Source organism: Fundulus heteroclitus, unplaced genomic scaffold (genome assembly GCF_011125445.2).
Source record: "Fundulus heteroclitus isolate FHET01 unplaced genomic scaffold, MU-UCD_Fhet_4.1 scaffold_293, whole genome shotgun sequence".
Taxonomy (NCBI): Eukaryota; Metazoa; Chordata; class Actinopteri; order Cyprinodontiformes; family Fundulidae; genus Fundulus; species Fundulus heteroclitus.
Window position 1 is genome coordinate 65,027 of NW_023396703.1, and position 72,089 is coordinate 137,115.

The 72,089-nt window shown below is 40.9% G+C and overlaps 1 protein-coding gene and 1 long non-coding RNA gene across 2 annotated transcripts; both read left to right on the top strand.

The window, feature by feature from the left end:
* The first annotated feature begins 396 nt into the window (after nucleotides 1-396).
* LOC118559478 lies at nucleotides 397-8,009 on the top strand. The gene is made up of 3 exons (XR_004928877.1): nucleotides 397-467; nucleotides 1,812-1,958; nucleotides 7,868-8,009. It is a non-coding gene; the product is annotated as an uncharacterized LOC118559478 (long non-coding RNA).
* An 8,033-nt stretch (nucleotides 8,010-16,042) lies between these two features.
* On the top strand, nucleotides 16,043-57,722 carry LOC118559480 (NLR family CARD domain-containing protein 3-like). Its single transcript, XM_036130190.1, has 6 exons — nucleotides 16,043-16,057; nucleotides 16,153-17,921; nucleotides 47,819-48,004; nucleotides 54,143-54,316; nucleotides 56,776-56,946; nucleotides 57,628-57,722. Exons 1-6 carry the CDS (start codon nucleotides 16,043-16,045, stop codon nucleotides 57,638-57,640), a joined length of 2,328 nt encoding a protein of 775 aa, XP_035986083.1. The 3' UTR covers nucleotides 57,641-57,722.
* Nucleotides 57,723-72,089: the final 14,367 nt, after the last annotated feature.

Below are 72,089 nucleotides of genomic sequence, written 5' to 3' on the forward strand. Positions count from 1 at the left end.
GAAGACCCAGAACACGCTGGAGGGACTATGTCTCCCGGCTGGCCTGGGAACGCCTTGGGATTCCTCCTGAGGAGCTGGCCCAAGTGGCTGAGGAGAGGGACGTCTGGGCCTCCCTACTGAAGCTGCTGCCCCCGCGACCCGACCCCGGATAAGCGGAAGAAGACGGACGGACGGACGGATATATATATATATATATATATATATATATATATATATATATATATATATATATATATATATATATATACACAGCTTACTGCCTTTTTGGTCCGCCATCTTCCCCGCGGCCAGGAAGATCCCTTGTCTGCTAACAGACTACAGACAAACCACCTGATTTCCTGTAAATGGGTCTGCGAGGGGCAGGCTGAGCACTTCCTGGTTCTCGTGTTTACTCATAGCAGGAAGAGAAGCTCAGGCTCCATTTAGTCGCTGAAGAACAAAAAGAAGAAATTGTGTCAGAATTAAAGGTGAAATTGTTTTATTCTAACTTTTCTTTTGCTCACTGAGTTTTCTTTGGGAAAACAAACTTTGTTTCTCTGCAGAAACAAAGGTTGTTGTGTTGATTTCTGTCCTGCCTCTGGTTCCAGCAGCCAACCATAAAACAGTTTATCAGAGTTCCTGAGAACAGGAACAGACTTTTTAGTGATGGTACCTGAGCGCTGAGCTATTATACTAATATGGTTTATGTCTTATATCAAAAGAAAAAGAACATTTCTCCCTTCTTTGACTCTTAAGGTGCATTTCTTCACTTCTAGCCCTGCTGTAGGCCAGTCTGTCTCCTGATCTGCATCCACTCTGCAGGTCATGCTCTGTGGATACAGGAACCGCGCTTCCTGCCTTCAGCCTGCATCGTCCACTCATGGTTTCCGTTTAGGAAAAACTCTGACTGTCTCTGTGGGTAGGACTGCATCAGTTCAGAAGTGACTATATGACAACACAGATGATGGGAAATCTTCCAGATCAGCGTCCTCTGTGGACACTTTCCAGTCCCTGTGTTCAATACAGGCCTGTAATCATTTCTGTTTCTGTCAGAGTTGGACCTGGTCTGCTAAATAAAATCTTAAGCAAAGGGTTGTGAGCAGAAAATGTGGAGGAACTGTTAAAAAGAGGTTTTTAGATAGAGATGGAGGCTATGATCTCATATGGAAATCTTAAGATTCTTTATTGTTAGAAGAACTCTGGAAACTTTTTGTTTCCATCTGTGGAGTGAAACTGTGGATGAGACGCAGTGTAGAAATGTCCAGCATTTTTATATTTAGCTAAAACTGTGTTTAATTAAGGGTGCCCTGACTAATTTATGGCTCATGTGTTTCAGTCTGTTGTATATAATAAATGAGAGGGATGTTTGTTTTGCTGTGTATATATTCATGTGTATGTTTGCATGTATAACCTCTTTTCTGTTGCCACTGAAAAGCCTGGAGCATTCAGATCCCTGGTAGCTTTTCCATTCACATTTACCGACTAATTTCACTTTCTGGGGCTTTGGTCCCTCAGCTGACCCAGTACTTGGGGCTTGTTGAGGGAACGGGGTTGGCTGGAGCCAGAAAACTGTCCACCACAAGGGTGGAGTAAGGAGGAGTAAGGAGTTGACTAGTTTACAAACCCTTCATTTATGAAAAATGTAGTTTTAAAAAGAGTGAAGTTATGTTAAAAGTTGGCGGTGGTGAGAAATTGAAAAAGTTGTGGCACACAGAAAACGTCAAGTGTATAAAACCGTACGTAGGTAAATCCAGATGGAGTAAGCTTTCGGCTTTACAGGACTTTTATTGGACCTGAACCACTGGGAACTGACTGGTTCTGGTTTCTCTCAGACTGACTGAAGTCCAGAAGATGGAGAACAGTCATCGAAAGAGGAAAAGAGCAGAACCTCCAGGATCCAGCTGTCCGTCTATGAGGACTGACCGGTCCAAAGATTACCATCCAGGCTTCAGTGAAGAACCTGGACCCTCAGACTCAGAGTAAGAACCCAGTTTCTAACTGATCCATGTGACTCCACAGAGATATAACATCTAGAACATTAACTGGTTGATCTTCAGCGTCTCATTGGTTTCAGCTTTGTTCTGGTTCTAAGGTTCTGCTCCATGGTCCGTTCATGGGTTCTGTTCTTTAATGACGGCCACATCAGCTCCTCATTATTTAATGAACGCATCACAGACCAAACACCTTGTTCTAGCCAAGTATGTGCAACGATTGATTTATTATTCATTTTTATGGAACGGCAATTCCACAAGGGAGTATTGTGTGGGCTATAGTTATATTTATAGATCAATCTCCAATATAATGAGACTTGCTGGTGAAAGAAGGAAAGTTTAACAGGCAGTTTTTTAACGTCAAAGTTACATCTAAGAAGAAAACTAACTCTGCCCAGATTTGAAAATATTTTGCATGGAATATGGAACCATAATTTATTTTGATTTGTTAAAAACGACCAGAGCCAATTTATTTTTAAAGTGCCGTTCAAACTGTCAAATTCAATAGCTTGCAGTCCTCCATCTTTAAACTGTTTAATTAAATTACCTTTTCTGATATAGTGAGTTTTCTGTTTCCATATAAAGTCAAAATTCATTCTGTTGATAGATTTGATTGCTAAATTGGGTATTCCTAATGTATATGCACGGTAGGTAAGTCTAATATACTTTCCATTTTGGTGAGAAATATTCTTCCCAGAATAGATAAATCTCTGTGTGACCATTTATTTAAATGAAGCTTGATCGGAAGTTCAATTGAAGAAAATGAATTACTTACATTCATCCAATCAGAGGCTCATCCGCCTCCCACACAAGCCAATCAGCTTTGAACCAGACCTCCACGAAGCCCAATCAGCATCCAGAGTTCATCTTAAAGGTCTTCAAATCACGTCTCAGCCTGCTAACCAGCCAAAGCTCAAGCAGTGGTTGCCCAATGTCTGATTAGGACTCAGATGACCCTGATTCAACCCACCTCCATCTCTTCTCCACCATGGTAGCCAAGCTCCATCTGGCTTTCCATGGTGCTCCTTCAACCTCGTCCTTATCAGAGTGTAATTCCTCCTGGACTCTGACTGCATTCCCTGTCACATCTCAATGGGTCCGGCAGAAGACCGCCATATTGGGCCTGGTTCAACATGGCGGTCTAAGTCCAAAATAGGGCGAATGTTATGTATAGAGCGTCATTTTTATAAATCCAGATTGAGTGTCAGAAATAATTTTGCATATGCCTGATTTTAATCTGTTAGCAAAGATGCGTGTCAGAAGCTTGTAATCATTATTTAACGGTGTTATCGGTCTTAAATTAACAAGAAGAGTTGGATCTTTACCGGGTTTAGGAATGAGCGTGATGACACCTTGTTTCATAGTGTGGGTTAAACAGCCGTTTTGTAATAGTTCTGTAAGCAGTCCAAACACAAGGGTTCTGATGTGAACCCAAAAATGTTTATAAAAGTTACTCGTTAAGTCATCGCAGCCCGGAGCTTTGTCCTTGGATAAAGCTCCCAAAGCTTTATCCAATTCCTCTATGGTGATGTCTGCCTCACAAATCTGTTTAAAATTGTCATCCATCTTTGGAATCAAATGTTGAACAGAATGATAGAATGTTTCTGTCATTGAGTTATCGTATGTGGAAGAATATTATAAATTGCTATAAAAGGTGAAATTTTCTTTTAATATTAATTTTGTGTAAGTGCATGGTTTATCATTAATTTGCAAGCAATTTATCGCATTTCTTTCTTGTCTAATTTTTTTCTAGTCTACAGAAATATGCAGTTCTTTTCTCACCATCTTCAATCCACTGAGCACCGGACCTCAGATATGCTCCTTTGGCTTTTTTAGTATAAAAAAAATCTAACTCAGACTGTAGAATTTTTTTGTCATCATCATTAAAAAAAGGTTTAGAGCAGATGTGACTAAGTTCTTGAATGATTTCTAATTCCTTTTCCTTGTTTTGAATAGCTATTAATTTACTGTATTTCATTGAGATTTGGCGGACTTTCAATTTAAAAAAATTCCCATTTTTTTGTGTAAGAATTCAGATTTTTATCACTACAAATTAAATTGAGATGCTCCAGGATTTCGTTATTAAACCTTTCATTGTTAAGCAGGGTTGAGTTAAACTTCCAGTAACCTTTGTTATGGGATTATTTCAATTGAGTTGTGATACTTTTTCAGTTGAGTTGTGATAGTGAGTTGTATCAGGCAGTGATCAGATAAAGGTGCAGGTGAAATTCCAGCATTAACACTATTTTGCATCAGATTTCCTGAAATTAGCCAGAAGTCGATACGGGACTTTGCTGAGCCATCAGATTTAAACCAGGAGAAGGACTGACCGCGCTGATTTGCTTCTCTCCAAGGATCCAGCAGATTAAGGTCTAAGCAAAAGTTTTGTAAAACCACATTTATATGATGAGATTGGGATTTAGAGGGTGATCTATCAGACCATTCATTATACACTATATTGAAATCTCCTCCCAATATGAAATTGTTTGTGAAATTTTTGTGAGCTAGTTCTTTTAAATTACTTGTTAATTCAGACAATAAGCGTTTATTCTGAGAAACACTGTTGTAACCATAGACGTTACAGAGAATCAGAAAACTAGTTTCCATTTTGAGCACACAAATAATCCAGTGGCCCTGGGTGTCTTTCCTATGAGTTTCTAGTTTATTCTGAAAATTGTGAAATAGTAAAGCAACACCAGCATATTTATTAGTACCATGAGACAAATTTATTTTTCCCTTCATTGATTAGACCAGAAGTTCTCATCTGCCTCAATAGAGTGTTTCTTGTAAAAATATGCAGTTAGCTTTAGCATTTTTACAAAAAAGAAATATTAATTTTCTTTTAATACTATCTCTCAAACCGCTAACATTTAAAGACACACTGTTAAAGTTAGAAATAAACACAGACATAAAAGGGAAGCACCAGAAAAAATAGGAAGAAGGTAATTAAACCTCTAGTGTTTAGGAAAAGGAACGAATGAAACACTAACTCCCTTAAACTGAGTTCAGAACAGAGTAACTGACCTCTAACCAAATAACATGATTAGAATGTATTTATCAAAAAGATTTAGCAAATCTCTGAATAATTAACTTTGCCTTTTTTAAATAGCCCTATTTATTGAAATTGGCCTATTTAACCAAAAGGAATTTTAGAAATAAAAGAATGCAACTTTCCTTGAACCATAATCTAGCACCTTGTGTTCTTGAGCAATAGTGTGTGGTTACTGACCACTAGCACTGGATCTTCAGTCAATCAGGGAATACCCGAACACCGCTGATGTAGCCGACATGCCCTCGGTAGTAGACACTTTTCCCCTCGTTCCTGGCTCACTCCATTTTGGGCCAGACTGCAGCTCTTGCCTCCCGATCCAGTTTGCAGAGATCTTGCTTGAAGTGGATGCCCAGCTCCTTCTTGGAGTCTTTAGGGAGTTTCCAGAAGGCATCTCTGTATTGTCGCATGCTGAACTGAATAAGTATTTGCCGATGTCTTCTGTCTTCTTTTTTCCCCAGACGATGCGCGATGTCCACTGCGTTGCCAATGGACGAGGCCCAGTGCCGTGCTATTTTGGTTAAGATGTCGATAACTTCTTTGCGGGTATCTTCGTTATTTTTTTCTCTTAAGCCCTGAATTTTTAAATTCCAGCGGCGTTTATAGCATTCTAGTTCCATCAATCTTTCCTTTTTTTGATGAGCGCAGGAACCTCTTTTTCCATGTCAGATAGTTTGGTTTTGCAGTCTTTTATGTCAGCTGTGTTCATTTCGGCTAGCTTAGAGATGTTAGCAACCATTATCATGTTGTCACCTAGCTGTACGCTGAAGTTATCGATCTTGTCTGTTAACTTGTTAATGGCTTCCACCATCGGGTTGATGACTTCCTCATTTTGGGACACAATTACCTTGCTGGGAGGTGTCGGTGTTTTAATAGGCGTCGGGGCAGATTTCCTTTTGGTTGTTGGCAGCAAAGTCTCCATAGCATACTCGTGGTCAGGGACTGGAGAGCACGTCTTGGAGGCTGTCGCTGGCTTGGCCACAGTATCAGCTTTTTCTAGTTTCATATCTTTTGTTGTTTGAAGATTGGTAAAGAGAAATAAACTGGAAAGAAATAAACTGTATAGATAAGTTTTGTAACCTTTTGGGAGCTCAAAAACAGAGGTCTTAACTATCAAATGGGAAGTAGTGCATTAGAGCTTAAAGGAAGCTGCGTTTTCGGTCCGCCATCATCCCAGCGGCCAGGAAGATCCCTTGTCTGCTAACAGACTACAGACAAACCACCTGCTTTCCTGTAAATGGATCTGGGGGGGGCAGGCTGAGCACTTCCTGTTTCTCATGTTCACTCTCAGCAGGAAGAGAAGCTCAGGGTCCATTTAGTCTCTGAAGAAGAAACACGTCTGTGTCAGAATTAAAGGTAAAATCATTTTATTCTAACTTTTCTTCTGCTCACTGAGTTTACTTTGGGAAGTCAGAGTTCAGTTTGCTCCTCTGTTGACACCCAGGTCTTTGTTCCAGAGAGTACTTTCTACCTGTGTCAGCAGCTGTGTTCAGTGTTTGGTGTCAGCAGCTATAAATGTGTTTAGAATGATGGTTTTTGGCTGTGGAGGAACAAGGACACTCAGATCTCTGCAGAAACAAAGGTTGTTGTGCTGATTTCTGTCCTGACTCTGGTTCCAGCAGCCAACCATAAAACTGTTTATCAGAGTTCCTGAGAACAGGAACAGACTTTTTAGTGATGCTTCCTGAGCGCTGAGCTATTATACTAATATAGTTTATGTCTTTACCAAAAGAAAAAGAACATTTCTCCCTTCTTTGACTCTTAAGGTGCATTTCTTCAGTTCACTTCTAGCCCTGCTGTAGGCCAGTCTGTCTCCTGATCTGCATCCACACTGCAGGTCATGCTCTGTGGATACAGGAACCGCGCTTCCTGCCTCCAGCCTGCATCGTCCACACATGCTTTCTGTTTAGGAAAAACTCTGACTGTCTCTGTGGGTAGGACTGCATCAGCGCAGAAGTGACTATAGGACAACACAGATGATGGGAAATCTTCCAGATCAGCGTCCTCTGTGGACACTTTCCAGTCCCTGTGTTCAATACAGGCCTGTAATCATTTCTGTTTCTGTCAGAGTTGGACCTGGTCTGCTAAATAAAATCTTAAGCAAAGGGTTGCCAGCAGAAAATGTGGAGGAACTGATAAAAAGAGGTTTTTAGATAGAGATGGAGGCTATGATCTCATATGGAAATCTTAAGATTCTTTATTGTTAGAAGAACTCTGGAAACTTTTTGTTTCCATCTGTGGAGTGAAACTGTGGATGAGACTCAGTGTAGAAATGTCCAGCATTTCTATATTTAGCTAAAACTGTGTTTAATTAAGGGTGCCCTGACTAATTTATGGCTCATGTGTTTCAGTCTGTTGTATATAATAAATGAGAGGGATGTTTGTTTTGCTGTGTATATATTCATGTGTATGTTTGCATGTATAACCTCTTTTCTGTTGCCACTGAAAAGCCTGGAGCTTTCAGATCCCTGGTTGCTTTTCCATTCACATTTACCGACTAATTTCACTTTCTGGGGCTTTGGTCCCTCAGCTGACCCAGTACTCGGGGCTTGTTAAGGGAACGGGGTTGGCTGGAGCCAGAAACACTGTCCACCACAAGGGTGGAGTAAGGAGGAGTAAGGAGTTGACTAGTTTACAAACCCTTCATTTATGAAAAATGTAGTTTTAAAAAGAGTGAAGTTATGTTAAAAGTTGGCGGTGGTGAGAAATTGAAAAAGTTGTGGCACACAGAAAACGTCAAGTGTATAAAACCGTACTTAGGTAAATCCAGATGGAGTAAGCTTTCGGCTTTACAGGACTTTTATTGGACCTGAACCACTGGGAACTGACTGGTTCTGGTTTCTCTCAGACTGACTGAAGTCCAGAAGATGGAGAACAGTCATCGAAAGAGGAAAAGAGCAGAACCTCCAGGATCCAGCTGTCCGTCTATGAGGACTGACCGGTCCAAAGATTACCATCCAGGCTTCAGTGAAGAACCTGGACCCTCAGACTCAGAGTAAGAACCCAGTTTCTAACTGATCCATGTGACTCCACAGAGATATAACATCTAGAACATTAACTGGTTGATCTTCAGCGTCTCATTGGTTTCAGCTTTGTTCTGGTTCTAAGGTTCTGCTCCATGGTCCGTTCATGGGTTCTGTTCTTTAATGACGGCCACATCAGCTCCTCATTATTTAATGAACGCATCACAGACCAAACACCTTGTTCTAGCCAAGTATGTGCAACGATTGATTTATTATTCATTTTTATGGAACGGCAATTCCACAAGGGAGTATTGTGTGGGCTATAGTTATATTTATAGATCAATCTCCAATATAATGAGACTTGCTGGTGAAAGAAGGAAAGTTTAACAGGCAGTTTTTTAACGTCAAAGTTACATCTAAGAAGAAAACTAACTCTGCCCAGATTTGAAAATATTTTGCATGGAATATGGAACCATAATTTATTTTGATTTGTTAAAAACGACCAGAGCCAATTTATTTTTAAAGTGCCGTTCAAACTGTCAAATTCAATAGCTTGCAGTCCTCCATCTTTAAACTGTTTAATTAAATTACCTTTTCTGATATAGTGAGTTTTCTGTTTCCATATAAAGTCAAAATTCATTCTGTTGATAGATTTGATTGCTAAATTGGGTATTCCTAATGTATATGCAGGGTAGATAAGTCTAATATACTTTCCATTTTGGTGAGAAATATTCTTCCCAGAATAGATAAATCTCTGTGTGACCATTTATTTAAATGAAGCTTGAGCGGAAGTTCAATTGAAGAAACTGAATTACTTACATTCATCCAATCAGAGGCTCATCCGCCTCCCACACAAGCCAATCAGCTTTGAACCAGACCTCCACGAAGCCCAATCAGCATCCAGAGTTCATCTTAAAGGTCTTCAAATCACGTCTCAGCCTGCTACCCAGCCAAAGCTCAAGCAGTGGTTGCCCAATGTCTGATTAGGACTCAGATGACCCTGATTCAACCCACCTCCATCTCTTCTCCACCATGGTAGCCAAGCTCCATCTGGCTTTCCATGGTGCTCCTTCAACCTCGTCCTTATCAGAGTGTAATTCCTCCTGGACTCTGACTGCATTCCCTGTCACATCTCAATGGGTCCGGCAGAAGACCGCCATATTGGGCCTGGTTCAACATGGCGGTCTAAGTCCAAAATAGGGCGAATGTTATGTATAGAGCGTCATTTTTATAAATCCAGATTGAGTGTCAGAAATAATTTTGCATATGCCTGATTTTAATCTGTTAGCAAAGATGCGTGTCAGAAGCTTGTAATCATTATTTAACGGTGTTATCGGTCTTAAATTAACAAGAAGAGTTGGATCTTTACCGGGTTTAGGAATGAGCGTGATGACACCTTGTTTCATAGTGTGGGTTAAACAGCCGTTTTGTAATAGTTCTGTAAGCAGTCCAAACACAAGGGTTCTGATGTGAACCCAAAAATGTTTATAAAAGTTACTCGTTAAGTCATCGCAGCCCGGAGCTTTGTCCTTGGATAAAGCTCCCAAAGCTTTATCCAATTCCTCTATGGTGATGTCTGCCTCATAAATCTGTTTAAAATTGTCATCCATCTTTGGAATCAAATGTTGAACAGAATGATAGAATGTTTCTGTCATTGAGTTATCGTATGTGGAAGAATATTATAAATTGCTATAAAAGGTGAAATTTTCTTTGAATATTAATTTTGTGTAAGTGCATGGTTTATCATTAATTTGCAAGCAATTTATCGCATTTCTTTCTTGTCTAATTTTTTTCTAGTCTACAGAAATATGCAGTTCTTTTCTCACCATCTTCAATCCACTGAGCACCGGACCTCAGATATGCTCCTTTGGCTTTTTTAGTATAAAAAAAATCTAACTCAGACTGTAGAATTTTTTTGTCATCATCATTAAAAAAAGGTTTAGAGCAGATGTGACTAAGTTCTTGAATGATTTCTAATTCCTTTTCCTTGTTTTGAATAGCTATTAATTTACTGTATTTCATTGAGATTTGGCGGACTTTCAATTTAAAAAAAATCCCATTTTTTTGTGTAAGAATTCAGATTTTTATCACTACAAATTAAATTGAGATGCTCCAGGATTTCGTTATTAAACCTTTCATTGTTAAGCAGGGTTGAGTTAAACTTCCAGTAACCTTTGTTATGGGATTATTTCAATTGAGTTGTGATACTTTTTCAGTTGAGTTGTGATAGTGAGTTGTATCAGGCAGTGATCAGATAAAGGTGCAGGTGAAATTCCAGCATTAACACTATTTTGCATCAGATTTCCTGAAATTAGCCAGAAGTCGATACGGGACTTTGCTGAGCCATCAGATTTAAACCAGGAGAAGGACTGACCGCGCTGATTTGCTTCTCTCCAAGGATCCAGCAGATTAAGGTCTAAGCAAAAGTTTTGTAAAACCACATTTATATGATGAGATTGGGATTTAGAGGGTGATCTATCAGACCATTCATTATACACTATATTGAAATCTCCTCCCAATATGAAATTGTTTGTGAAATTTTTGTGAGCTAGTTCTTTTAAATTACTTGTTAATTCAGACAATAAGCGTTTATTCTGAGAAACACTGTTGTAACCATAGACGTTACAGAGAATCAGAAAACTAGTTTCCATTTTGAGCACACAAATAATCCAGTGGCCCTGGGTGTCTTTCCTATGAGTTTCTAGTTTATTCTGAAAATTGTGAAATAGTAAAGCAACACCAGCATATTTATTAGTACCATGAGACAAATTTATTTTTCCCTTCATTGATTAGACCAGAAGTTCTCATCTGCCTCAATAGAGTGTTTCTTGTAAAAATATGCAGTTAGCTTTAGCATTTTTACAAAAAAGAAATATTAATTTTCTTTTAATACTATCTCTCAAACCGCTAACATTTAAAGACACACTGTTAAAGTTAGAAATAAACACAGACATAAAAGGGAAGCACCAGAAAAAATAGGAAGAAGGTAATTAAACCTCTAGTGTTTAGGAAAAGGAACGAATGAAACACTAACTCCCTTAAACTGAGTTCAGAACAGAGTAACTGACCTCTAACCAAATAACAAGATTAGAATGTATTTATCAAAAAGATTTAGCAAATCTCTGAATAATTAACTTTGCCTTTTTTAAATAGCCCTATTTATTGAAATTGGCCTATTTAACCAAAAGGAATTTTAGAAATAAAAGAATGCAACTTTCCTTGAACCATAATCTAGCACCTTGTGTTCTTGAGCAATAGTGTGTGGTTACTGACCACTAGCACTGGATCTTCAGTCAATCAGGGAATACCCGAACACCGCTGATGTAGCCGACATGCCCTCGGTAGTAGACACTTTTTCCCTCGTTCCTGGCTCACTCCATTTTGGGCCAGACTGCAGCTCTTGCCTCCCGATCCAGTTTGCAGAGATCTTGCTTGAAGTGGATGCCCAGCTCTTTCTTGGAGTCTTTAGGGAGTTTCCAGAAGGCATCTCTGTATTGTCGCATGCTGAACTGAATAAGTATTTGCCGATGTCTTCTGTCTTCTTTTTTCCCCAGACGATGCGCGATGTCCACTGCGTTGCCAATGGACGAGGCCCAGTGCCGTGCTATTTTGGTTAAGATGTAGATAACTTCTTTGCGGGTATCTTCGTTATTTTTTTCTCTTAAGCCCTGAATTTTTAAATTCCAGCGGCGTTTATAGCATTCTAGTTCCATCAATCTTTCCTTTTTTTGATGAGCGCAGGAACCTCTTTTTCCAAGTCAGATAGTTTCGTTTTGCAGTCTTTTATGTCAGCTGTGTTCATTTCGGCTAGCTTAGAGATGTTAGCAACCATTATCATGTTGTCACCTAGCTGTACGCTGAAGTTATCGATCTTGTCTGTTAACTTGTTAATGGCTTCCACCATCGGGTTGATGACTTCCTCATTTTGGGACACAATTACCTTGCTGGGTGGTGTCGGTGTTTTAATAGGCGTCGGGGCAGATTTCCTTTTGGTTGTTGGCAGCAAAGTCTCCATAGCATACTCGTGGTCAGGGACTGGAGAGCACGTCTTGGAGGCTGTCGCTGGCTTGGCCACAGTATCAGCTTTTTCTAGTTTCATATCTTTTGTTGTTTGAAGATTGGTAAAGAGAAATAAACTGGAAAGAAATAAACTGTATAGATAAGTTTTGTAACCTTTTGGGAGCTCAAAAACAGAGGTCTTAACTATCAAATGGGAAGTAGTGCATTAGAGCTTAAAGGAAGCTGCGTTTTCGGTCCGCCATCATCCCAGCGGCCAGGAAGATCCCTTGTCTGCTAACAGACTACAGACAAACCACCTGCTTTCCTGTAAATGGATCTGGGGGGGGGGGGGGGGGGGGGGGGCAGGCTGAGCACTTCCTGTTTCTCATGTTCACTCTCAGCAGGAAGAGAAGCTCAGGGTCCATTTAGTCTCTGAAGAAGAAACACGTCTGTGTCAGAATTAAAGGTAAAATCATTTTATTCTAACTTTTCTTCTGCTCACTGAGTTTACTTTGGGAAGTCAGAGTTCAGTTTGCTCCTCTGTTGACACCCAGGTCTTTGTTCCAGAGAGTACTTTCTAGCTGTGTCAGCAGCTGTGTTCAGTGTTTGGTGTCAGCAGCTATAAATGTGTTTAGAATGATGGTTTCTGGCTGTGGAGGAACAAGGACACTCAGATCTCTGCAGAAACAAAGGTTGTGTTGCTGATTCCTGTCCTGACTCTGGTTCCAGCAGCCAACCATAAAACTGTTTATCAGAGTTCCTGAGAACAGGAACAGACTTTTTAGTGATGCTTCCTGAGCGCTGAGCTATTATACTAATATGGTTTATGTCTTATACCAAAAGAAAAAGAACATTTCTCCCTTCTTTGACTCTTAAGGTGCATTTCTTCAGTTCACTTGTAGCCCTGCTGTAGGCCAGTCTGTCTCCTGATCTGCATCCACACTGCAGGTCATGCTCTGTGGATACAGGAACCGCGCTTCCTGCCTTCAGCCTGCATCGTCCTCACATGGTTTCTGTTTAGGAAAAACTCTGACTGTCTCTGTGGGTAGGACTGCATCAGTGCAGAAGTGACTATAGGACAACACAGATGATGGGAAATCTTCCAGATCAGCGTCCTCTGTGGACACTTTCCAGTCCCTGTGTTCAATACAGGCCTGTAATCATTTCTGTTTCTGTCAGAGTTGGACCTGCTCTGGGAAATAAAATCTTGAGCTTGGGTTGTCAGCAGAAAATGTGGAGGAACTGATAAAAAGAGGTTTTTAGACAGAGATGGAGGCTATGATCTCATATGGAAATCTTAAGATTCTTTAGTGTTTGAAGAACTCTGGAAACTTTTTGTTTCCATCTGTGGAGTGAAACTGTGGATGAGACTCAGTGTAGAAATGTCCAGCATTTCTATATTTAGCTAAAACTGTGTTTAATTAAGGAGGCCCTGAATAATTTATGGCTCATGTGTTTCAGTCTGTTGTATATAATAAATGAGAGCCATGTTTGTTTAGCTGTGTGTATATTCATGTGTATGTTTGTATGTGTAGCCTCTTTTCTATTGCCACTGAAAAGCCTGGAGCTTTCAGATCCCTGGTAGCTTTTCATTCACATTTACCGACTAATTTCACTTTCTGGGGCTCTGGTGCCTCAGCTGACCCAGAACTCGGGGCTTGTTGAGGGAACGGGGTTGGCTGGAGCCAGAAACACTGTCCACCACAAGGGTGGAGTAAGGAGCAGTAATGAGTTGACTAGTTTATTAACCTATGGATTTTGTAGCCTTAATTTATGAAAAATGTAGTTTTAAAATGTTTTTAGGCAGAAAGTACACCTCCAAGCTTCATGTGTGCAGTCAGTTCTTGAGGATGAGGAGCCGATGCTAATTCTGCTGGGACTTGCCGGGGCGGCAGAGACCCGCCAACAGACTGGTGTCTCCAGGGAGGCTGCAGGGAGAAACCCCCGTTGATGCTGCTGCTGTGTTATTACATATACTGACCTTGAAATAAGATAATTAGATATACTGACCTTGAAATAAGATGATGGAGATAAGTTGATCCTATATTAAGTGCTAAATCATATTCAGTTGGCAGATAATCCTATTTAGCTGCTCAGATCAAGGGCAAAAACACTCATTTCAATACAGTTTTACTTCCTTTTAGTTCCTTTTAGCAGTGAAGCAGCAGCATCTTTGTTCCTCTTTACGGGCCGCTGTGTTCAGAACCAACACATCAGAACTTCAGAGGAAATGTTCCCTCCTTCATTCACTCTGGATGTTTCTACAGACCTGGAACAGGATTCCAGTTCAGACCTGAAAAGGTTTCACCCTCAGTTTTAGCTTCATTCTCTGAAGAAACCAGAACTTCTCCAGATGGTTCTGAGGAGATCACCCAGCAGACATCAGGAGGTGCATGAAGTAGTGAAGGAGAGGACAATCCAGACCCAGATGGTACCTGCTGAACTCAGGTTCCTCTGGTCCTCTACACACATGATGGGAACCAGCTTTCTGCTCTACAGAACACTGACTGGACCTGAACCACTGGGAACTGACTGGTTCTGGTTTCTCTCTCAGGCTGACTGAACTCCAGAAGATGGAGAACAGAGAAGAACCTCCAGGATCCAGCTCTCCATCTATCAGGAGTGACTGGTCCAAAGGAAACAATCCAGACTTCAGTGAAGAACCTGGACCCTCAGACTCAGAGTAAGAACCCAGTTTCTAACTGATCCTTGTGATTCTACAGAGATATAAAACATAATATTTACTCAGTCTTCAGTTTATAAAGTGAAAGTAAATTAGTTTAGAACTTTAACTTAACTTAAAGCTCCATGATCATCAGCTGTTAGTCAATAAACCAGTAGTATTCACTGCAGAAACATTGGGCCTGGTTATACACATATGTACAATGGTCTTAGTCACATTGGCTGTAGGGAGAATTGTTGGCATGTAAATGTGTAAATATATGTTTAGAAGCATATTCATTCATTTGTTTAAAAATGGACCTTAGAGTTTTATAAACTGGTAAGTAAAGCATGAATTTGGAAGACCATTTATGTTAAGATCTAAAGGAAGGAGAAGGGGTGTGATTACTTTTGTTTTAATTCTTCAGACCAGGACCTGGACTGCTGGCAGCCAATCAGAGCAGCTGTGCTCCAGGTGAGACTGAACATCTCCAATCAGAACTTCCTTCTATCGTCTCTGTTGGACTAATTCCTCGTCTTTAGTTAGCATTTGGGAATCTAAGTGTTTAAAGTCTTTCTGGGATCGATTATTTCCCCTGAATCTCTGGATTTCCAGCTGCTGTAAATGTAACGTCTGTGTTCAACCCAACAACCTATTGGGTTTGCTTTGAAGTGGTTCTGTTTTCAGCCCTTTGTGCTAAATGCATTTAAACTGAACATCTCCTTAAAGCTGCGGCTCATTTTGATGGAAACAAAAAGGTGGAGAAAACAACCTGCTGCACTGCTGCTTTACAGAAAGAGGGAAGGAAAGTCTGAGAGACAGAAAGCTTTATTTCCTCTGACAATAGATCCCAGATTACAGCAGATATATTTGTAGAAACATGGAATATTTCTATCTGTTGTTTACTTCTAAAGGACCAAATCAGTCCCATGTCATTTCTGATCTGTAATTATTCTCTAAAAACATCCGATCCAGTCTCTGAGGGAGAAAAGCATCTGAAATGTGAACACTACCTGATCCAAGGAGCTGTTTCTCTGGCAGATTAGAGCATTTCCTCCAGATTTCCTTCATTAAGGCTGAAAATGCTGCCAGGAACCATTTTCTGTCTCTCTGTCTCTTCTGTAGCTGCTGTGTTTGTGGGAGAAGGTCAGATAGAAGCAGAGAAATGAGGACAATGGTGACATGATGCTAAATTGTTGATGTTGCTGAAAGCTGCTGCATGTTTCTGTCAGCATTTCTTCATCTGATCTGCTTTGTGAATCAGATCCTGCCAGTGAACAGATACTGGCCACAAAGCAGAGGCAGAACTCTGCTGTCTGACCATCTAACAAGGTTCTGCTTCTAAGGATGGATCCGATTGGTTAGCATCACATCATGTGAACTAAGAGACCTTCTAATGATGACACCTCTTGATGTTCCAGATGTTTCTGCTCCAACTTCATCACTAAATCAGGTTTTTCCTTCAGTTGTCTCTTCTTCTCTGTTCCAGCAGATGTTGGTCTGCAGGAGGTTCTAGAGGAACATAAGATCAGTCTGAGGAGGAGATGTGAATGTGTGACTGAAGGAAGTGATGAACCAGGAAGTAGAACCCTCCTCAACAGGATCTACACTGATCTCTACATCACAGAGGGACAGAGTGAAGAGGTTAATACCCAACATGAGGTGAAGCAGCTGGAGAGAGCTTCCAGGATCCAGAACCTCCATGACTCTCCAATCAGGTGCCACAACATCTTTAAAGCCTCACCTGACCAACATGGAGCCATCAGAGTGGTTCTGACCAACGGCGTGGCTGGTGTTGGAAAAACCTTCTCAGTGCAGAAGTTCACTCTGGACTGGGCCGAGGGCTTGGAGAACCAAGATGTCCGTGTGGTGGTTCTGCTGTCGTTCAGGGAGCTGAACCTGATCAGAGGTGAGCAGCACAGTCTTCTCACGCTGCTCCATGTTTTCCATCCAACCCTCCAGAAGCTCCCAGCAGAGCAGCTGGCTCGCCACAAACTTCTCTTCATCTTTGACGGCCTGGATGAAAGCAGACTTTCTCTGGACTTCAAGCACAGTCGGCTGGTTTCTGACGTCACACAGAAGTCATCAGTCGACGTTCTGCTGACAAACCTCATCAAGGGGAACCTGCTTCCCTCGGCTCTGGTCTGGATCACCTCCAGACCTGCAGCGGCCAATCAGATCCCTCCTTCATGTGTTGCCAGGGTAACAGAGGTACGAGGCTTCAGCGACGCCCAGAAGGAGGAGTACTTCAGGAGGAGGTTCAGTGATGAAGAGCTGTCCAGCAGAATCATCTCCCACATCAAGACCTCCAGGAGCCTCCACATCATGTGTGGAATCCCAGTCTTCTGCTGGATCACTGCTACGGTTCTGGAGAACATGTTGACCACAGAGCAGAGAGGAGAGCTGCCCAAGACCATGACTGACATGTACTCTCACTTCCTGCTGGTCCAGACCAGGAGGAAGAAGAACAAGTACCATGGAGGACATGGGAGGAGTCCACAGGAGCTGATGGAGGCTGACAGGGAAGTTCTCCTGAAGCTGGGGAGGCTGGCGTTTGAACATCTGGAGAAAGGAAACATCATGTTCTACCAAGAAGACCTGGAGCAGTGTGGTCTGGATGTCACAGAGGCCTCAGTGTACTCAGGAGTTTGTACAGAGATCTTCAAGAGAGAGAGCGTGATCTTCCAGAAAGCAGTCTACTGCTTTGTTCATCTGAGCATTCAGGAGTTTCTGGCTGCAGTCTACATGTTCCACTGCTTCACCAGCAGGAACACACAGGTGGTGAAGAACTTCCTGGGAGATAAATACAGTGAAACATCTCTGGATGACTTCCTGAAGAGAATCATGAATAAATCCCTCAGAAGTGAAAATGGCCACCTGGACCTGTTTGCTCGCTTCCTTCATGGCCTCTCTGTGGAGTCCAACCAGAGACTCTTAGGAGGCCTGCTGGGTCAGACAGAGGACAGTCCAGGAACCATCCAGAGAGTCATCAACAACCTGAAGGAGATGAACTATGGTGGAATCTCTCCTGACAGAACCATCAACATCTTCCACTGTCTGATGGAGATACATGACCTCTCAGTTTATCAGGAGATCCAACAGTTCCTGAAATCAGAGAACAGATCAGAGAAGCTCTCAGAGATCCAGTGCTCAGCTCTGGCCTACATGCTGCAGATGTCAGAGGAGGTTCTGGATGAGTTGGACCTGGAGAAGTACAACACATCAGAATGGGGACGACGGAGACTGGTTCCAGCTGTGAGGAACTGCAGAAAGGCTCGGTGAGTCCAGATGTCTTCATTGACTGATGCTGATTCAGCATTATTGTCGTCCGGTTTATTCTTCATTATTCAGTCGGTTCTGGACGTTTTTGGACCTTTAACTACTTCCTTCATACTTTGGACTATTTCAACCATCAGATTTCTAAATCTTCAGCTCATTCAGGTCAGCTCTGCTGCAGCTTTTGGTATTTAGAGATTTTGATCTTTTAGAAAGATACAATCATCCAGAGACACATTTTAAACTTTAAACAGCTCTTCACTTATTGGGCTGTTACCCATAATTCACCTCTTTAGAAAATCACTCTTTAGGTCAGGGCTATTGAACAGATGGTCTGTGGGCCACTTCTGGTCCACTGCTGATGGTAATTTGGGCCGTAAATGACTTCTTTGTAAAAACTAAATAAATCAGAGAAGATCAGAAACATTGTGTGAAAAACAGCCCAGATAAGCAGCATGGTTGAACAGCCTTGGTTTGTCTGCTGTTCAGTTCCTAACCTCTAAGTAATAGGTTAGCTTTCATTGTTCTCTGAAACAGTCCACAACTATGTTTGTCTCCCAGTGTGTACGACTGTCACTGACATCTTCAACCCTTGGAGTAAGCCCCCCCCCCCCTCTCCCCCCACTGTGTAAAGCCACATAGGTGAGCGCACAAGAAGAGACATTTGGCTTTATTTGCACTTCAACTAGGGGTGGGCGATATAAAGAAATACTAATATTACATTACGCGATATATATCACGATATATATCATGATACGTTCAAACAACCTTAAATAACCAATGTTTTTAGCCACATAGTGCCTAAAGTTGCACTGGTATATCTCATACTAACATGTCAATTTTTTTTGTTTGAAAAATTGATTGCAAAATTAAAATTAATTTAAAATGTTTTACTTTAGCCATTTCTCCCACCACAGCTGCACATAGAAGCTTTTCACAAATTACAATATTGTCACATTAAAGCTCTTTCATGGTCAACACTGGACCTTAAAAACAGAATATCCCAGCGGCCAAAAGGAACACCAAGGAAAAATCTGACACAAAATACACCTGAAACTAGAAAAGGCTGTTCCTGCGAAACAGCAGTGAGAATGCTAATCTGCAGAATGATTGAGCAGAAGATGCAGAAAACATTGAAATCAGATTTGAAGAATTTGAAAAAATGTAAAAATTTGAAGGGATTTGAAGAATTTGAAAAAGTTTGAAGAATTGAAAGAAATAGAATTTGAAGGAATTTGAAGAGTTTGAAGAAATTTGAAGAATTTGAAAAATTTGAAGAAATATGGAGAATTTGAAAAAATTTGAAGGAATTTGAAAAATTTGAAGAATTTGAAGAAATTTGAAATATTTGAAAATTTTCAAAAAATTTGAAGGAATTTGAAAAATTTGAAGAATTTGACAAATTTGAAGAATTTAGAAATTTTGAAGAAATTTGGAGAATTTGAACAAATTTGAAGGAATTTGAAAAATTTGAAAATTTTAAAAAATTGAAGAATTTGAAGATTAAGAACAACTAAAAAAATTCTGAAGAAATTTAGCAAGGCGCCTGCCTCGTGGTACCGTCAAAAATACTAACAGGGAGTAACACTGCGAATTTCAGCTTCCTACGGTCTTCACAGCACCCACAGTAGCCTTCGAAAGGTGCCATGTTAAGTCAATGGACCTCCTAGAAGCCTCTGGCTAAAAGGGTTGTCATGGAGACTCCCTCACAGCTGTAGCCCTCTATTTGTCTGTAAAGGCAGAACAACCCCGGCTAAGCAGAAGTTGGTAGGACCTTTCTAAAGCTACTTCTAGCCGCTAGCATGGTTGTGTTCAGTATCACCGGGTGATTGTACTCTGTCAGTTTGGTCCAAATCCTGTACTGGGAAGTGCTTCAAAAAGGGGTGCCAATACTTAATGTCACCAAACGTGACCAAAGTTCATGGGTCAGATTGGCCTCCTTTAGCAACTCAGCCTCACCACATCTGGGCCAAGAACTCAACATTTGACCAAAATGGTCAGTAGCGCCATTTCCCACAGGTGGGTGGTGCTGTATTGGCCAATTGGGTCGTGTCTGGGCTTCATGCCAGGTCCTGTTGGAAGCAAAGGCCCAATAGGAAAGCATGTGACATCCAAAATGGGACAGAAAAGTGACATATCGCTGAAAGTCACTTGAAAATTTTAAAATGTCAAGAGGAAGTGACTGTGCGAATTTCAGATTGCTACATTACTCACAGCAACTGCAGCGGGCGTCGAAAGTTGCCATTGTATCTCAATGGAGATTCTCCCTCTGGTCCTCAGAGTTCCGTCGTCATGGAAACTCACTGACACAGCTGCAGCAGGCCAGTCTAACGAAGTGCAGACACTTACCGTCAGAGTCTGCCTATTGGGTTATAATGGAGAACTTTGCCTCGCGCAACGCTCCATATCATCTGATCCGTATATGGTAGAGACGTAATTTTTTTAGCGTTTAGTTCGTAACGGATAGGAGAACAAGAAAAACTATCGGTTTTTACTGGAAAAGTTTAATAAAGGCATAAAAAATTATGATATAAAGGCGATTTTTATGGATTTTCAGAAATCCTCTAAAAAGGTTCCCGAACAAATCGCTCTAGCTGAAAAAGTATAAGAGATATCAAAATAATTCTTTCACTCTGCGTATCAGCAGGCTTTTGAGGACTATGGAGTTCATTTTTAGGTTTGTACAAAAATCGGTGTAGGCACAGCGATGATGTAAAAAGTGGATGATGTGGAAGAATGAAGCTCCAAAGCGTTTTAAGGATTTTGCACATTTGCTACTCCCGAACAAATTGTTCCTGCGGAAAAACCGTAACAGTTATCCACAAAATTCCTTTTTTATTAGTGCCAGAAGGGTCGGGACATTCATGTGTGAAAGTCTCATGCCTGTACATAAAACGGTTTAGGAGTAGCGACGATGTAGAAAAGTGCCTCATTTGGGGAGATTGAAGTCTGATCCTGTTTTAGCATTTTCCCAAAACGCTACTCCCGAACAAATTGTTCCTGCGGCAAAACCGTAACATTTATCGACAAAATTTCTCTTTTGTGAGTGCCAGAAGGGTTGGGACATGAATGTGTGAAAGTCTCATGCCTGTACATGAAACGGTTTAGGAGTAGCGACGATGCGAAAACATATGATGTTTTGGATTTCCAGGTGTCATTTTTGAAAACCGCTCCATAGGAAATGAATGGGGAAGGTTTCGGGTTAGTGTCGCTCTGAGGTGATTTGCGAAAAATCTATAAATCCCACACCAATGATGGTTACATTTTCCGAATCCAGACAAAAATTCCTACGTTTTGATGTATAATTTATGTGGCTAGGTTGAAAATTGAGTGAGTGAGAAGAAGTTGTTCGGAGAAGAAGAATTTGTTGAATTTCTAGAGTGCGCACTCTAACAGAGGCTCCTTGACAACCATAGCAACGCATGTTATTTGCTGAATTTCTTGAAAAGCCAAAATTGTTTTAAGGAGGTACTATATGAAAATGGTAAAAGATATGAAAAAGCTGAACTATACCATAATAGCTGAAAGATATCACTACATTTTAAAAGTTGAATGGCATTTCTAGCTGAAAGTAGGCTGAAGCAGTAAGCTGTCAAAAAGCTGAAATATTTGAAGATTTTGAAGGATTCTCCATTCATTTGAATGAGAGCAAAAAAGTTACAAAAAGTTGAATATTTTAAATATTATAAAAGGTTATAATTACCAAAAGTCTTGATACCAGAATGGTTGAAATCGGTTGAAAAATGCAGAACTAGTAGGAAGTCGAAAAATGTACGGAATAATAATAATAATAACTAGAAAAAGCTGTTCCTACGCAACAGCGAGTGAGAATGCTAATCTGCAGAATGATTTGAGAAGAAGATGCAGAAAACATTGAAATCAGATTTGAAGAATTTGAAAAAATTTAAAAATTTGAAGAATTTGAAAAAATGTAAAAATTTGAAGAATTTGAAAAAGTTTGAAGAATTGAAACCAATAGAAGAATTTGAAAGAATTTGAAGAATTTGAAAAAGTTTGAAGAATTGAAACAAATAGAAGAATTTGAAAAAATTTTAAGAATTTGAAAAAATTTTGAAGAAATTTGTAAAATTTGAAATATTTGAAAAAAATATAAGAATTTGAAAAATTTGAAAAAATTTGAATAATTTGAAAAATCTGAAAAATTTAAAGGAATTCAAAAAATTTGAAAAAAATTGGAAGAAATTAGAAGAATTTTTAAGAATTTGAAACATTTGAAGAAAAGTGAAAATTTTCATGAATTTAAAAAATGTTAAGAATTTGAAAATTTTGAAGAAATTTGAAGAATTTAAAAATTTTGAAGAATTTGAAGAATTTGAAAAATTTGAAGAATTTGAAAAATTTGAAACATTTGAAAATTTTCATGAATTTGAAAAATTTGAAGAATTTGAAAATTTTGAAGAAATTTGGAGAATTTGAAAAAAATTGAAGGAATTTGAAAAATTTGAAAAATTTAAAAAAATTGAAGAATTTGAAGATTAAGAACAACTAGAAATTTTCTCTCTAAAGGAAGTACAGACTCTGTGAAGCAGAAGTTTGTACGAGCTTCCTAGAGCTACTTCCGGTTAGCAACATGCTAACCGTTAGCCGCTAACAAGGTTGTGTTCATTATCACCAGGTGATTGTACTCTGTCAGTTTGGTCCAAATCCCGTAATGGGAAGTGCCTCAAAAAGGGGTGCCAATACTTAATGTCACCAAACGTGACCAAAGTTCATGGGTCAGATCCGCCTCCTTTAGCAACTCAGCCTCACCACATCTGGGCCCAGAACTCAACATTTGACCAAAATGGTCAGTAGCGCCATTTCCCACATGTGGGTGGTGCTGTATTGGCCAATTGGGTCGTGTCTGGGCATCATGCCAGGTCCTGTTGGAAGCACAGGCCCAATAGGAAAGCATGTGACATCCAAAATGGGACAGAAAAGTGACATATCGCTGAAAGTCACTTGAAAATTTTAAAATGTTAAGAGGAAGTGACTGTGCGAATTTCAGGCTCCTACATTAATCACAGCCACTGCAGGGGATGTTGAAAGTTGCCATTCTATCCGAATGGAGCTTCTCCCTCTGGCCCTCAGAGTTCCGTCATCATGGAAACTCACTGACACAGCTGCAGCAGGCCGTCTACCGAAGTGCAGAGACTTTGTGTCAGAGGCTGGTATTGGATTATAATGGAGAACTTTGCCTCAAACAACGCTCCATATCTCCTGATCTATAAATGGTAGAGACGTAATTTTTTCAGCATTTTTTTTCGTAACGGATAGGGGAAGAAGATAAGCTATCGTTTTTTGCTGAAAAAAGTTTAATAAAGGCATAAAAAAATTATGATATAAAAGGAATTTATAGCGAATTTCAGAAATCCTCTAAAAAGGTTCCGGAACAAAACGCTCTAGCTGAAAAAGTATAAGAGATATCAAAATAATTCTTTCACTCTGAGTATCAGCAGGCTTTTGAGGACTATGGAGTTCATTTTTAGGTTTGTACAAAAATCGGTGTAGGCACAGCGACGATGTAAAAAGTGGATGATGTGGAAGAATGAAGCTCCAAAGCGTTTTAAGGATTTTGCACATTCGCTACTCCCGAACAAATTGTTCCTGCGGAAAAACCGTAACAGTTATCCACAAAATTCCTTTTTTATGAGTGCCAGAAGGGTCGGGACATTCATGTGTGAAAGTCTCATGCCTGTACATAAAACGATTTAGGAGTAGCGACGATGTAGAAAAGTGCCTAATTTGGGGAGATTGAAGTCTGATCCTGTTTTAGCATTTTCCCAAAACGCTACTCCCGAACAAATTGTTCCTGCGTCAAAACTGTAACATTTATCGACAAAATTTCTCTTTTGTGACCGCCAGAAGGGTCGGGACATGAATGTGTGAAAGTCTCATGCCTCTACATGAAACGGTTTAGGAGTAGCGACGATGCGAAAACATGCGATGTTTTGGATTTCCAGGTGTCATTTTTGAAAACCGCTCCATAGAAAATGAATGGGGAAGGTTTCGGGTTAGTGTCGCTCTGAGGTGATTTGCGAAAAATCTATAAATCCCACACCAATGATGGTTACATTTTCCAAATACAGACAAAAAATCCTACGTTTTGATGTATAATTTGTGTGGATAGAGTGAAATTTGAGCGAGTGAGAAGAAGTTGTTCGGAGAAGAAGAATTTGTTGAATTTCTAGAGTGCGCACTCTAACAGAGGCTCCTTGACGACCATAGCAACGCATGTTATTTGCTGAATTTCTTGAAAAGCCAAAATTATTTTAAAGACGTACTATACGAAAATGGTGAAAGATATGAAAAAGCTGAAACATACCATAATAGCCAAAAGATATCACTACGTTTTAAAGTTTGATTGGCGTTTATAGGTGAAAATAGGCTGAAGCAGTAAGATTCAAAAAGTTGAAATATTTGAAGAATTTGAAGGATTTTCCATTCATTTTCAATGAGAGCAAAAAACGCACAAAAAGTTAAATATTTTAAATATTATAAAAGTTATATTTACAAAAAGACATAGCAGTAATGTCGTGAACGAGCTGAACGTTTTGATATGAAAATTGTTTAAATCGGTTGAAGTATGCAGGAGTAGTTAGATGCCGAAAAACGTACGGAATAATAATCAAGACCTGAAGGAACTTAATAAGTGAGAATGCTGTATAGCATTCTCACTGATAAAAATAAAGAAAAACAGGAAAACAATAAGTGAGAATGCTGTATAGCATTCTCACTTGATAAAAGGTATCATAAAAATGTGACAATCCCAAAAACAAAAGCTTGTATAGCGACTATAAAATCAACTGACCAGTTGCAGCTACATATTCAGAGCATCTCAGAAATATTTCCGTTGCTCTTTAGAAGCTGGGAAATTTTAAACAAACGTTTTTTTTCTGTCATATGGGATTTAGCAAAAGAAGACGCCAGTTTCATCACTGAAAAAGCTGTTCCTACGCAACAGCGAGTGAGAATGCTAATCTGCAGAATGATTTGAGGAGAAGATGCAGAAGATCCATGCAGAAGAAGAAAATAGCTGAAAAACATTGAAGAATTTGAAAAATTTGAAGAATTTGAACAATTTGAAGTAATTTGTAGTAGTAGTATCAGTAGTAGTATCAGTAGTAGTAGTAGTATCAGAAGTAGTAGTAGTAGTATCAGTAGTAGTAGTAGTAGTAGTAGTTGTAGTAGTATCCGTAGTAGTAGTAGTATCAGTTTTTAAAGAATTTGAAGGAATTTGAAGAATTTGAAGGAATTTGTAGTAGTAGTAGTAGTAGTATCAGTAGTACAAGTAGTAGTAGTTGTATTAGTAGTAGTAATAGTAGTAGTATCAGTAGTAGTAATAGTATCAGTAGTAGTAGTATCAGTTTTTAAAGAATTTGAAGGAATTTGAAGAAATTTGTAGTAGTAGTAGTAGTAGTAGTAGTAGTAGTATCAGTAGTAGTAGTAGTAATACTAGTATCAGTAGTACTAGTAGTATTAGTTGTTGTATTAGTAGTAGTAATAGTAGTAATATCAGTAGTAGTAGTAGTATCAGTTTTTAAAGAATTTAAAGGAATTTGTAGTAGTAGTAGTAGTATCAGTAGTACTAGTAGTAGTAGTAGTTGTATTAGTAGTAGTAATAGTAGTAGTAGCAGTAGCAGCAGTAGTATCATTAGTACTAGTAGCAGTAGCAGCAGTAGTACCATTAGTCGTAGTAGTAGTAGTAGTAGTTTCAGTAGTAGTAGTAGTAGCAGTAGTAGTATCAGTAGTAGTAGTATCAGTAGTAGTAGTAGAAGTATCAGTAGTAGTAGGAGTAGTATCAGTAGTAGTAGTAGTAGTATCAGTTTTTAAAGAATTTGAAGGAATTTGAAGAATTTGAAGGAATTTTTAGTAGTAGTAGTAGTATCAGTAGTACTAGTAGTAGTAATAGTTGTAGTAGCAGTAGTAGTTGTTGTAGTAGCAGTAGCAGCAGTAGTATCATTGGTAGTAGTAGTATCAGTAGTAGTAGTAGTAGTAGTAGTAGTAGTAGTAGTAGTAGTACTAGTAGTAGTAGTTGTATTAGTAGTAGTAATAGTAGTAGTATCAGTAGTAGTTGTTGTAGTATCAGCAGTAGCATCAGTAGTAGTAGCAGTAGCAGCAGTAGTATCATTAGTAGTAGAAGTAGTAGTAGTAGTAGTATCAGTAGTAGTAGTATCAGTAGTAGTAGTAGTAGTAGTATCGGTAGTAGTAGTAGGAACAGTAGTAGTAGTAGTAGTATCAGTAGTAGTAGTAGTAGTAGTATCGGTAGTAGTAGTAGGAACAGTAGTAGTAGTAGTAGTATCAGTAGTAGTAGTAGTATATCAGTTTTTAAATAATTTAAAGGAATTTGTAGTAGTAGTAATAGTAGTATCAGTAGTACTAGTAGTAGTAGTAGTTGTTGTATTATTAGTAGTAATAGTTGTAGTAGCAGTAGTAGTTGTTGTAGTAGCAGTAGCAGCAGTAGTATCATTGGTAGTAGTAGTAGTAGTAATAGTAGTAGTATCAGTAGTAGTAGTAGTAGTAGTAGTAGTATCAGTAGTAGTAGTAGTAGTATCGGTAGTAGTAGGAACAGTAGTAGTAGTAGTAGTATCAGTAGTAGTAGTAGTATCAGTTTTTAAAGAATTTAAAGGAATTTGTAGTAGTAGTAATAGTAGTATCAGTAGTACTAGTAGTAGTAGTAGTTGTTGTATTAGTAGTAGTAATAGTTGTAGTAGCAGTAGTAGTTGTTGTAGTAGCAGTAGCAGCAGTAGTATCATTGGTAGTAGTAGTAGTAGTAATAGTAGTAGTATCAGTAGTAGTAGTAGTAGTAGTAGTAGTAGTAGTATCAGTAGTACTAGTAGTAGTAGTTGTATTAGTAGTAGTAATAGTAGTAGTATCAGTAGTAGTTGTTGTTGTAGTATCAGCAGTAGCATCATTAGTAGTAGCAGTAGCAGCAGTAGTATCATTAGTAGTATAAGTAGTAGTAGTAGTAGTATCAGTAGTAGTAGTAGTAGTATCAGTAGTAGTAGTAGTAGTAGTAGTTATAGTATCTGTTGTAGTAATATTATTGATATCAGTTGTATCAGAAGAACTAGAAGGAATTTGAAGAATTTGAAAAATTTGAAGGAATTTGCATTCATTTCAATGGGAGCAAAAAACGCACAAAAAGTACAAATACTTCAAAAAGTATAAAAGGTACCATAACCATGAGACATAGCAGTAATGTCGAGAACGAGCCGAACGTTTTGGTACGAAAATCGTTGAAATCGGTTGAAGTATGCAGGAGTAGTTAGACGCACAAAAACGTACGGAATAATAATAATAATAACTAGAAAAGGCTGTTCCTGCGAAACAGCAGTGAGAATGCTAATCTGCAGAATGATTGAGCAGAAGATGCAGAAAACATTGAAATCAGATTTGAAGAATTTGAAAAAATTTAAAAATTTGAAGGGATTTGAAGAATTTGAAAATTTGAAGAATTTGAAAAATTTGAAGAATTTGAAACATTTGAAGAAATTTGGAGAATTTGAAAAAATTTGAAGGAATTTGAAAAATTTGAAGAATTTGACAAATTTGAAGAATTTAAAAATTTTGAAGAAATTTTGAGCATTTGAACAAATTTGAAGGAATTTGAAAAATTGAAAGAAATAGAAGAATTTGAAGGAATTTGAAGAGTTTGAAAATTTGAAGAAATTTGAAGAATTTGAAAAATTTGAAGAATTTGAAACATTTGAAGAAATTTGGAGAATTTGAAAAAATTTGAAGGAATTTGAAAAATTTGAAGAATTTGACAAATTTGAAGAATTTAAAAATTTTGAAGAAATTTTGAGCATTTGAACAAATTTGAAGGAATTTGAAAAATTAAAAAAATTGAAGAATTTGAAGATTAAGAACAACTAAAAAAATTCTGAAGAAATTTAGCAAGGCGCCTGCCTCGTGGTACCGTCAAAAATACTAACAGGAAGTAACACTGCGAATTTCAGCTTCCTACGGTCTTCACAACACCCGCAGTAGTCTTCGAAAGGTGCCATGTTAAGTCAATGGACCTCCTAGAAGCCTCTGGCTAAAAGGGTTGTCATGGAGACTCCCTCACAGCTGTAGCCCTCTATTTGTCTGTAAAGGCAGAACAACCCCGGCTAAGCAGAAGTTGGTAGGACCTTTCTAAAGCTACTTCTGGTTAGCAACATGCTAACCGTTAGCCGCTAGCATGGTTGTGTTCAGTATTGATTGTACTCTGTCAGTTTGGTCCAAATCCTGTACTGGGAAGTGCCTCAAAAAGGGGTGCCAATACTTAATGTCACCAAACGTGACCAAAGTTTATGGGTCAGATTGGCCTCCTTTAACAACTCAGCCTCACCACATCTGGGCCCAGAACTCAACATTTGACCAAAATGGTCAGTAGCGCCATTTCCCACAGGTGGGTGTTGCTGTATTGGCCAATTGGGTCGTGTCTGGGCATCATGCCAGGTCCTGTTGGAAGCAAATGCCCAATAGAAAAGCATGTGAAATCCAAAATGGGTCAGAAAAGTGACATATCGCTGAAAGTCACTTGAAAATTTTAAAATGTCAAGAGGAAGTGACTGTGCGAATTTCAGATTGCTACATTAATCATAGCCGCTGCAGCGGGCGTCGAAAGTTGCCATTGTATCTCAATGGAGCCTATCCCTCTGGCCCTCAGAGTTCCGTCGTCATGGAAACTCACTGACACAGCTGCAGCGGGCCAGTCCACAGAAGTGCAGAGACTTTGTCAGACTCTGCCTCATTGAAATAGAATGGAGAACTTTGCCTCAAACAACGCTCCATATCTCCTGTTCTGTAAATGGTAGAGACATAATTTTTTCAGCGTTTAGTTCATACCGGATAGGAGAACAAGAAAAACTATCGGTTTTTGCTAGAAATATTTTAATTTAGGCGTAAAAAATTATGATATAAAGAGGATTTTTATGAAATTTGAGAAATCCTCTACAAACGGTCCCGAACAAATCGCTGTAGCTGAAAAAGTATAAGAGATATCAAAATAATTCTTTCACCATGAGTATCAGCAGGCTTTTGAGGACTATGGAGCTCATTTTTATGTTTGTACAAAAATCGGTGTAGGCACAGCGACGATGTAAAAAAGTGGATGATGTGGAAGATTGAAGTTCCGAAGCGTTTTAAGGATTTTGCACATTCGCTACTCCCGAACAAATTGTTCCTGTGGCAAAACCGTAACAGCTATCAACAAAATTATTTTTTTATGAGTGCCAGAAGGGTCGGGACATTCATGTTTGAAAGTCTCATGCCTGTACATAAAACGGTTTAGGAGTAGCGACGATGTAGAAAAGTGCCTCATTTGGGGAGATTGAAGTCTGATCCTGTTTTAGCATTTTCCCAAAACGCTACTCCCGAACAAATTGTTCCTGCGGCAAAACCGTAACATTTATCGACAAAATTTCTCTTTTGTGAGCGCCAGAAGGGTCTGGACATGAATGTGTGAAAGTCTCGTGCCTGTACATGAAATGGTTTAGGAGTAGTGACGATGTAAATACATGTGATGTTTTGGATTTCCAGGTGTCATTTTTGAAAACCGCTCCATAGGAAATGAATGGGGAAGGTTTCGGGTTAGTGTCGCTCTGAGGTGATTTGCGAAAAATCTATAAATCCCACACCAATGATGGTTACATTTTCCGAATCCAGACAAAAATTCCTACGTTTTGATGTATAATTTATGTGGATAGGTTGAAAATTGAGCGAGTGAGAAGAAGTTGTTCAGAGAAGAAGAATTTGTTGAATTTCTAGAGTGCGCACTCTAAACGAGGCTCCTTGACGACCATAGCAACGCATGTTATTTGCTGAATTTCTTGAAAAAACCAAAATTATTTTAAAGACGTACTATACGAAAATGGTGAAAGATATGAAAAAGCTGAAACATACCATAATAGCCAAAAGATATCACTACATTTCAAAAGTTGAATGACGTTTCTAGCTGAAAGTAGGCTGAAGCAGTAAGATGTCAAAAAGCTGAAATATTTGAAGAATTTGAAGGATTCTCCATTCAATTTCAATGAGAGCAAAAAACGCACAAAAAGTTAAATATTTTAAATATTATAAAAGTTATAATTACAAAAAGTCTTAGCAGTAATGTCCTGAAGGAGCTGAACGTTTTGATACCAGAATGGTTGAAATCGGTTGAAAAATGCGGAACTAGTTAGAAGTCGAAAAACGTACGGAATAATAATAATAATAAAAATACAGAAAAACAGGAAAACAATAAGTGAGAATGCTGTATAGCATTCTCACTTGACTAGAAAAGGCTGTTCCTGCGAAACAGCAGTGAGAATGCTAATCTGCAGAATGATTGAGCAGAAGATGCAGAAAACATTGAAATCAGATTTGAAGAATTTGAAAAAATGTAAAAATTTGAAGGGATTTGAAGAATTTGAAAAAGTTTGAAGAATTGAAATTTGAAGAGTTTGAAGAAATTTGAAGAATTTGAAAAATTTGAAGAATTTAAAATTTTTGAAGAAATTTAGAGAATTTGAAAAAATTTGAAGGAATTTGAAAAATTTGAAAAATTAAAAAAAATTGAAGAATTTGAAGATTAAGAAAAACTAAAAAAATTCTGAAGAAATTTAGCAAGGCGCCTGCCTCGTGGTACCGTCAAAAATACTAACGGGGAGTAACACTGCGAATTTCAGCTTCCTACGGTCTTCACAGCACCCACAGTGCCCTTCGAAAGGTGCCATGTTAAGTCAATGGACCTCCTAGAAGCCTCTGGCTAAAAGGGTTGTCATGGAGACTCCCTCACAGCTGTAGCCCTCTATTTGTCTGTAAAGGCAGAACAACCCCGGCTAAGCAGAAGTTGGTAGGACCTTTCTAAAGCTACTTCTGGTTAGCAACATGCTAACCGTTAGCCGCTAGCATGGTTGTGTTCAGTATCACCGGGTGATTGTACTCTGTCAGTTTGGTCCAAATCCTGTACTGGGAAGTGCCTCAAAAAGGGGTGCCAATACTTAATGTCACCAAACGTGACCAAAGTTCATGGGTCAGATTGGCCTCCTTTAGAAACTCAGCCTCACCACATCTGGGCCCAGAACTCAACATTTGACCAAAATGGTCAGTAGCTCCATTTCCCACATGTGGCTGGTGCTGTATTGGCCAATAGGGTGTTTTCAGCTGACGTCACGCTCACGTGACTACTCAGCGCGTCCGCCATATTGGGTGGCAGTCGTTTCGCACCGTTGACCTGCATTGTATGACGCCTTAGGCAGTATTGGAAGTGAACAATGGGGAAAACGTGTTTAATGGTTGGTTGCACGGCCCGTGGAGGTGGAGATCAACGCTCTTTCTATCGCCTACCAGCCGTAATCGTGAATCAGTGTGAAAAAACAAAACAGCTGTCTGAACAACGCCGTCACCTATGGCTGACACGGATATCCAGGTCCGATTTGGACGGTGTTAAGCTGGAATACGCCAGAGTCTGCGGTGCTCACTTTGTCACAGGTAATTAACTGTTAAGTATTTAAAACATATAAGAAGAATATATTAATAATAGGGCTTTGGCGTTATGACTTATTACTTTCCGCGGCTGTCATGTTGACTGCCTCCGCCGCCTCTACTGCCTATTACTACCGCATACTGTACTCCCTCTCTCAGCCGTGTTTTAATTTGATTAATTTCACCTTAACTTGATTTCAACCATGGTAAACCGTTGCTGTATTGTGGGCTGTAACAGCGCAACACATGATCGCCATGGGAAAAACATAGAAACAGATTAATTTTCCACCGCTTTCCTGCCTGGAGGCGCAACCACGGAGAACAATTGTTAGTGATAACAAAGAGTCGTCGGCTCGCTTGGATCGCGGCTGTAAGTCGACCGAACATAACTTTCCACAGTATCCCGATGTCAATGAGAGTGTGTTCTAAACGTTTGAAACACATAGCAGCTAGTTAAAAGTACATTACATGCGCGAGTGGTTGTTAGCGCTAACGGTTAGCATGTGCTAACCCGTCTGAGCACAGCTTACCTTTGAACGAGTTACAGAGATAACAAAGAGATCGTCGGCTCGCTTGGATCGCGGCTGCAAGTCGACCGAACATAACTTTCCACAGTATCCCGATGTCAATGAGAGTGTGTTCTAAACGTTTGAAACACATAGCAGCAAGTTAAAAGTACATTACATGCACGAGTGGTTGTTAGCACTGACGGTTAGCAGCTACTAAACTAGCATGGGCCAGAGCCCGTCCGAGCGCAGCTTACCTTTGAACGAGTTACTGTGTTCCCACTGTTTGCTGGCTTTATGATCTGCAGCTCCTACCGGCGCCAATACGGTAAATACAACTTAATTTTGCACTGGTCATTGTTCTGCTTAAATAATTAAAGCCGCGAGCGGCGTCGATCGGCCCAGAGCCCGTCCGCCCTGCGGCGGGCGGTGCGCCTTCGCGCACCGCCCGCCGCCGGCCGCCAGCCACCGCAGAAGCATGCGACACATTTGCGTCGGATTGTTTACATTTTTACCATCTTATTAAAACTCACCCGTCCACGTATGATGGCGATTTCCTTGATGTACATAACCAGATGTGAACTGGTTGTGAGCCTCTAGACCCTTGTAAGCTCTCATTTCCTCAAGAGTGTGCAGAGGGTTTTCACCGAACACCAGGTAATGCATCTGGATTACGGCTAAACAAGGCACCGTGGAGGGCATAGGGGTCCATATGGTCGATCACGGAACATTTCCTCAGATATACGTCCTTATCTGGTCGCTCTAGCGTGCTGGCGTACTTATCCATTCGCGATACGATAATACGTGTAAGACAACTAGAGATAAGGAAGTGTGCCACCCAATATGGCGGACCGGAAGTTGGCCAGTGACGTCAGTGAAAACACCCTATTGGGTCGTGTCTGGGCATCATGCCAGGTCCTGTTGGAAGCAAAGGCCCAATAGAAAAGCATGTGAAATCCAAAATGGGTCAGAAAAGTGACATATCGCTGAAAGTCACTTGAAAATTTTAAAATGTCAGGAGGAAGTGACTGTGCGAATTTCAGATTGCTACATTAATCATAGCCGCTGCAGCGGGCGTCGAAAGTTGCCATTGTATCTCAATGGAGATTCTCCCTCTGGCCCTCAGAGTTCCGTCGTCATGGAAACTCACTGACACAGCTGCAGCGGCCAGTCTCCCGAAGTGCAGAGACTTTGTCAGACTCTGCCTCATTGAAATAGAATGGAGAACTTTGCCTCAAACAACGCTCCATATCTCCTGTTCTGTAAATGGTAGAGACATAATTTTTTCAGCGTTTAGTTCGTAACGGATAGGAGAACAAGAAAAACTATCGGTTTTTGCTAGAAATATTTTAATTTAGGCGTAAAAAATTATGATATAAAGAGGATTTTTATGAAATTTGAGAAATCCTCTACAAACGGTCCCGAACAAATCGCTGAAGCTGAAAAAGTATAAGAGATATCAAAATAATTCTTTCACTCTGAGTATCAGCAGGCTTTTGAGGACTATGGAGTTCATTTTTAGGTTTGTACAAAAATCGGTGTAGGCACAGCGACGATGTAAAAAGTGGTTGATGTGGAAGAATGAAGCTCCAAAGCGTTTTAAGGATTTTGCACATTCGCTACTCCCGAACAAATTGTTCCTGCGGAAAAACCGTAACAGTTATCCACAAAATTCCTTTTTTATGAGTGCCAGAAGGGTCGGGACATTCATGTGTGAAAGTCTCATGCCTGTACATAAAACGGTTTAGGAGTAGTGACGATGTAGAAAAGTGCCTCATTTGGGGAGATTGAAGTCTGATCCTGTTTTAGCATTTTCCCAAAACGCTACTCCCGAACAAATTGTTCCTGCGGCAAAACCGTAACATTTATTGACAAAATTTCTCTTTTGTGAGCGCCAGAAGGGTCTAGACATGAATGTGTGAAAGTCTCGTGCCTGTACATGAAACGGTTTAGGAGTAGTGACGATGTAAATACATGTGATGTTTTGGATTTCCAGGTGTCATTTTTGAAAACCGCTCCATAGGAAATGAATGGGGAAGGTTTCGGGTTAGTGTCGCTCTGAGGTGATTTGCGAAAAATCTATAAATCCCACACCAATGATGGTTACATTTTCCGAATCCAGACAAAAATTCCTACATTTTGATGTATAATTTATGTGGATAGGTTGAAAATTGAGCGAGTGAGAAGAAGTTGTTCGGAGAAGAAGAATTTGTTGAATTTCTAGAGTGCGCACTCTAACAGACGCTCCTTGACAACCATAGCAACGCATGTTATTTGCTGAATTTCTTGAAAAGCCAAAATTATTTTAAGGAGGTACTATATGAAAATGGTAAAAGATTTGAAAAAGCTGAACTATACCATAATAGCTGAAAGATATCACTACATTTTAAAAGTTGAATGGCGTTTCTAGCTGAAAGTAGGCTGAAGCAGTAAGCTGTCAAAAAGCTGAAGAATTTGAAGGATTCTCCATTCATTTGAATGAGAGCAAAAAAGTTACAAAAAGTTGAATATTTTAAATATTATAAAAGTTATAATTACCAAAAGTCTTAGCAGTAATGTCCTGAAGGAGCTGAACGTTTTGATACCAGAATGGTTGAAATCGGTTGAAAAATGCAGAACTAGTTAGAAGTCAGAAAACGTACGGAATAATAATAATAATAATAATAAAAATAAAGAAAAACAGGAAAACAATAAGTGAGAATGCTGTATAGCATTCTCACTTGATAACTAGAAAAGGCTGTTCCTGCGAAACAGCAGTGAGAATGCTAATCTGCAGAATGATTGAGCAGAAGATGCAGAAAACATTGAAATCAGATTTGAAGAATTTGAAAAAGTTTGAAGAATTGAAAGAAATAGAAGAATTTGAAGGATTTTGAAGTTTGAAAAATTTGAATAAATTTGAAGAATTTGAAAAAGTTTGAAGGAATTTGAAAAATTTGAAGAAATTTGAAATATTTGAAAATTTTCAAAAAATTTGAAGGAATTTGAAAAATTTGAAGAATTTGACAAACTTGAAGAATTTAAAAAAATTAGAAGAAATTTAGAGAATTTGAACAAATTTGAAGGAATTTGAGAAATTTTAAAAATGTAAAAAAAATTGAAGAATTTGAAGATTAAGAACAACTAAAAAAATTCTGAAGAAATTTAGCAAGGCGCCTGCCTCGTGGTACCGTCAAAAATACTAACGGGGAGTAACACTGCGAATTTCAGCTTCCTACGGTCTTCACAGCACCCACAGTGCCCTTCGAAAGGTGCCATGTTAAGTCAATGGACCTCCTAGAAGCCTCTGGCTAAAAGGGTTGTCATGGAGACTCCCTCACAGCTGTAGCCCTCTATTTGTCTGTAAAGGCAGAACAACCCCGGCTAAGCAGAAGTTGGTAGGACCTTTCTAAAGCTACTTCTGGTTAGCAACATGCTAACCGTTAGCCGCTAGCATGGTTGTGTTCAGTATCACCGGGTGATTGTACTCTGTCAGTTTGGTCCAAATCCCGTAATGGGAAGTGCCTCAAAAAGGGGTGCCAATACTTAATGTCACCAAACGTGACCAAAGTTCATGGGTCAGATTGGCCTCCTTTAGCAACTCAGCCTCACCACATCTGGGCCAAGAACTCAACATTTGACCAAAATGGTCAGTAGCGCCATTTCCCACATGTGGGGGGTGCTGTATTGGCCAATTGGGTCGTGTCTGGGCATCATGCCAGGTCCTGTTGGAAGCAAAGGCCCAATAGGAAAGCATGTGACATCCAAAATGGGACAGAAAACTGACACATGGCTGAAAGTCACTTGAAAATTTTAAAATGTTAAGAGGAAGTGACTGTGCGAATTTCAGGCTCCTACATTAATCACAGCCACTGCAGTGGATGTTGAAAGTTGCTATTCTATCCGAATGGAGCGTGTCCCTCTGGCCCTCAGAGTTCCGTCGTCATGGAAACTCACTGACACAGCTGCAGCGGCCAGTCTCCCGAAGTGCAGAGACTTTGTCGGACTCTGCCTCATTGAAATAGAATGGAGAACTTTGCCTCAAACAACGCTCCATATGTCCTGTTCTGTAAATGGTAGAGACATAATTTTTTCAGCGTTTAGTTCGTAACGGATAGGAGAACAAGAAAAACTATCGGGTTTTGCTAGAAATATTTTAATTTAGGCGTAAAAAATTATGATATAAAGAGGATTTTTATGAAATTTGAGAAATCCTCTACAAACGGTCGCGAACAAATCGCTGTAGCTGAAAAAGTATAAGAGATATCAAAATAATTCTTTCACTCTGAGTATCAGCAGGCTTTTGAGGACTATGGAGTTCATTTTTAGGTTTGTACAAAAATCGGTGTAGGCACAGCGACGATGTAAAAAGTGGATGATGTGGAAGAATGAAGCTCCAAAGCGTTTTAAGGATTTTGCACATTCGCTACTCCCGAACAAATTGTTCCTGCGGAAAAACCGTAACAGTTATCCACAAAATTCCTTTTTTATGAGTGCCAGAAGGGTCGGGACATTCATGTGTGAAAGTCTCATGCCTGTACATAAAACGGTTTAGGAGTAGCGACGATGTAGAAAAGTGCCTCATTTGGGGAGATTGAAGTCTGATCCTGTTTTAGCATTTTCCCAAAACGCTACTCCCGAACAAATTGTTCCTGCGGCAAAACCGTAACATTTATCGTCAAAATTTCTCTTTTGTGAGTGCCAGAAGGGTCTGGACATGAATGTGTGAAAGTCTCGTGCCTGTACATGAAACAGTTTAGGAGTAGTGACAATGTAAATACATGTGATGTTTTGGATTTCCAGGTGTCATTTTTGAAAACCGCTCCATAGGAAATGAATGGGGAAGGTTTCGGGTTAGTGTCGCTCTGAGGTGATTTGCGAAAAATCTATAAATCCCACACCAATGATGGTTACATTTTCCGAATCCAGACAAAAATTCCTACGTTTTGATGTATAATTTATGTGGATAGGTTGAAAATTGAGCGAGTGAGAAGAAGTTGTTCGGAGAAGAAGAATTTGTTGAATTTCTAGAGTGCGCACTCTAACAGAGGCTCCTTGACAACCATAGCAACGCATGTTATTTGCTGAATTTCTTAAAAAGCCAAAATTATTTTAAGGAGGTACTATATGAAAATGGTAAAAGATATGAAAAAGCTGAACTATACCATAATAGCTGAAAGATATCACTACATTTCAAAAGTTGAATGACGTTTCTAGCTGAAAGTAGGCTGAAGCAGTAAGATGCCAAAAAGCTGAAATATTTGAAGAATTTGAAGGATTCTCCATTCAATTTCAATGAGAGCAAAAAACGCACAAAAAGTTAAATATTTTAAATATTATAAAAGTTATAATTACAAAAAGTCTTAGTAGTAATGTCCTGAAGGAGCTGAACGTTTTGATACCAGAATGGTTGAAATCGGTTGAAAAATGCAGAACTAGTTAGAAGTCGAAAAACGTACGGAATAATAATAATAATAAAAACTAGAAAAGGCTGTTCCTGCGAAACAGCAGTGAGAATGCTAATCTGCAGAATGATTGAGCAGAAGATGCAGAAAACATTGAAATCAGATTTGAAGAATTTGAAAAAATGTAAAAATTTGTAAAATGTAAAAATTTGCCACGGTAAGGTGGCAGCCCCTCCCTGGGCTGCCACCTTACCGTGGTGGAGGGGTTTGAGTGTCCCAGTGATCCTAGGAGCTATGCTGTCAGGGGCTTTAAGCCCCTAGCAGGGTCACCCAAGGCAGACAGGTCCTAGGTGAGGGACCAGACAAAGCGCAGCCCAAAACTCCCCTTATGATGAGTACAATTGTTGGACCTCGTGTTCCCTCGCCCGGACGCGGGTCACCGGGGCCCCACTCTGGAGCCAGGCCTGGAGGTGGGGCACGTTGGCGAGCGTCTGGTGGCCGGGCTTTTGCCCATGGAGCCCGGCCGGGCTCAGCCCGAAGAGGCGACATGGGTCCCCCTTCCGATGGGCTCACCACCTATCGGAGGGGCCAAAGGGGTCGGGTGCAATGTGTAACGGGTAGCAGTGGAGGGCGGGGACCTTGGCGTTCCGATCCTCGGCTGCAGAAGCTGGCTCTTGGGACGTGGAATGTCACCTCTCTGGTGGGGAAGGAGCCTGAGCTTGTGCGCGAGGTTGAGAGGTTCCGACTAGAGATAGTCGGACTCACCTCGACGCACCGCTCTGGCTCCGGAACCAGTCTCCTTGAGAGGGGCTGGACATTCTTCCACTCTGGAGTTGCCCATGGTGAGAGGCGCCGAGCTGGGGTTGGCATACTTGTTGCCCCCCATCTCGGTGCCTGCACGTTGGGGTTTTCCCCGGTGAACGAGAGGGTGGCCTCCCTCCGCATCCGTGTGGGGGGACGGGTTCTGACTGTTGTTTGCGCTTATGCGCCAAACAGCAGTTCAGATTACCCACCCTTTTTGGAGTCCTTGGAAGGGGTACTGGAGAGTGCCCCTCCTGGGGACTCCCTCGTTTTGCTGGGGGACTTCAACGCTCACGTGGGCAATGACAGTGGGACCTGGAGGGGCGTGGTTGGGAGGAATGGCCCACCTGATCTGAACTCGAGTGGTGTTTTGTTGTTGGACTTCTGTGCTCGTCATGGATTGTCCATCACAAACACCATGTTCAAGCATAAGGGTGTCCATATGTGCTCTTGGCACCAGGACACCCTAGGTCGCAGTTCAATGATCGACTTTGTTGTCGTTTCATCTGACCTGCGGCCGCATGTCTTGGACACTCGGGTGAAGAGAGGGGCGGAGCTCTCCACCGACCACTACCTGGTGGTGAGTTGGCTCCGATGGCGGGGAGGAAGCCGGTCCGACCGGGCAGGCCCAAACGTACTGTGAGGGTTTGCTGGGAACGTCTGGCGGAGTCCCCTGTGAGGCGGAGCTTTAACTCCCACCTCCGGGAGAACTTTAAACACGTCCCGAGGGAGGCGGGGGACATTGAGTCTGAATGGACCATGTTCCACGCCTCTATTGCTGAGGCGGCTAGTCGGAGCTGTGGCCGCAAGGTTGTCGGTGCATGTCGTGGCGGCAACCCTCGAACCCGCTGGTGGACACCAGCGGTGAGGGAAGCCGTCAAGCTGAAGAAGGAGTCCTACCGGGCTTTTTTGGCCTGTGGGACTCCGGAAGCAGCTGATGTGTACCGGCAGTCGAAGCGGCAGGCGGCTCGGCTGGTCGCCGAGGCAAAAACTCGGGCGTGGGAAGAGTTCGGAGAGGCCATGGAGAAAGACTTCCGTACGGCTTCGAAGCGATTCTGGTCCACCATCCGGCGTCTCAGGAGGGGGAAGCAGTGCAGTACCAACACTGTTTACAGTGGGGGTGGTGTGCTGCTGACCTCGGGACGTCGTGCGTCGGTGGGCGGAATACTTCGAAGACCTCCTTAATCCCACCAACACGTCTTCCATTGAGGAAGCAGAGCCTGAGGACTCTGGGTCGGGTTCTCCCATCTCTGGTGCTGAGGTTGCCGAGGTTGTTAAAAAGCTCCTCGGTGGCAAGGCTCCGGGGGTGGATGAGATTCGCCCTGAGTACCTTAAGGCTCTGGATGTTGTGGGGCTGTGTTGGTTAACGCGGCTCTGCAACATTGCGTGGACATCGGGGGCAGTTCCCCTGGATTGGCAGACTGGGGTGGTGGTCCCCCTATTTAAAAAGGGGGACCGGAGGGTGTGTTCCAACTACAGAGGAATCACACTCTTAAGCCTCCCTGGTAAGGTCTATTCAGGGGTTCTGGAAAGGAGGGTCCGTCGGATAGTCGAATCTCGGATTCAGGAAGAGCAGTGTGGTTTTCGTCCTGGCCGTGGAACACTGGACCAGCTCTACACCCTCAGCAGGATTCTTGAGGGGGCATGGGAGTTTGCCCAACCAGTCTACATGTGCTTTGTGGATCTGGAGAAGGCATTCGACCGTGTCCCCCGGGGGATCCTGTGGGGGGTACTCCGGGAGTATGGAGTACCGGACCCTTTAATAAGGGCTGTCAGGTCTCTGTACGACCGGTGTCAGAGTCTGGTCCGCATTGCCGGCAGTAAGTCGGACTCGTTTCCGGTGAGAGTTGGACTCCGCCAAGGCTGCCCTTTGTCACCGATTCTGTTCATAACTTTTATGGACAGAATTTCTAGGCGCAGCCAAGGTGTTGAGGGGATCCGCTTTGGTGGCCTTAGGATTGCGTCTCTGCTATTCGCGGATGACGTGGTCCTATTGGCTTCATCAGGGCGTGATCTACAGCACTCACTGGAGCGGTTCGCAGCCGAGTGCGAAGCGGCCGGGATGAAAATCAGTGCCTCCAAATCCGAGACCATGGTCTTGAACCGGAAAAGGGTAGAGTGCCTTCTCCGGGTTGGGGAGGATGTCCTGCCCCTAGTGGAGGAGTTCAAGTATCTTGGGGTCTTGTTCACGAATGAGGGGAAGATGGAGCGGGAGATCGACAGGCGGATTGGTGCAGCGTCTGCTGTGAAGCGGGCGCTGTACCGATCCGTTGTGGTGAAGAGAGAGCTGAGCCAAAAGGCGAAGCTCTCGATTTACCGGTCGATCTACGTTCCTACCCTCATCTATGGTCACGAGCTTTGGGTCGTGACCGAAAGAACGAGATCCCGGATACAAGCGGCTGAAATGAGTTTTCTCCGTAGTGTGTCTGGGCTCTCCCTTAGAGATAGGGTGAGGAGCTCAGTCATCCGGGGAGGACTCAGAGTAGAGCCGCTGCTCCTCCACGTCGAGAGGAGCCAGTTGAGGTGGCTCGGGCATCTGGTCAGGATGCCTCCTGGACGCCTCCCTGGAGAGGTGTTCCGGGCACGTCCCACCGGGAGGAGACCCAGGGGAAGACCCAGGACACGCTGGAGGGACTATGTCTCCCGGCTGGCCTGGGAACGCCTTGGGATTCCTCCTGAGGAGCTGGCCCAAGTGGCTGGGGAGAGGGACGTCTGGGCCTCCCTACTGAAGCTGCTACCCCCGCGACCCGACCCCGGATAAGCGGAAGACAACGGACGGACGGACGGACGGACGGTAAAAATTTGAAGGGATTTGAAGAATTTTAAAAAGTTTGAAGAATTGAAAGAAATAGAAGAATTTGAAGGAATTTGAATAGTTTGAAAATTTGAAGAAATTTGAAGAATTTGAAAAATTTGAAGAATTTGAAACATTTGAAGAAATTTGGAGAATTTGAAAAAATTTGAACGAATTTGAAAAATTTGAAAAATTTGAAGAAATTTGAAATATTTGAAAATTTTCAAAAAATTTGAAGGACTTTGAAAAATTTGAAGAATTTGACAAATTTGAAGAATTTAAACATTTTTAAGAGAATTTTTGGAGAATTTGAACAAATTTGAAGGAATTTGAAAAATTAAAAATTGAAGAATTTGAAGATTAAGAACAACTAAAAAAATTCTGAAGAAATTTAGCAAGGCGCCTGCCTCGTGGTACCGTCAAAAATACTAACGGGAAGTAACACTGCGAATTTCAGCTTCCTACGGTCTTCACAGCACCCGCAGTAGCCTTCGAAAGGTGCCATGTTAAGTCAATGGACCTCCTAGAAACCTCTGGCTAAAAGGGTTGTCATGGAGACTCCCTCACAGCTGTAGCCCTCTATTTGTCTGTAAAGGCAGAACAACCCCGCCTAAGCAGAAGTTGGTAGGACCTTTCTAAAGATACTTCTGGTTAGCAACATGCTAACCGTTAGCCGCTAGCATGGTTGTGTTCAGTATCACCGGGTGATTGTACTCTGTCAGTTTGGTCCAAATCCTGTACTGGGAAGTGCCTCAAAAAGGGGTGCCAATACTTAATGTCACCAAATGTGACCAAAGTTCATGGGTCAGATTGGCCTCCTTTAGCAACTCAGCCTCACCAAATCTGGGCCAAGAACTCAACATTTGACCAAAATGGTCAGTAGCGCCATTTCCCACATGTGGGGGGTGCTGTATTGGCCAATTGGGTCGTGTCTGGGCATCATGCCAGGTCCTGTTGGAAGCAAAGGCCCAATAGGAAAGCATGTGACATCCAAAATGGGACAGAAAAGTGACATATCGCTGAAAGTCACTTGAAAATTTTAAAATGTTAAGAGGAAGTGACTGTGCGAATTTCAGGCTCCTACATTAATCACAGCCACTGCAGTGGATGTTGAAAGTTGCTATTCTATCCGAATGGAGCGTCTCCCTCTGGCCCTCAGAGTTCCGTCGTCATGGAAACTCACTGACACAGCTGCAGCGGGCCGTCTACCGAAGTGCAGAGACTTTCTGTCAGAGGCTGCCTATTGGGTTATAATAGAGAACTTTGCCTCAAACAACGCTCCATATTTCCTGTTCCGTAAATGGTAGAGACGTAATTTTTTCAGCGTTTAATTCTTAACGGATAGGGGAAGAAGACATGCTATCGGTTTTTGCTGGAAAAAGTTTAATAAAGGCATAAAAAATTTTGATATAAAGGCGATTTTTAGCGAATTTCAAGAAATCCTCTAAAAAGTTTCCCGAACAAATCGCTCTAGCTGAAAAAGTATAAGAGATATCAAAATAATTCTTTCACTCTGAGTATCAGCAGGCTTTTGAGGACTATGGAGCTCATTTTTATGTTTTTACAAAAATCGGTGTAGGCACAGCGACGATGTAAAAAAGTGGATGATGTGGAAGAATGAAGCTCCAAAGCGTTTTAAGGATTTTGCACATTCACTACTCCCGAACAAATTGTTCCTGTGGCAAAACCGTAACAGCTATCAACAAAATTCTTTTTTTATGAGTGCCAGAAGGGTCGGGACATTCATGTGTGAAAGTCTCATGCCTGTACATAAAACGGTTTAGGAGTAGCGACGATGTAGAAAAGTGCCTAATTTGGGGAGATTGAAGTCTGATCCTGTTTTAGCATTTTCCCAAAACGCTACTCCCGAACAAATTGTTCCTGCGGCAAAACCGTAACATTTATCGACAAAATTTCTCTTTTGTGAGCGCCAGAAGGGTCGGGACATGAATGTGTGAAAGTCTCATGCCTCTACATGAAACGGTTTAGGAGTAGCAATGATGCAAAAACATGTGATGTTTTGGATTTTCAGACGTCATTTTTGAAAACCGCTCCATAGGAAATTAATGGGGAAGGTTTCGGGTTAGTGTCGCTCTGAGGTGATTTGCGAAAAATCTATAAATCCCACACCAATGATGGTTACATTTTCCAAATACAGACAAAAAATCCTACGTTTTGATGTATAATTTGTGTGGATAGAGTGAAATTTGAGCGAGTGAGAAGAAGTTGTTCGGAGAAGAAGAATTTGTTGAATTTCTAGAGTGCGCACTCTAACAGAGGCTCCTTGACGACCATAGCAACGCATGTTATTTGCTGAATTTCTTGAAAAGCCAAAATTATTTTAAAGACGTACTATACCAAAATGGTGAAAGATATGAAAAAGCTGAAACATACCATAATAGCCAAAAGATATCACTACGTTTTAAAAGTTGAATGGCGTTTATAGGTGAAAATAGGCTGAAGCAGTAAGATTCAAAAAGTTGAAATATTTGAAGAATTTGAAGGATTTTCCATTCATTTTCAATGAGAGCAAAAAACGCACAAAAAGTTAAATATTTTAAATATTATAAAAGTTATATTTACAAAAAGACATAGCAGTAATGTCGTGAACGAGCTGAACGTTTTGATATGAAAATAGTTTAAATCGGTTGAAGTATGCAGGAGTAGTTAGATGCCGAAAAACGTACGGAATAATAATCAAGACCTGAAGGAACTTAATAAGTGAGAATGCTGTATAGCATTCTCACTTGATAAAAGGTATCATAAAAATGTGACAATCCCAAAAACAAAAGCTTGTATAGCGACTATAAAATCAACTGACCAGTTGCAGCTACATATTCAGAGCATCTCAGAAATATTTCCATTGCTCTTTAGAAGCTGGGAAATTTTAAACAAACGTTTTTTTTCTGTCATATGGGATTTAGCAAAAGAAGACGCCAGTTTCATCAGTTTTATGGCTGGTTTAATTAAAGTTCCCTTCGGTGTGTGTGTGTGTGTGTGGGGGGGGGGTCGACGCGCGGAGTTTACAAGAGTCTTCATTTTGCACTGGATGACGTTTTAGGTAGAACAAATTTGTGCTACTGCTACCTTTTGTGGCAATGGTGTCACGGCATGTTTGGCAAATTACCGCGTTTTGTTCGACATCCTTCCACTGCCTGAAAAGCTGTCGCTGTCGCCATAGTTCTAGCTGTCTCCATAGTTCTCGCTGTCTCCATAGTTCTAGCTGTCTCCATAGTTCTCTCTGTCTCCATAGTTCTCTCTGTCTCCATAGTTCTCGCTGTCTCTATAGTTCTCGTTGTCTCCATAGTTCTCGCTGTCTCCATAGTTCTCGTTGTCTCCATAGTTCTCGCTGTCGCCATAGTTCTCGCTGTCTCCATAGTTCTCGCTGTCTCTATAGTTCTCGCTGTCTCCATAGTTCTCGCTGCCTCCATAGTTCTCGCTGCCTCCATAGTTCTCGCTGTCTCCATAGTTCTCGTTGTCTCCATAGTTCTAGCTGTCTCCATAGTTCTCGCTGTCTCCATAGTTCTCGCTGTCTCCATAGTTCTAGCTGCCTCCATAGTTCTCGCTGTCTCCATAGTTCTCGTTGTCTCCATAGTTCTCGCTGTCTCCATAGTTCTAGCTGTCTCCATAGTTCTCGCTGTCTCCATAGTTCTCGCTGTCTCCATAGTTCTAGCTGTCTTCATAGTTCTCGCTGTCTCCGTAGTTCTAGCTGTCTCCATAGTTCTAGCTGTCACCATAGTACTCGCTGACGCCATAGTTCTCGCTGTCTCCATAGTTCTCGCTGTCTCCATAGTTCTCGCTGTCTCCATAGTTCCATAGTTCTCGCTGTCGCCATAGTTCTCGCTGTCGCCATAGTTCTCGCTGTCTCCATAGTTCTAGCTGTCTCCATAGTTCTAGCTGTCTCCATAGTTCTCACTGTTTCCATAGTTCTCACTGTTTCCATATTTCTCGCTGTCTCTATAGTTCTCGCTGTCGCCATAGTTCTCTCTGTCTCCATAGTTCTAGCTGTCTCCATAGTTCTCGCTGTCTCCATATTTCTCGCTGTCGCCATAGTTCTAGCTGTCGCCATAGTACTCGCTGTCTCCATAGTTCTAGCTGTCTGCATAGTTCTAGCTGTCTCCACAGTTCTCGCTATCTCCATAGTTCTCGCTGTCTCCGTAGTTCTAGCTGTCTCCGTAGTTCTAGCTGTCTCCATAGTTCTCGCTGTCTCCATAGTTCTAGCTGTCTCCATAGTTCTAGCTGTCTCCACAGTTCTCGCTATCTCCATATTTCTCGCTGTCGCCATAGTTCTAGCTGTCGCCATAGTACTCGCTGTCTCCATAGTTCTAGCTGTCTCCATAGTTCTAGCTGTCGCCATAGTTCTCGCTGTCGCCATAGTTCTCGCTGTCTCCATAGTTCTCACTGTCGCCCTAGTTCTCGCTGTCGCCATAGTTCTAGCTGTCACCATAGTACTCGCTGACGCCATAGTTCTCGCTGTCTCCATAGTTCTCGCTGTCTCCATAGTTCTCGCTGTCTCCATAGTTCCATAGTTCTCGCTGTCGCCATAGTTCTCGCTGTCGCCATAGTTCTCGCTGTCTCCATAGTTCTAGCTGTCTCCATAGTTCTAGCTGTCTCCATAGTTCTCACTGTTTCCATAGTTCTCACTGTTTCCATATTTCTCGCTGTCTCTATAGTTCTCGCTGTCGCCATAGTTCTCTCTGTCTCCATAGTTCTAGCTGTCTCCATAGTTCTCGCTGTCTCCATAGTTCTCGCTGTCGCCATAGTTCTTGCTGTCGCCATAGTTCTTGCTGCTCGCTGTCGCCATAGTTCTTGCTGTCTCATCAACATTAGTAAGCACATGGGTTCGTTGTTGTGTGCGCACGCCAGAGCGCTTTCTGGTTTGGAGGAGGAGCGAGTGATATGTTCACAGCGTGTGGGAAAACCTAAACTCGGAGTGAATTAAATACAGCGGCTCAATCTTGCCATGAAAATGTACACGCAATGGTCTCTCTGTGTCTCTCAGGAGCCCTTTGGCTTGTTCCACTATGTTATGGAGCTGGAACAGAGTTAGAAGAGAAAGATTTCAGCTAACTAGATCCGCTATCATCACACCTCTCAACTTTTAGGGAAAGTTAAGAGTGAGATTATGTTATTTTCCATGGAAGTGGAGATATTTTCCTTTGGTTAAAAAGTGAAAGAGGAGTGTCAACACCTTACTGTCCAGTTAGTGGGTTAAACAGAAAAACACAAAACTGTTCTCCTGTGATTGTTCCAACATACCAAGATTGGCTGATATGAGCAGAATCACGTCTGTTTAATCTCTATTCACAACATTTATGCTCAATATTGCACCTTCTCAACAAGTAAACGGCTCTGTGGTCCATGCCAGATTTCTGAGGAAAATCCAGTTTGCTCAGATTTTGGCTCATCTGCAGAAATTCTGTCTGCTGCAACCAAAACTGCACCTTCCTGAGTCCATTCAGCTGCTGCTTTATTCTTGTAAAATAGATTTTGTTACTAGATAGACCTGCATGAATGGATCAAATGAAACAGACCCCATATGTACAAATAATCACTGAATAAAGTTATAAAGTAGTTGTAAGTTTTTGCCGGCATTATTACACTCCTTTTTTAATCAGAATCAGAAATACTTTAATAACTACAGGTTACTACATGGGTTACTACATACTGGTGCTAAATCTCACTGCAGAAAATGTAAATTATTTAATGGCAATAACATTAGAACCCTGAAAGATGTGCACATCTCTCAGTTCTTCCATAGCAGGACTGCTCCTCTGAAATAAAAATATGCTATACAGCTCTTTAAAAAAATCCATGTTGTAATTTCATGTAATAGGGCTAAATTAGTTTGATCTAAACTAATAAATCTAAAAGAAATGATGCTGTAACTTGATTCTTTTATTAAGCCATGTAGCTTGATATAACCTCAGGTTTTGGACATATATGTTGCTCACAGAGGTCAAGTGAACGCTGCAGCTTTTCAAGCTTTGCGTCTCACTGGTTATTAAGTGACTGTAGAACAAAAACACTATTTGGTAACGTCTGGCACCAGCATAATTTATACTTAATGATAGCGGTGAGGAATTATTGAGGTGGGAGGATTTCCCCCCATTTGTGCGCTGCGTGTCATAAATAAACAGTGAGGAAAAATGCATCAATAAAGAGTGTAAAGGGCTCCTTTAGAGGGAAGAGGAGGAATGATGGTCTGAGCTGAAGCCCCTTCAGATACAAGTCCCTTAAAATGACCCTTAAAAGAGGGCACCTAAATTACATGTAAGGTAATTATGTGCACCTGAATTCAAGCACAAGGTGACACATCAACCCCCCCAGACTAAGTGGAGTTAACGGAGCTCAGAAAGCGTTCATTTAGAGCGTATTTGATCCTGTCTAAAGACACCAGGCTACAGACTTCAGCTGAGATGCTTTAGCAGCTCTAAGAGCTACTTGATGATTTTGTGGAGTTGGATTTCATCATCAACCATGATTGATCATTTAATCATGTTCACCATTAGACTGATTGACTGAAGGTTGTAACTCAGGAAATAATAACTGATTACTGAGGTTCTAATTAAAAGGAAACAGTGATTTTATCAAGTAGCAGCAAACAGAAACAGAGCAAAAGTAAAGCCACCCTCAGCAGCGGTAGCAGCAGCAGCAGCAGTTGCTGCTACCGCTGCTGCTGATAGATTTAGTTAGTTATGTTGTTTTACTCTAGATGATCTTTCTTCATCTTTGTGGTTAAATGAAGCTTTTAACCAAAGCAGAGACACAGCAGCTCTGCAGTAGAACCAAGACCTGAAGAGACTGAAGAGATTCTCTGTGTGGGTCAAACAGGACATTGATGTGAAGAGCAGATGTTCATCTGATGATGACATCACTGTTTAGTCATCATCTTTTAGTCTGTTTATCAGTGTTTATTAAACTGACAACAACTGATCTGATTCTTTCTCTTATCACAGACTAGTGGGCAGTAGTCTCTCAAAGACAGAATGTGAAGTTGTGGCCTCAGCTCTGAAGTCCAACCCCTCCCTGACTGACCTGGAAATAGATCAGATCAGTGATGTAGGGAGAACCTTTGGAGACTCTGAGATGAAGCGTCTCTGTGAGATCCTGGAGACTCCATTCTGTAAAGTAAAGAAGCTGAGGTTGGTTTTATCTTCACAGCTAATTTAATACTTATTTTAATAATTTTGTTCTGACATTTTTTCTTTACACACAACATGCTGTCCAAATGTTTTACCTTGTTAATTATTTATTTTCTTCTTTGATATTTTCATTATTGAACATTTTACATTTAAAATGCTTTGGACTGATGAACAAAAATTAGGAAAATAAGTCAAATGATGTGAATTATTGATGGAGATGTTTTAATTTGATTTGGGAAAGATTTAAATAACAAGATCAGATGATTTAGCTTTATTTTTCATTTCTTTGTCTCATCTTTACTTGAAACATTCATTTTTTTCCCTCCAGAGTAGTGCCAGGATCACATTCATACACATAAACAAGTAAAATAAAAATAATACAATAGCGTTATCTAAAAAATGAATGTTTGAGAAGAACAAAGAGAGAAAATGTAAACTAAATCAAAGCAACGGCACCAGCAGGTTGCATGTTCTCCCTGTGCATGCGTGGGTTCCCTCTGGGTATTCCGGCTTCCTCCCACAGTCCTAAAACATGACTGTTAGCTTAACTGGCCTCTCTAAATTCTCCTTAGGTGTGTGTGTGTGTGTGTGTGTGTGTGTGTGTGAATGGTTGGTTGTCCTGTCCGTCTCTGTGTTGTCCTGTGATAGACTGCTTACCTGTCCAGGTAAAGCCCGCCTCTCAGCCACTGAAAGCTGCAGATAGACACCAGCAGCCCTCAGGACCCCAGCAGGGATAAGCCTGTTGGAAAATGGTTGGATGGACGGCACCAGCAGGTTCCAGCAGCTCAGCTTTGTCCTGAAGCTGCTGTTCTGTTGGTGCAGCTATGAGAGGAACCGTCCTCTTCAGTCTGACAGCTCAATCAGTCAGAACCAGGAGCCAGCAGTGTGGCTATTAAAACTACAGCACAATATTGAAAAGTAAAAAGCTCTACTGCAGCAGACGCTCTCTGGACTCAGCGGTACCGTTCAGCAACAAGCCAACAAGTTTGAGCACCAAGAAGGTAACCAAAGAAAAACTGAAGAATCATCATTTCTATTAGTCTCCACTCCTCCTTCCCTCCTCCTCCTCTCCTTTCCTCCTCCTCTTCTCCTCCTTCTCTCTCCTTTCCTCCTCATCCTCTCCTCCTCTCCCCCTTCTCTCCTCCTTTCCTCCTCCTCTGTCCTTCTCTCCTCCTCCTGGTTCTGATCACAGAGAGACGGTTCCACATGCTGACAATCAGACAGCTGCTGGAGAACGTTCTCCAGAACCACTGGTTCTCCTCCATAGATCTGAAGGACTACTTCCATGTTCCATCACCAAACACAGGAAGTATCTGCGCTTCTCCTTCCAGGGGATTCCCTGTCACTACAAACTCCTGCCGTTGGGTTCCTCTCTGGTTCCACGCACGTTCTCCAGATGCCGCTGCACTCTGCAGGGATGAGAATCCTCTTTTATGTGGACCACCTGCTCTTGCTGGCTCGGTCCAGAGAGGAAGCAGCGGTGCAGACCAGAGCTCTGGCTCCACAGCTGACAGAACTGGGTTCTCCATAAAGTGCTAAAAGGTTCTGTTCTCCATCCCAGCTGCTAGGAGCTAAACTGGGCCACCATGAGAGCCCAGAGCAGACGCTGTCAGCGCTGCTCCGCCGGGTCACACCTCCACACAGTGACAGCTCTGTCCGTCATGCGGCTGCTGGGGATGACGTCAGCGGCCCACCTGCTGCTTCCGCTGGCTCTGCTTCATAGGAGGCGCCTGCAGAGATGCTTCACCTGCCTGCGCAGAGACCCTGTGGCCAGAAGAGGCAGATGATGACTGCAGTCCCTCCGTCAGTGGGAGCCCACCTGGCCCACTGGGGAAACCCCCCCACTGTGTCACAGGGAGTTCCCCTCAGCAGACCTACGTCACACGTCCCGGTGTTCTAGGATGCTGTCAGGCTGGGAGGAACGTGTCTGTCCCAGGTAGTGGCAGAGAAGTGGCCAGACCACATGTCTCTCCACATAAAGGTGCTGAAGCTGACTCAGCATTTTGCTCCTCTGCTGCGGGACCAGCAGCTTCTGATCCACACCGACAACAGGGTCACAGCAGCGGCATAAAGGGGGCGTGGCTCAGCTCAGCTGCTGAAGGTGGCCAGACGGCTGCTGTGCTGGAAACGCACCAATCTGCTCTCCATCAGAGCAGTTTACATCCCCGCGGTCCTGAACAGAGGAGCGCACATCATGTCCAGAGGGAGACTGGACCCTCCATCACCACCTGATCTCTCAGATCTGGAGCAGGTTCTGCAGGCCAGCAGTGGACCTGTTCTCCACACCAGAGAACGCTCAGTGTTCGCTGTGGTTCTCCCTGAGCCTGAAGGAGGATCCTCCTCTAGGAGTGAACGCCTTTGCTCATTCAGGGCAAAGACACACAAGCTCTAGTTAGGAAGACACCAGGAAAAGATGGAGTTTGTTATATAATGCTTAAACATTTAAATTATTTATCTCTAACTGTTATTTTAAAACTGTTTAATGGGATGTGGGAGACTGGGACATGGAAACAGTCAGTTATAATTCCTGTGTTGAAGCAGGTAAAAATGCAGCAGAGCCTTCAAACTATAGGCCTATAGCTCTGACATCTCAATTAGGGAAAACAATGGAGAGAATTGTAACAGAATATCATCTTTTCTAGAAAGTAAACATTTATTGTGTCCTTTTCAAAGTGGTTTTGGTAAAGGGAGAAATACGATGGATGTGGTTCTGTGCCTGGAGTCAGAAGTAAGGAAAGCTCAAAGAAACAAATAAATAGTGATAGCTGTGTTCTTTGACATAGAAAATGTGTATGAGATGATATGGAAAGAGGGATTATTGATTAAATTAGAAAAACTTGGCAAACGTGGTCAGATTTATAACTGGGTTTTAGATTTCCTGTTTGGTAGAGAAATAGAAGTTAGAGTTGGAGCTGCTTTCTCTACTAGATATATTGTTGAGAATGGTAGCCCACAAGGCAGTGTGTGTAGCCCAATTATTTTTTAATATTATGATAAATGACATTTCTGATGAGATAGATGGTAGTATAAGGAAATCTTTATTTGCAGATGATGGGGCTCTGTGGGTGAGGGTCAGAATCTGATATATTATATATATATATATATATATATATATATATATATATATATATATATATATATATATATATTGAAAGTGGAAGGTTGGGTAAATAAATGTGGAAAGTTATTTGTTTTTATAGAAGACATAAGGAAGTTAATTTAAATCTTTATAATCAGAAGCTTGAACAAGTGAATAAAGTGAGGTTTTTAGGGGTCATCTTTGATGAAAAGTAAACCTGGAAACAGCAGATAGAATTAGTTCAAAATAAATGTAAAGAGTGAATAATTTGTTGAGATGTCTCTTTCTGGACAGGAATGGGGAGCTTCAAGAAGTGCTGTTGGCAGTTTATCAGGCTCTCATGAGATCTTCCTTGGATTATGGGTGTATAGCATATATGGCAGCTGCTGACAGTCATTGGAGAAAACTTGATAGTGAACAAACACACGGGTTACCAATATGTTGTGGAGCTTTCAGATCATCTCCTTTAGCTGCTTTACAGGTTGAAACTGGTGAGCTTCCTTTAAGCTTAAGAAGATTGAAGCTAATGTATGTGTACTGGGTAAATCTACAGGAACATAATTATGGTCATCCAACTGAAGCTGTGCTGCAGGACTGTGGGGAACATCATAAATCTGATTGGAACAGCTTTGGATGGATTGGGGACATAAAAGCGCCACATTTGGCTTTGGAGCTTTTATGTCCCCAATACATCTTAAGTTGGTTGCCATCTGCCAATAAAAAACAAAAACAAAAGAAGAAGACTTTTGACTTTTAACAAAAAGTTCAAACAATTAACCAATTTAGTTAAAAACAAGTATCATTTATATAAAATACTTAAATAAGGAGCTTGTTAAATTGAAGTTCTCCTCCCTCAGACAATTCACATAAAATCTTGTTAAAACCCCACAACTGCATAAAATCCTCCATGTTCTGCGTGGCTCTGTGGAAGTGAAACTCCAGCCTAATCCTGGCTTTAACGTTGCACTTCCACAGAGCCACAGCATCAAGGTGAGGTCCTCCCTGCAGTCTGTCTCTACGGGACAAGTAAATAGCCATCTTTGCCTCACTGATTAAAAAGTTCAAAAGTCTGGCCTTTGGCTTATTACTTTTATTTTGGCACACTCCTCCAATAAATAAAGAAGTAGTAAAAACTGTGCCAAAAAGACTAAAAACATTTGTTAAAAGGCTAAAAACGGTCTTTAGTCTGATGCAGTCCATAAAAACATGAAAAACATTTTCACACAGACTGCAGAAAGGACACTCGTTTAAAACAGCCCGATTAATAACGGATAAAAACGAGTTTGTGGTGATGGCCCCATGTAAAATCCTCCATTGGAGATCAGCAGTTCTCTTTTTAATTGGAGGCTTGTATAAAGTCCTCCACTGGGGTGCTCTACCAGCAAGTCTATCAGTCCACAGACAGACTGGGCAGTTCTGGAGGTGTCTTTGAGTCATTACTGTAGAGCAGACTCCATAAACAGTTTTCTGGTCTATAGTTAATAAAACCATCTTCTGTGGGTCCAGGCTGGAGAGCAGAGGTCCACTTTGCTCCAGGAAACCAGGATCCAGGATCAGGCCAGGAAAGGAGTCCATGGGGTCTGGTTGGCTCTGTCCCTCACAGTAGTCGTAGAGCAGAGCGTTTCTGTTAGCATTATTCATCTGGACCAAGGTTCCTTTTTAGTTTATTATTTGCTCTTTGAGAGAAGCCACCACTGAGTTTGGTCTCCATGTTCACAAGCATAGAAACAGGCCTGCAACGTAGGGTTAGCTTGGGTTTGACTGGCTTTAGCTTTAATTAATAAGCATTTAAGCAAATATTATAGAACTGGAATCTCAGATTGACATCCTGAGGGTTTTTATTTTGCTGTTTTATGCAGAGAAGTGATTGTTACTTGTCTTTATTTAAAGGTCCTAAAGTACATTTATTTTATTCACCTTTTTATTTTCCTAAATAAAGGAGGGGGGGATTGTTAACACTTTATAACTTGTGTCAAATGGTGATTTAGTCTGTGCCTCATTATTCCAGTGTTCAGTGTTTAGTGCTAAAACCTAATACCATGCATAGATCTGTAGTCCACATTTGCACTGCAAGTTTGCTGGTTCAGATCCCACAGGCTCCTGCCGTGGGTCCCTGAGCAAGAGCCTTAGAGCAAGAATGCTCCGGGGCACCACCCAGTGGCAGCCCACTGCTCCCTGAGGGACGGGTTAAATGCAGAGGACACATTTCATTGGTTTCCAAAGATGTGCTGAAAAATGCAGATGATTCTTATTTAGTCCAAAGCTCTGAGCTGCCCTCAGGTCTTCAGGAAGGCTGATCCACAGCTGAGGGCCGCAGGTGGAGAAAGTCTCCTCATGGTAGGTTCTAGTTCTCACAATGAGCCAGCAGATACACAGAGACCCACTGAGAACAACTGAGCCAGGATGATGGAGAACATGTGAGCCCAGCAGCAGAACATGGGACCCATGTTCAGTGATCAGGGACTGAAGGAGCAGAACTTAAACCAGACGCCATGTTTCCTTAGAGAAAAGCCTCCGTGCAGGCTGCTGCTTTAGCTTGAAGATGAATCCAGAACAATGTGAGCTGAAACTCTGTTAAATGATCCATGTTTAGAACATTCTGACTCTGAGAACCACTGTTCTAGCAGAACCCTGAGCCAGACTAGAAGACAGCAGCATTTTAAAAAGACGCCAGAGCCATCAGACTTAAATATCCAGCAGCAGCAAGTGATCATGGATGGATTTATGTTCAAGTAGAGTTTATTGTTGGCTGCTAATCTCCAAGCTCCAGTGCCCCCCCCCAACCCTAACCGCAGAACATCTTCATCACCAGCCACCACTGCTGAGAACCACACCTAGATCTGAACCTTCACACGTCATGATAACATGTTCTGGTTCTACTGGCTTTAACTCTTTAAATGAGTTCTACTGGATCACATATCAGACATCAGTTCATCATGTTTCTGGGACTTTTACATTCAGGGACATTCATTTTCTACATTTTATCATTTATTTGTTCATGTTTCAGTTTTAACCTGCATCCTAGTGGCTTCAGCTCACATCTTTGATTCTTTATTCAGATTGTATAACTGCAGTTTGTCAGAGATCAGCTGTGATCATCTGGTATCGGCTCTGAAGTCCAACCCGTCCCATCTGACAAAACTGGACCTAAGTGGAAACAACCTGAAAGATTGTGGAGTGAGGGAGCTAAGTCATTTCCTCCAGACTCCCCTCTGCAAACTACAGAGACTGAGGTCAGACTCCATGTTTTAGTTCTGATATCTGTGATTTGAAAGTTGTGTTGACACTAAACTGCAGACATCTGGCTGATATTCTACTGATCCACACTGAGGATCTTCATGGTAAAGTCAGCTTTCTTCTTTGCTGCTCCAATTAAAGTTTTCTTTTTCTAACTTCCTGTCAGAATTTATTCAATAATCAGCAGAAAACATGAAACAATGAGCTGAATTGCAGTTTAGAGTTGCAGCTTTTATCCAGAACTGAGGAAGAGGAAGAGAGGAGAAATAAAATACTGATGTTTCATTTATTTGAAGGTTTTTAATCTCTTTAAACCTTCATCAGGTCAGTTTTTCTCCATTTTCTACAGGATGATTTTAAAATAATTGAATAAGTGGATATAATTGAGCTGAAAACCAAAGTTCAGATCTTCTATTGTAATAAATCTTTGCTGAGTTTGTTCCTGGACTTGGAGCCAGTTTTTAATGTTGTCTCTCTGTGTAACTGAGTCTGAGCCCTGATCTCAGGTCAGAAGCGGACAGCATTGGGACCCCCAGTGTGTAGAAATGCCCCTCATGTGAAGAGGCTCAGAGGGGATTCAAGCCAGTTTAGAAAAGTGAATTTCAGCTCCTGGAATCTGTTTGACATGAACAAATCTATAATCCCTGATTGATGCTTCAGCACTTTTAGAAGCTCTGCAAGGATTTTACTGACTAAAACACTCAGACACAACATGTTACAGTAGCAGGTTCTGCTTCTGGGAGCTTCAGCTCCTAAAGTCAGTTTACATGAAATATTCTCCATGACATCATGTTTTTATGGCTGTGGAATCATTAAAATAGTTCATTTATCTGCATTAATCTCCATTTGTTCATATTTGCTCCACATTTGCTGCTGACTTGTTTGTTTTCTGTGAAACTTGAATAATTTGGCTGCAGAAGCTGAGTTTGTATTGATGGAGCTGCTGGTGGAGCTGACAGAGGTGAAGAGCTGAATTCAGCAGGGCTGTCATTTAGAAAGCTTGCTGACATTAAATGGAGCTGAAATGTGCGTATGCCACTTTCCACCAGAAGTTAGGATCTGTAAAAATTAACTTAGGGGAAAATGTGTGGTCCTCATGCCAGCTCTGACCCAGGCGTACGCTCATTTTGGAGACAGGGAAACTGGAGACACAGATGGTGAAGTGGTGAATTACAGCCAATCTGCATGAGGATTCCTCTCAGATGTTCACTTTCACTCCATATCAGACTTTAATCAGAGATCATCTTGATCAGAAGCATTAAAACCTCAGTATTATTCATTCTGCTGCTGGTGACTCTTAAATCCATCTGGGACATTTCAGATAAATCTAAATGCCCATAAGCCATCTCTAATCTTAAATCAAAGTCTGACATCTTCTCTGGGTTTTCTACCTTTACATTCCTCTCTCCAATCATCACCAGGGTGACGTGTTCCACAGATTATTGTGACCAGGTGAGCAGCAATCACTTTAATTGCTGCAAACAGTCAAACACGCTTGTGCGTAATCCTGCTGGCTAGATGCATTGGCACTGCTGGAAGACCGTGCAGATGAAGAATTGAGGAAACGCGCTTTCAGGGATCAAAGATTTCCTGGCCAATAATGAGGACTGGCCAATATCCTGCTTCTGACTCCCAGCATGCATTGTGCTGTTCCCCACAGGGGAAAGTGGCTCTACCTCCCTGTGAGGAGCTGAAAGGCAGCTCTCCACCCCAGAGAGCAGAGAAGGAGGCTTTCTGTTCACACCCAGGCAGTGCTCTCCTTTTTAGGGGGGGGGGAGTAATAATGGTGGGGAAACCTCTCTCCTCTGAATGTGGATCTGAACCCACAGCCACTGGGGAATTTCAGCACGGAGCACAGCGTGGTTTACTTTTTAACAACTTATTTTAACAGCTTCTTAACAACTTGTTTTAATGTGGACAACATCTGAGCTTTTACCTCAGATTTCCACATTTAATAAACACCTCTCTGGGAAATTTTCCCAACGTTTCTTTGCTTTTTCTCTGTGGCTGCCACGTCACCATGATGAAAAAATGATCAGCTGACACATTTTCTATCTGGGCGTGTAGAGGGCAGAACCTGAGCCAGAACCTGGTACCAAATGTATCGCTACAGCTGGGATCTAGAAAGGAAAATGGCTGCTGCTGTGCCTTAGCATGGTTTGAGTCATCTGAATATTTTTGCCATACTCCATTTTCTTTTTCTTGGCGTTCACTTTTAGTACGGATTCCACACAAAGTTTCTAAATGAGAGCCAGGACTGTAAAAACTGCTAAACAAGTTTTAACTGTTGAAAGTTCTGATATTGTTGATTGTTGAAGAGCTGAAGTCAGCAGGTCTTTATTGAAGCAGCAGCTTGTTGTCATTAATATTAATGAGAGTTCTTTAACTAGTTGTGTTGGACTGTTAGAACCTGCATCCTGGTGGCTTCAGCTCACATCTTTCATTCTTTATTCAGATTGATAGGCTGCAGTTTGTCAAAGATCAGCTGTGATTATCTGGTATCAGCGCTGAAGTCCAACCCGTCCCATCTGACAGAACTGGACCTGAGCTACAACAACCTGAAGGAGTCAGATGTTCAGCAGCTGGAGGATCTTGTAAAGAGTCCAGACTACAAACTGAAAAATCTGTAAGTAGATGGTTGGAGTGAGTCCAGCTGCTGTCAGCAGAACTGTTCTGAACCCAGTTGGTACCAAAGCAAAGATCCAGTGTTTCCAGTAAAGCTGCAGCTTCTCAGTGGGAGGAGAATGGTGACAGGCTTCCTGATTGGACACAAAGACAACAATGAGCCAATCAGAGGAGCCAGCAGCTTGTTGTGTTCCTGTCTTTGTGTCCATGTGAAGATGACTGTTGTTGTTGTTGTGTTCATGTCTCCAGGAAATGCAGCTGGATTCCAGCTGACAGCCTTCCACCATGTCTAGAGACAGTGGTCCTCATTCATCAAGCTGAGGAGCATCAGATCTGATCTCAGACTCTTTGTTCTCTCATTTCAACAGCAAACAGCTGATCAGTTTCATCTTAGTCACAGCTCTGAGATCAGTGACTGCAGCCTGCAAATCACTGATTTCACAGCCCATCATTACATTTAGTCACCATGTGGTCTTTCTACAGAGCAGAAGCTCTGCTGAAGTCCACTCAGCACATCTGGACACGTGTCCTTCTCTCACTAGTTTCATCCAGATGTGTTAAGGGACAGCCTCCATGTTTCTTAGTCAGCTGCTGTTTCAGGAACAGATGAGATTTTCATGTTCAGCTTCTAGAGGCTGAAACACTCACTGATCTCCTCTGTTGCTCCTTCTTCTCTCTGCAGGAGGTGGAGGTGATGATCTTAGTGGAGGAGAGCAGCTGAGCTGTCCTGATGATCCAGAGGTTGAAGCTGCAGCAGTTAAAGAGACTCTGACTGGATCCTGATGATGAACTCTGACCTTAGAGATGTTGATCCTGTTTATCTGATCATGTCTGTCATTTAGTGTCTGATATAGGGTAGTTCACGTGACGTCAGCGCTACATCCGGGTCCCGCTGGTAGGCAGAAACAGGACTGTTCTCGTCTACTACATGACAAAACGGGTGATTTAGAGTGTACTTTTAGTTAGTTTATTTTTGGAATTTAAACAATGCCTACGACTTGTTGTGCTCCCGGTTGCACACAGAGGCATTCCAAATCGTTGGATGTACGTTTCTGTCGTTTACCGAAGGAGGAAGGACGAAGAAAAAAATGAAAAGAGCGCAGGCAGACACTCCCAATGGACTGGGGGAGCCATCATAGTACGACAGAATTTGCAGTCTACACTTCATCTCTGGTAAATACAACTTAATTCTGCTCTAGTCATTGTTCTACTTAAATAGCGGCGGAGGGGAGGTGGCGATCGCTAGACGGGGCCGGGGGAAGCGGCTGCTGCTGCTGTAGCAGCCGCTTCTCCGGCCCGCTTCTCCGGCCCGCTTCAGCGGCTCCATTACGCCCCCGTTCACGGGACTTCTGTGTTTACGCTGCAATGTCGCCGACACCCCCACCCATTTTAACAAGACAAAAACACCAAAATAATCCGTAGTGAACAATGTTTTTTTTAACCTACCAGGCAGGTGTTCCTCACTGCTGAGACGCGGCCTGTGTCTGACGCCGCTTTGTGCTGTTGCACAAACGTGTGAACATCCATCCATCCATTTTCTGACCGCTTAATCCCTCATGGCGTTGCGGGCATTGCTGGAGCCTTTTTCCCGATATAAAATAATTGTAGCCGTCCAGTGGTTTCAGGGGCTTTCATGCTCTCTCGTCTGTACTGGACTGTCGTGTTTATAAGGCAGCTGTATATGTCGCGGTACAGAAAACTTTGCCAGCATTTCACAGACTCGCTCCGTCCCTTCAGGCTTTTGCTGTGTGGATCTGGCAATCTGATACCATCAACCATCAACTTACTCTTAAAACGATCTTGTGATACGTTATCTAAAAAAGAAAAATACGTGGAGAACTCATCAGTTTCTCTGTTTGCGTCCGCGATTGTGTTCGCCTTTTGCCTACCAGTCCGGCGCGCATGCGCGAAAAACCCACATCAAAACAATAACAATGAACTGGTCTATTGTTTGTCTCTGTGGACCAATGAGGATGAAATGAAAACTAAGCTGCATTTAGTGGCTCCATGGAGTTTTGATCTGAATCTGATGAAACTGCAAAGTTGATCTTTTTTCTCTCTGCTTCATTTTCAGCCTGTAACGCAGAAATCTGAAATAAAGCTTAACTCTAAAGTTTTCAGGCTGTATGTTTGCTTCATTGTGATGCAGTTTCTGGAGGTTTTTTAGCATATTTCAGATGTTTTCTGCAAATGTTTGGGCAGCTCTGGTCCTTTTATCTGTTGCTGCAAACAGCTCAGTGAGTAAATGATGGTTTCTTCAATTAGAGGATGAAGCTTTTCTTCATGATTTTACATCAAATCTTTTTATTTCCTTCTTTCTGAAGGTAAAATCTAAAAGTGAGTAAGGATAAAGTTTGATCTGCTCCAGCTTCTCCTTAGGTGAGCATGTAAACACTTTCTGCAGTAGCTCAGACACTTTCAGATCTTCTTTGGAGGATTTTCTCTGTTCTTCCTGCAGAACGATTCTGGTTCTGTTGGATCTGTAGTTCATCAGGCAGCTCTGCTCTGCTGAGGTCAGAACATAGATTTTAATCCTGTTTAGGGACTGTGGGGGTAAAACCTTCACCTGCAGCTCCTCATGAAGTTCTCTGTGGACGTTGGAGAAGGAAGAGATTTTCTCTTTTCATCAGAATTTCAAACATGAATCATTTCCTTTTTTTCTCGTTTCCTGGACATTTCAGACGGACCAGAACCAGAATCTGCTCTACAGAACCTAGATCCTCAGATCGTCTCCCTGTTACATAAATAATTTAGAACCTGAGAAAGACGACATCTGGCATCCCACCAGACATGCAGAAAGATAGAAAATCATTTTTAGATGTGTTGAATTTTAAAGTTAAGTTGGGTTAAAATGAGGAATTATTAAAATGATTCATGCATCAAACAGGGATTACTAGATTTAGTCAGAACTGAGTTTAAAATCAGAAGTTTAACAAGTTATCTGGATCCGTTGTTCCAGTTTCTAGCTTTAAAACATCCATTAGAACCAAAGATCAGCAGGTGGTGTCTCACTTGATTCCCACTAAAACTTCCTGAGTGGAAATGAAAAGCTGGACTGTCAGTTAGGCCGTGGGCCAGAATCTGTACGGTGACTTTTCGTATGAACTGTCAGGGGGCAACTTTCTTGCACCGGGATAAGTTGCTACACATAGCAGTGATCTCAAAACACCAATGTTCCCACGTTTTCACTTGCACATTAAGAAGTTATAGCCGATAAAAAATCTAAACTGTGGCGCTCCGGTCCAAGAGGTCACGTGATTCGATTTTTGCTGCTCAGCCAATCCGATCGCTGTATTGTCAGCTGAGCGAGTTTACCACGTCATCATGGCTGCGCCCGTAAGATGGTTGTTTCTGTTGTGTCTGTTTCCAGACGAAGAAAGCCCAATAATAGCATTTTGTGGCGCCACCTGGCAGAGATCTTGATGGCAAGAAAAAAATAAATAGCCCAGACCATCCATCCATTCATCCATCCATCCATCCATTCATCCATCCATCCATCCATTCATTTTCTAACACGCTTATCCCTGCGTTCGCGAGGTGCCGGTCCCTATCTCCAGCTGTCAATGGGCGAGAGGCGTTGTATAAACTGGACAGGTCACCAGTCCATCGCAGGGCAGAAATAGTCCAGACTTTTGCCCAATTTACTGTGATATCACCAAGACCTGCTGCGCTAGGATAGCACAGGTGTCGTTGTGCCAAACGACTTATCCCCGCCAGAATTTGTATTCCCTGCGCCAAGAGCGCATTCAGCTGGAAGAATGAATCTAGTCAACTCCGCCTCATTTCCAACCTATTAGGCGTGGAAATGAGGATGTTTTACTTTTCTTAACGAAATATAGCAATGGTGTCGTTACATTATCGTTCATCCATCCATCCAGTATAATACGTTATGAGAAAGAAAACGGTCATTTCCAGATGTGTCACGAAAATATTAGCTTTATGTTATTAGATTGTCGAATGTCTGTCTGCTGAAACCAAAATCCACCTTCCTAAGTCCATCACAGCTGTCTGCTGGTTCTCTTTTTTTCTTTTTTGGTAGCTAAACCCGCATGAATAGATTATATAAAGCGGATTTCACGTGTGATCAAATGAACACTGAATAAAGGCACAGCCAAAATTATCAGATTTAATAAGATTTTAATTCAACCAAGAACCTTATCGAGATATTAACCGTATTAAGAAAACGAGATATGTCTCTTTTAAAAATAGAACAACGTATTAGGAGTTTAAAAAAAATAAATTTCATTTTACTAGAATGTGATGTTTAAAATATTTAGACTTCACAAAGCTGGAGGTTAAAACTTTTATTGATTTCAAAAATACAATACAAAATTCTACAAATTCCGAAGGGGATAACTCGTTTGGCACAACGAGTTTATACAACGCGTCTCACCCATTGACAGCTGGAGCTCGGCACCAGCACCTCGCAAACCCAGCGGGGATAAGCCTGTTAGAAAATGGATGGATGGATGGATGGATGGACAGATGGTCTGGGCTATTTATTTTTTTCTTGCCATCAAGATCTCTGCCAGCTGGCGCCAGAAAATGCTATTATTGGGCTTTCTTCATCTGGAAACAAATGCATACAAACATCTTACGAGCGCAGCCATGATGAACTGATGAACGCGCACAGCTGACAATACAGCGATCTGATTGGCTGAGCAGCAAAAATCGAATCACGTGACCTCTTGGACCGGAGCGCCACAGTTTAGATTTTTTATCGGCTATAACTTATTAATGTGCAAGCGAAAACGTGGGAACATTGGTGTTTTGAGATCACTGCTATGTGTAGCAACTTATCCTGGTGGAAGAAAGTTGCCCCCTGACAGTTCATACGAAACTTCTTAAGGAAGCGTCCTACAGATTCTGGCCCACGGCCTAAGTGTGGTTCAGTCAGAGCAGCTTTAGAGACCATTTATCTGATGGAAACGTGGGAACGTTAGAGGAACATTTCTCTGTTCTTTTTTCTGAAACATTTGTTCTCTGGATGTTTCCTCTGGTTTCCAGCCTTCATTCTGTCTCCATCAGGATAGGAGACCAGCAGGTGGCGCTGCTGAGCAGCTTCAGCTTTCTATGGAGCCACATTAGCAGAATCTTAAATGGATCCAAACTGTTAGGCCAGATCCAGGCAGCCTTCGTGTTCTCTACATGATCTGGGATGAAGAGAAAAGCTCGGAGCACATTGTTGGAAACTGTGGCACAGAGAATGGAGTGAATCATTTCTTCATGTGCAGGTATGTACTTAGGATGAAACATCTGCTAAAATTTGGCTTAATAGTTTTAGTCCCAGCAAATAAAAATAAGCTGAGCCAGCAGTTTATGTCTGTAAACATGAAATGCCGCTACGGCCATGGAGAAACCTTTAGGAAGAGCTTCTCCGGTTTTCTAATCAACACAATACAGTGAGTTATTAATATGAACAGAAATATTGAGTCAAACATTCAGGAAAATGCTCACATGCATCCGTGAGAAAAGTTCCCACGCAGCGTCGTCTATGAAATGCAGATGAATGTTTTTGTCCTGACATCTTTTCAGCAGCTCACTGATAACACATTCTGGATCTGCAAGCCTGTTTCAGGAAGAAAAAACTGATAAATACATGAGAAAATATGAAAATACCAGAGAAATCAGCATTTCTGGACAGCATCTGAGGGTTTTCCATCTTTAACCACAGGTAATGACTTCTGCTCAGATTAATGAACGCACTTTTCTCCACCAGTTCAACAACATTAATGGTATTTTATGGCAGCAGCATCTCCAGATCCACCAGTTACGTCACGTTTGCTTTGCTGGTTCTGGATCAAACTAAATCTGCAGCTTTGAAGTTGCTACAGTCCTGATCAATGGAGAAAACACAGGTCGTCAGTCAAGCTATTAGAACTGGAACAAAATCCAGATTATGTCAAAGAAACTCAGGATCCCAACACTGAACATCTTTGAATGCAGAAATCAGTTTGTTCTCTATCAGAAACATCATTTAGAGGCAATGAGGAATAATGACAGCAATGACAGCAGAAATATGACAATATTTTCTCCCTTCAGTTGGTTTGGAGCCATCAGCATGTGACAGCAGATCTTCTTCTCCATCTTCATCATCCTCACAAACATGCTGCTACCATCAAGGCCTCTGCCCCACTTCTTCTTGTATGCAACGATGTGGCCTATGAACTGATGTGGGAAGTGACTATGAAGCTGTGAACTATTACCAAGTCCACATCTGCTCAGTATTTTCCCTTCTTTCCTTCTGAGGCAAAGCAGCAGCTGTGGTGATCTTTGTTCAGCTCCAGGCTGTCAGGCAGCAGTTTGTGGATGAAGAGCTGATGAAGACGCTGGTTGGACTTTAGAGACCAGAGGAGCTCTTTAGTCCACGGAGGCTGTTAGTCTGACACGAGGACCGTCACTGATCCACCAACCGCTAGAATAAGGAGAAAAATGGCTTTTCACTGCCTTTGTTCATTGGATTTGGCAGCTGGAATATTTTCTTATTAAACTCAGAAAATTAAAAATAAAATGAAGAGTTTTTCTTCTGCTTTGTTGAAATGTTGTTGAACAGTTTGTGTTAAACTTCTGTTGACAAAACAGTCGTTTTCTTTTATTTTTATAATACAAATAATGTCTTTAATAAAGGAAAAGGTCAACCAGCATAAGTTCTCCATTAAAACAGTTTGTGTTAAACTTCTGTTGACAAAACAGTCGTTTTCTTTTATTTTTATAATACCAAATAATGTCTTTAATAAAGGAAAAGGTCAAACAGCAGAAGTTCTCCATTAAAACAGTTTCCTGGGTCTCTGCAGAGATTATGTGGAGCCGTTTCTGACTGAGACTGCGTTCAGAAAATGAAACGATAACCTGTCCAGGCTGCCACAGGTCCTGCTTCCATTTTGCTTCTATTATTTTAAAGACGTTCACATGAACAGAGAAGCTCATTGCTATTCCTTCCATCTGCCTGCATTTCTCCACATAGCGTCCTGCCATCGATGCGCAGCGCTGCGGCACATTGCAGCTGCCTTTGGGACCATGATGACAGACTAAGAATGAGCGCAGTTTTTTCAATCTGAAAAACTCACACGGAAAGAATAGATAATTAAAAGAATTTATTGATACAATATCTTAAGAGTTTGGCGCTCAGACTTCGACAGGAAACATTAATGCTGAATTATACTTCGATATGCATAAGCAGGTGTATGAGAATAGGGATGTTCCCCCCAAAAAATAGCCGAGGTCGAGGCCAGTGCGTCTGTATGCCCAGAAAGCAGAGAAACTTGAATTGATAACTAAGAACAGAGAACAGCAAGATAAGCAATAGAAGAGAAGTGCAGCGAAGGCTTACCAAAGTTCTGTGAGATGAATGGGAAGAAAATGATGATGAGGTGAATGGTGACGTGCTTAGGAATGTTTATGATGATTTCTTGCTGATGTGAATGATTCTTGCTGATGACAAAATGGGGGGGGAGTTGTTTATTGGTTTTAAAATTGTTGGAAAATTGTTTATTGTAATTGTGTTTGATTTAATTGTGTTTGGAAAAGGTCGGGTCGATTCAAGAGCAGCGATGGAGAATGATGCCAGCAACGCGTTACTTAGTAGGGCGTTACTCTATGTGTCTACTTTTTTAATGAAGATCAAACAAACACGTTACTTTTTATAAACTAGTAATCAGATTAAAATTCCTTATGCAATTCACGCTACATTACTTTTTTGTGATTTTACTTTGGGGGGAAAAACTGGTTTGCGTCTCTGAGAGAGACGTTCTGTCAACTACACACACGAGGAAAGACACAACCGGTGAGTATTAATTAAACTTCACAGTAACACTATAACAAGGTAGTTTTGGTCAGCTGGCATGAACCTGAGTCTCTGTGTTTATGTCACACGTGACTCTACTAGCTCCAAAATCCTTTTACACAAACCACCAGGAAATAATAATATTATTATACTATTTAAACGTTATTGAACAGTTCTCCACATCCATAATGTAGCAGTGTGATGTTATTACACTAGATCAGGGGTCACTAATTAAAAATCAGCGGGGTCCGAATAAGGAAATTAACAACCAGTAAAGGTCCGGACACATTTTTTATTACAATCCGTTACTTTAAACAGTATTTAACACTGAAATAAAATGTTTATGCATCCACCTTTTACATTGACTTTTTAAACAAAAAAATAACATAATTCAATTCAAATCAATTAAAATAAAACTAGAACTTTTTCTATTTTAAAATCCAAAGTGCTTTTTGAAATAGAGAACCGCAATCTTTCACAGTTTGGTATATAGACAATTTCTTGACTTTCACATCTTTTATAAAACAACTGAACTTTTTTTAATTTCTTTTTTATGGCTTAATGATAGAAGTGAGCTTTAGGCTGCCCTGCAAGGATTTTACACCTGAGTTTGATTGGCAACAAAGCCAACCTCAAGCACATATCGAGGTGCCCATTCATTCTGCGCCTTTAAATCAGCTATTTTCTCCGTATGTATGAGCAAGCGGATATGTTTGGGAACTCTCCGGAGGGCTTTGCCATATTAACAAGTGAAGTTAGCACAGGGGTTGAAGTAAAAATAATGTTTGACTGAAAACATTTTCTCGCCAGCCCATATATTCCTGGGGCCGTGGACATCATGCCGCATTAGTTGGCTCACTTACTTAGTGTGCAAAGTCAACTAAATCTGATACTTTTAAAATATCCATTGAAAATTCCTGTATCTCTGCCACCTTTCAGCTTTGAAGCCTTTGCGTCATCCTGGACAGCCTCTCCATCACTTTCCACATCCACATCATCATCTGGGTTACTTTCATCTCTGCAGCATCAAGTTCTTCCTTCACACTGTTGACAAACTGGTCCACAGTCCACTTTACAATCCCAGCTCCCTTTCCTCTCTATCCTCCAGAAACCCTCCATAAACTGCTGCTGATTCAGAGGACAGCAGCTTCATCATTACATCATTTACTTCACTCCTGTACATTAACTCCACTGGCTCCCTGTCACATTCAAGATAAACCAATTTTATGATCATACAAGGCAAACACAGCCTTGGACAATCCAGGACACATCACCAACACTATCATGACATAATACATTTTAATTTGACACAGATTGCACATGACAATAATTCAGTCTCTGTTTTGGCCGTTATTGTTCACCAATTAATCATTACAGTTTATAAAAAGGCATGATTTAACTTTTTTGAAGTTTAATAAAATGGTTATATTTTAGCCCAGTGACTGGAGACCTGTCCAGGATGAACCCTGTGTCCACGCTCCACTTTAACTTCATAAAAAAAATCTCTGAGAATCTCCTTTCTCTGGCCTCACCCAGTTAGAACCCGTTCTCCAGTCCACGTTGTAGCTGCAGTTTATTTGTTTTATCTTTTTGATGTAGTTTTCTTAACAATCTGTAAGCATCAAAATCCTTGTCATTTTATTTATTGTCCTGGAGCGCAGCTACTCATCAGGTGAACACTGTTGCATACTGACTGACAGCAGATGCAGCTCTGCCTTCTCTGTTTCAGAACAGCGCAGGGTTGTTTTTTTTTTTTTTTTTTTTTGTTTTTTTTTTTACTTTTTCCGAATCGGACCCAGTCAAATGCGGCACATTGTTTCACAGTCCGACTCTTCTTCTTCAAGGGTCACGCTAAATTAGCCTGAGCTAGCGCGTTACTCTTCTTTGTGTTTTAAATAAAACATAACAGCGAATCACGAGGAGATCCCTGGTTGGTCGCCGCGTTTATCAGCGAGGGAATAAACGCTGACAGACGACTTGGCCACAGGTGGAAATAATTAATTAATTAACTGCCGGAGCAGATTGTCGCTTACCGAGGGAAGTTGTTGTCAGCTGCTGAACTTTCTGACCTGCTGGTTCGCATTAATCCAAAGAAAACCTTTGACCACCGCTACTTTCATTCATACCATCTGTGGTCAGTTTAAAACGCTCTCCCTAAGGTTAAAATGATGAACACCGATAAACCTCAGACTGGCAATGTCCGCTTTGGAAAGACCCGCCCTGCTCTCATTCTGATTGGCTAATGTCCCGGCTCTGCCAGGTTTGATTGGTTAAGAGCAGCTTGTGTTTAAAACCTTGAATAAAAAGTCTATACGGAATTTTTTGCGCTCAATTTCCAAATGACGGAAATCCGTCGCAGCGACGGAGAAGTTTAACCCCTGAGTTAGACCCTGTCGTTGGACAACGTGCAGTAATATATAAATGTTTTAAATGAGGTTGGGTCCGGATTAGGTAGCAGCTGGGTCCGGATCCGGACCGTGGTCCGCTAATCCGTGACCTCTGCTCTAGAGGGATCCCATAAATCACTCCTCTAGTTTTTTTTATTTTCGCCTACTATTTTTTTCTCCATCACAGTTTTTTTTTTACATATATTATCCACATTTAAAGCCTTATTTTTTTGTTCTTCATTTTTACAAACTACCAATAAATTTCCATCTCTCAATATCTTCACCATTTCAACATCTCCGATTTTCTTTTTTACTTCTCTTGACACCACAATGGGGCTGATGTTATTCTGTTCTTCTTCATTTTTTAGTTTTAATATTATTTTAACTTCCTCCCTCACAACTTTCCTTCTCACTATCCTTTCTTCTTCAGAGCTACTTCCTTCCAGTTCTCTTTTATTTCCTTGAATATCACTAATACTCTTTCCTTCGTTTATTTTTTGTCTTTCCCGTCCTCTCCCTCTTCCTCTCCCCACTGGCGTCCACCCTTCATATTCCATATCTTCCTCAATTCCTGTCTCCATTTCCATCCGAACCATTCACATACCAGCTTATGCCAACTCCACCTTTTCCAACTCCAATATACGTTTTCGTTTTGCCGCGCTCACAACCGTCCAACCACCTCCCTCCAACTTTTTCAGACAACACTGTCGAAGCCGAACGCACAAGTCTGCTCTGATGCATGCTCGATAAAGAGGGCGGGCGAGAACAACATCCGGGGAAAAAAATTGATAGTGTTTGCAAAAAAGTGGTGTCTGATAGAAGAGTTCTTGAAGAAAGCAAAGGTTCCAGTGGAGTGATTTATGGCATTCCTGTTGAAGAGGATCTGGAAAAATTAAGACGCAACATTCAAGGTGGTGAAGTGAAAAAAGTGAGAAGATTATTGAGAACAGTTGATGGTGAGCGAGTTAATAGTTTGTCTGTGCTATTGGAATTCCAAGATTCGGTGTTGCCAGAAAGAGTTAAAATCGGATGTATGAGTTATTTTGTTCGACCATATGTTCCTCCACCTTTAAGGTGTTATAAATGTCAGCGGTATGGGCATGTAGCGGCAGTGTGTAAAGGTAAGCAAAGGTGTCCAAGGTGTGGAGGAGAGCACAGGTATGAAGAATGTAAAGGGGATGAGCAGATGAAGTGTTGCAACTGTGGAGGTCAGCATTCAGTGACATATGCAGGTTGTGAAGTTAGGAAGAAGGCTGTTGAAGTTCAGAAGGTGAAGATGGGGAGTAACATAAGTTATGCTGAAGCAGTGAAAAGAGTGCAAGGGCAAAATTCAGGGGTGGAAGCAAGAAAAGTGATTCATAACATAAGATCAGAGAACAGCATCAGAGAACAAGTTAAAACAACAACAAATATAACAACTGAAAAACTTATTCTGTTTATAGCCTATGTGATTAACTGTACAGACCAAGTCAAACATAAAACAGAAAAAATTAAAATAATAATAAAAGGAGCTGAAAAATTCTTGGATATGAGGGAACTATCATGGGAACAAGTGAAAAAACAATTAGAGACAGATGGGAAGCCAGGAAGTGGTGAAGGAAGAGCAGTATGATTATTCTGCAATGGAATGCTAGAAGTTTAATACAGAATGGGCAGGAGTTTAAAGGCTATATTAACAATCTAAAAAATAAACCAGAAATTATATGTGTTCAAGAAACTTGGTTGAAATCGACGTTAGATTTTGTTATTAGTGGATATAAGAGTATACGCAGGGATAGAGAGGATGGTTTAGGAGGTGGATGTGTTATATTTATCAAACAAGAAATGTCATACAGAGTGTTGAAAATAGGAGAACTTTGGGAAATGATAATAATTGAAGTTTGGAGTGAAATTGGGGCTGTGACGATAATTAATTTTTATAATCCATGTAAAAGGTTATCTTTAGAGTTATTAAGAGAGTTAACAGACAATTTAAAAGGGAAGATTATATGTTGTGGAGATTTTAATGCACATAGCACTTTATGGGGAACTCAAAATGATAATAATGGAGAGGTAATCGAAGAAATTATTGATATAAATAATCTAATATGTTTAAATGATGGAAATGGTACACGAATAAATATTAGAAATGGAAGGGAGTCAGCTATTGATCTAACGTTAGTATCAGAAACAATTGCTGGTATATGTACATGGAAAGTTGAAAATGAAACAATAGGAAGTGATCATTATGTTATATTTATAGAAGTAGGATTAAATATGGAAGAGAGTGAAAGCATGAGGGTAGATAGATGGAACTTTAGTACTGCTGATTGGGAAAAATTTAAAATGATTACTGAAAGAAATTTAAAGACAGTTAATATTTGTCAAGATATAGAGGGGCTGAATTATTCCATATGTGAAGCGGTCTTAGAAGCTGCTAAACAGTCAATTAATAAGAAAGGAGGGAATTATAAAAAGAAAATTGTACCATGGTGGACAGAAGCATGTGGAAATGTGATTAAATCTCGAAATAAAGCATTTAAAGTATTAAAAAGAACTCATAATATACAAAATCTTATTGAATATAAAAGGCAGCAGGCAATGGTGAGAAAAACAATTAAAAATGCAAAGAAGGTATATTGGAGAAAGTTTTGTAATTCAGTAGGAAGAGAGACTAAAATAGATAAAATATGGGGAATGGTTAAAAGAATGAATGGGATGAAAAAAGAGTTTGGTTATCCAGTTTTAATAGGTAATGGAATTACAGCAAAGAAGGATGATGAGAAAGCAGAAATGTTAGCTCAGACTTTTGTTAAAGTACACGGATCAGAAAATTTAAGTGAAGAAGGGAGAAGAAGAAGAGAGGAGACAATAGCAGAAAATGTAGAGATATTAAGTGAAGATGGTGAAAACAATAAATTAATCAATGTACCATTTACAAAAGCAGAATTAAATCGTGCATTAAGGAAAGCAAAGAGGACAGCACCAGGGAAAGACCAAATATGTTATGTTATGATAAGTCAACTTAGTGAACCATCAAAGGACATTTTGTTAGAATTATATAATAGAGTTTGGGAGGAGGGAAAGCTGCCAAAGGTTTGGAAAGAAGCTGTGATCATACCAATACGTAAACCAGGAAAAGATAGCGCAAACCCAGGAAATTATAGACCTATAGCTTTAACTTCAAACATTTGTAAAATTATGGAGAAAATGATCAATGACAGGCTGGTATATTATTTGGAAAGGAATCAATATATATCTAGATGGCAAAGTGGTTTCAGAAAAGGAAGGAATACCATGGATTCATCTTTGTGCTTAGAACATGAAATTAGGAAAGCACAAATAAATAAAGAAAGTGTAGTGGCTGTGTTCTTTGATATTGAGAAAGCGTACGATATGATGTGGAGGGAAGGATTGATGATCAAACTAGTGAAGATGGATATTAAAGGTAGAGTATATAGATGGTTAAAAGATTTTTTAAGTGAAAGGAAAATACAGGTTAGAATAGGAAGGAGTTATTCGTCAAAATATTTTATTGAAAATGGAACACCACAAGGAAGCATAATTAGTCCGTTACTTTTTTCTATAATGATTAATGATGTGTTTAAAGATATAGAAAATGGGTTTGGGTGTTCTCTTTTTGCAGACGATGGGGCAATTTGGGTGAGAGGTCGTAATACTGATTATATTGTGAAGAAATTACAAAAAGCTATTAAAAAGATAGAAGATTGGTCATATAAATGGGGATTCAAACTTTCAGTGGAAAAATCGAAAACTGTGTTTTTTACTCGGAAAAAAATCAATAGTATGGTGAAGGTTAAATTATATAATCAAGAGATAGAAAGGGTTAAAAATTTTAAATTTCTTGGTTTATGGTTTGATGATAGAATTACATGGACATTTCATATTCAAAAAATTATTGATAAGTGCAAAAAAGTTTTGAATATTATGAGATGTTTAGTTGGTCATGAATGGGGAGCAGACAGAACTGCTTTAAAGGCTATATATACAGGATTAATAAGATCAGCAATAGACTATGGTAGTGTGGTTTATGGATCAGCAGCAAGTACATCACTTAAAAAGTTAGAGGGTATACAAACACAAGCGTTAAGGTTAATTACAGGAGCATTTAAAACAACATCTATTGTAGCGTTGCAGGTTGAAACTGGGGAAATGCCACTGGAAATCAGGAGAACACAACTGTTACTAAATTATTGGATTAGTTTACAGGGTCATGGTCAAAATCATCCTACAAAAGAAATATTGCAGCCGTGTTGGGAAAGGGAGAGGAGACAAACAGGAAGTTTTGGATGGATAGTGGGAAAAAAAGTAGAAGAACTTGAGTTAGATAAAATTAATTGTAGTCCAACTGTACCGTTATCAGTAATCCCTCCCTGGCTCATACCTGAAACAACAGTAGATTTGTCATGGTTGGAAAAGAAAAAAGAAGGCAATATTAATCATAAACTCATACAGGAATATGTTAATAGTTATTATGGTTATATTCAAATATATACAGATGCATCTAAAAATGTGAATGATAGGTTAGGCATAGCATTTTATGTTCCAGATTTCAATATCAAAGTAAAGAGGAGAATAAATAATGAATTATCAGTATATACAGGAGAATTATTAGCAATATTATTAGCATTACAATGGATAGAGGAAGTAAGACCACTAAGATCAATAATATGTTCAGATTCAAGTTCAGCTTTACTTAGTATACAAAATAATTTTTCAGATAGTAGATTAGATATATTAATTGAAATACAGCAAATTCTATATCAAATTCAAATGATGGGTATTAGTGTTATATTTATTTGGGTACCAGCACATATAGGGATTAATGGAAATGAAATCGCAGATAAGATTGCTAAGGAAGCATCAAAAAATAGAACTATTGATATGATGATTAATTTAAGTAAGACAGAAATTAAAAGTATCATTAAACAAAGAATGAAGGAAAGGTGGCAAAAACAATGGGAAGAAGAAAGG

What these genes read in the sequence shown, in the direction of transcription:
- LOC118559480 (XM_036130190.1), top strand. An exon ending in AGGAACTGCAGAAAGGCTCG is followed by an intron (nt 17,922 to 47,818) that starts GTGAGTCCAGAT and finishes CTCTTATCACAG; the next exon opens with ACTAGTGGGCAGTAGTCTCT. An exon ending in TGTAAAGTAAAGAAGCTGAG is followed by an intron (nt 48,005 to 54,142) that starts GTTGGTTTTATC and finishes TTCTTTATTCAG; the next exon opens with ATTGTATAACTGCAGTTTGT.